We start from the raw sequence: 55,107 nt of genomic DNA on the forward strand, positions 1-55,107 counted from the left end.
TGCGTTGGTCGTACACCGACGCGAGCGGGCAGCGTGGGTCTCCGGAGTGGTGAGTGCGGGAAAGCTGTCGCCCGCACGTCGAGGGCAGGTCCGGCGCCCCTGTCCCCTCTCTGCGAGGCACAAGTGAGCGAATTTTATCGAGAAAACGGGCTGGGCGAAAGAGCCTTGTTACACGCCTTGGTTGCGCGCGCGAAGGGAAGCGAGCACAAAGGCCGCGATAAAAGCAGCGTGTCACTGTTGGAACGAATGATCCGAGGACTGCAGACTGAAACCCAGCAAAAAAAAAAGCCGGCGCGCCGGAAGGTCCTCATTATGGCCAGGCTCTGGCGTGCTCGCTAACTGGACAGAAAACTGGGCGCGCCAGCAAGCGCTCCCCGCCGCACTGTTTCCCACCCGGTGCTTTCTCTGGGATCTCTTTATTGTTTTCCGCTCCTTCTTGGCCACTTCTCTTTGCACTGTTGTGCGCTTCAACCGGATTGCCTTTCCCCTACCTGCGCCGCGCTCACCTCGCAGGTGCGTCCGCCCCCAAGGCACGCTTCTCCAGAAGGACGCCGAGGCGTCCAAAGAAACACAGCACTCGCCGGTGGCCACGAAGTCGCCCTTCTTGTGCAGGACGCTCCCTTTGCCGTTCGAAACAAATCTTCCCATATATAGATAGATATACATATATAGATAGATATTTGTCTCTGTGTCATAAATATAAGGATAGCAAAAAAAAGGCCTTGAAGCGGGACAAGCACTAATGATTAGAGCGTTCAGATGTTCGCACGCCCGAGTAAATTCCAGCAGGACCGGGGAAGTTCGCTTCCACGCTGCTGAAGACGATCCGGACCTGGCGCGACGCCGGTAACGATCGCCTTTGAGACAGAGACTTTCTCGATGACCGTGTCACAGATCTCAATTGAACTGTTTGACTCTTTTTTTTTTTTGTCGCTGTATTTGACGCAAGTCTCGTCCCGAAGGGTACTGCGTGTTCTGCTTTCATCGAGCTCTCCATGTTTATTTTCTTCTCCCTCCGCCTTTGAGGATATTGGCTTGGCCTCCTCGCGCTCTTTAGAGTTTCCGTGGCGAAGTCTCTAAAAGGTTTATTCGTCTTCATACTAGATAATAACCACAGCGTTCAAACCTGTCGCCTGCAAGGTTAGAGGCCGGATCGAACGCTACTGGTCACGTTTTGGGTTTTGCGGGCAGAACAGTCATAGACTGCTAACACAAAAACGCGGCAGGGCAGCCATTTTGAGCAAGAATCACTCATTGCGTGTGAGCGCAGAAAACTTTCGAAATACTTTATCTTCGCGACGACTGTCAGGGGGAATATAAAGAGACTTCGGGAAAATTAAATCCAGTAAGCTAGAGCATGCCGCTCTTGACAGATGCCACTCTGCTCTTTGCCCCAGCTGAACAAGTATGTGCGATGACTTCGCATCAGCTGGCCACCGTGTAAATGGAAAGAGTATTGTGGGCGTGAATGTTGCTGAATGGGGGCTGCGACTTCACCGTAAACGTGGGCACCGACATAGAAAAGGGCAATTTTACGCGCAGCTGTTACTGGCCCATTTCGAGGATTAGTGGCGTCGGTGTGGCCGTGACCAATCACGTGACCACCCCGTGTGCGCAGGCCGTGCCTCACGCATCGTGCAACCTGCGTTGTCATAAGGTTTGCCGCGCGATCGTAAGACGCTTCAAAATGCTTCGAAACGCGTGTCGGACACTAGTGGTGCCCGCGTCGATGTAGGAGTTATAATCAGTTTTTACGAAAGACGAGGTAGCAGCCATACAGCGGGTGGACAGCTAGGCAATCCACTCCTTGAAAGGCAGAGATTAAGGAAGGGCTGCAGGGGTACCGATTTGTATATTCGGTAATGCGTTATAACTATTAGAGCGCAACTGTAAACAACTCACAAGATGTTTACGACACTCGGCAGTAGTAATCGAAACCCGCCGCCCGCGCATAAGCTCAGCACCGGCGATGCCAAGATCCAGCTCTGAAAGCTGCCGGACCAGAAGCGCAGCGCCAGTGTCGACAACACACAGCTGCGAAAGCCGCTTTACTACTTTAGTTGGACTTAAAAATGCATAATTTCTTCATTCAAAAGCATAAATCGCCCACAACAGCTGCGTTATAATAACGACCTACCGAGCATCGTGATCAACTCCTCGGGTTAACAATTCGAGAGGTGGCTCGGACATCACGTCCACGTCACTAATTACGGCTAAATCGAGAAGGCGGCTGTAGTCGGAACCCAAGAACGAAGTGGCAAACGCGCCTCAGAGGAGCCCCTCAAGCCAATGGCGTCGATCGATTCTCATGACGTAGTGGTTAATCCCTTTGTACTTGCTGTATCATGAAATCACAGAGGGTGGCAGATGAAAGGGGATTACGTGCGGCGTCATGAAAATCGGTCGACGCCATTCGCGGGAGGTCCTCCTGTGAGGAACATCTGCCGCTTCGTTCTTAGTTGTATCCTTCTATAACGCAGTGGCGTTTATGATATGGTCCGCCATAGTGCGCTGAAGTACTGGCGACTGGGCATCATTATTCTCTCGACGGTGAGAGAAGGCGTCTTGTGGAAGTCCTACGAGGCGCAGCCAGTCCTGCTGCTACCGGGTCGCTGGTCAGCCTTGTAGAAGCTACAGCGATAGTTTCGCCTAGGCAGACACCATGCAAACATCTCGGACGCTTAAACATCTCGGACGCTTCTTCTGTCAGAATAAATGAATCCATTAATTGCAGCGGGTACCGCGACTGCGTAGCCCCGGCGTCGATTTTAATCGCTGGCTTCGTTCGCAACCCGGGCTGATGGACAGCAGGGCTTCCAACGGTTTCCATTTAAATTTGGTTGGTTTGGTTGGTTTATGGGGTTTAACGTCCCAAAGCGACTAAGGCTATGAGAGACGCCGTAGTGGAGGGCCCCGGAAATTTCGACCACCTGGGGTTCTTTAACGTGCACTGACATCTCACAGTACACGGGCCTCGAATTTCTCCTCCACAGAAATTCAACCGCCGCGGCCGGGATCGAACCCGCGTCTTTCGGGACAGCAGCCGAGCACCATAGCCACTGAGCCACCGCGGCGGCTTCATTTAAATTTAAATCTTGAACAAAAACATGAGACACAATGGTGTTTCTCGCAAAGCTCTCGACGTTCATTGCAGCTGTGAGGGATACATGGCATACGCAGCGGATCTTGTTTCTTTAGCCGCCGCAGATCCCGGTCTCCGCTGTGTATCTGCTGCGAGGCTGTAGGGCTCGCGAGGATATAAGCCGAGGATCCGCGCGGGATCAGTACGAGTTTCGGCGTGGCGATAAGGTAGGCCTAGCTGCGTCCCCACTGCGCTCGTTGCGTCGAGCGTGCGTTGGAGTAAGACGTTGACGCGCATTGGGCTGAAGTTTTGCACAGTGTAAGGCTCGTAATTACTGAATTAGCACGGAAGCGTCGTATGCTTAGCATAGACCACTTGCCCTAACAGCACTCAGCTGCGTCAGCTTGTCATCTATTTTACCAGCGACGCCGACTCAATGCTGCCAAGCATCTGCCTTGTGGATATAGTGCGAATCAGGCGCCTTGCTGCCTTTAATCTACAATAGTCAGCACGGTATAAACAGAAACATTTAAGCCGAGACTCTCACGTGGCGAACTATACGAGCAAACCATTGAAAAAGGCAAAAGAATACATGTGGTGAATAGAATCCTTCAAAAACTCCTTTTTTCCAAGAACTGTCCGCCGGTGGAACGCTCTAGCTTCTGATGCTGTGGAATCCATGACTGCCGAACCTTTCTTATCAAAACTGAAGCGTCTACATTAGTTAAACCAAAGTGTCGTTGTTCGCGCGACGTCTGAGGTACCATATTTATTTCTTTCTTATGAATAATTTTCTGTTGTAGTTGGCATCTTGTCTGCTGATGCAGCAGTGCCCGCTTGTACAAACCACTTTTGTCCTTTCAGTGTTTATCTGCCCCAGTAGGCGGACCATTAACGTGTTCTGTATTTCTTTATTGTGCCTTTGAACGCTTATTTTCTGCTGCTTTGTTTTCTTTACTGCGTTCGTCCACTGCTGCCTAAAGCCTTCAGCGAAGGCTGTCAGTATTTGTGAAACAAATCCCATATTGTGCTAGGTCGACAGTGTTTATGTCATGCTTGTGGCATTTGTATGGCCACTGTTTGAGCATGAAGACCGCTGGTAATACAGAGCTTAATCATTCCGTCGTACTGGGGTCAATAGTTGGAAATGCAGTCGTGTCACTTGCACGAAGCTCTCTTAAATAGTAAAGAGTGTGAGATGAATTCAGCACCCAGACGTTTGAGAGCGGCGCCACCGCTGCGCGAACGAAGTGCTTTATAGGGCCTTGCAGAGCCTTGAAGAGCCCTATAGAGCCCTATAGAACCCTACAGAGCCCTGCAGAGCCTTCTAAAGCCTTGTAGAGTATCCTATAGCCATATCAGGGTCACAGCCCTGTGCAACAAAATTACGTATTCTTCGTCGATGCGAAGGCCATCCGCGCTTGTGTCGTAACAAGTATTCGCAACATTTCACCAAACATTTTTATTTCAACCGATTCAATCTGGCAGCAGTCAGCATCCGAAGCAACTGCTCATATTTTAACCCGTCCTTGTGCTTCATCTGGTGAAGTGAGTGAAATATTGGTGAATAAAAACTGAATAAACGCCACTAGTTATATATAACCGCCAAATTTAGAGTCATAGGAAACTTTTTGACAAATGACAGAGATTTTATGAAAGTGCATTAAAATTAATGGCAACGTAAACAACGTTTCTTTCCCCGGTCTTCTCTTCTGCTCGTGTTTGGCGACAACTGCTCCGTTTTTGTTCCCCTTTTCAAAGTTCCGCGAGCAAATCACGTTCGTAGCCCAAAGAAGGGCGAGCGAAAAAAAAAAGGGGGGAAAAGCAGGAGGGAGAAGTCGAGTGTGCGGCTCTTTCTTTTACCTTCGTCAAGTTTCAATGTTTTGTTTCCGCTTTCTTTCTTTCCTCCTCGGTCGGACGCTGCCCGCAGAAGGGGAAGAGCCCAATCCGATGGCGGCGCACAGCAGCGGCCGCCGCGACAGCTGGCAAAGCCAGTCGCCGACTGCCGCAGCAGCCATGGCGGGCGGAGGACGGCGACAGAGACCGGGACTCTCGGCAAACAATGAACGAATGAAACGCCCCGGGGAAAGGAAGAAGGGGCGCGCGAGAGGAGAGCGGCGCAGAGGGGAGCGAGGCTGCCTGCCGACGGGAGCGGAAGAGCAGGCGCCAGCAGCGATGGTAAGTCGGCGCAGTTTTGGATTTGGACGCTTCGTCGAGTCCGCAGAATGTGTTGAAGCCCGCAATCCTCTCTTATTCTTAGCACTCCTCACCCCAAACGTTCCGCAGTTCTCCCTCGACCCAGCCTCTCTCCTCCTTTCCTTTCGTCTCCCTCGCCTACCGACCGCGGGCTCTCTCTCTCTCTCACACACACACACACACACGCACACACGCACGCACGCACGCACACGCACGCACGCACGCACACACACACACACACACACACACACACACACACACACACACACACACGCGCAGACGCAGACGCACACACGCGCGCACACACACACACACACGCACGCACGCACACACACACACACACACGCACGCACGCACACACTCCTCCCAATTTCAGGACGACTTGTTCTGGCATGGCCTGTCTCGGGGTGGCTTACGTTGAGGGCCGCAGCAGCACCGGAATCAAAATGTCAGCCTGGCCTACTGTAATGCAATAAAAGGTGACAAAGAGGAAAAGAAAAAGAAATGGCGACGGGAAACTGGTGAAAGAAGCACAAAACGCGCAGCCTTTGTTTATCGTGGAGAGTGAGAGTAATGGTTCGGCTCCATGTGATTGCCAGAGTGACCTCCGGAGCCCCCGTAACCGTGACTGGGCTGGGATGTACGGAAGTTCAAAACTCGCAGTCAGTGCTGTCGTTATCACGACTGTAGTTCGAACGACGTATGAAAGTCCACCTGCAAGATAAATATAAAGAAAAACACCTCCTATGCAGAACGACCTAGAAACGAATCCCGGTGCCATGAGGCAATCAGAATTTTTAATGTTTGCAAGCATCCCTCGGCGCTTGGACCTTGACTTTCTGAGAGGACCCAATTACGTTTGGAGAAGGAGCAGTGAAAGGGTGATTAGGCCGTATACGGGCCATGCGCGCCGCTCTGAAACCATGGATGGTGCAAGCAACATTTGTGCGCCTGGTGAGGAGCAGGGTGTTTGCTTCTGGCACATGAGTGAAAAATTAGCGCCTGTGTCTCGTCTTCGTTCTTTCTTGGGGTTTGGATGATTTGGCGCTATTTTTTCACCAATTAAAGTATAGTTCAGGACAAGGCTCGAGTGACGGGCTTGTCTCAGGTGATTGCGTATGGATATGAATTCGCTTGCACGACGGCGCAACGAAAATTATGGGGGCACACAGCGGGCGCGCTGCGGATGACCGAATATGTCATGCTCGGCACTGCAGGGAATCATAATGCCTTCTGAAGCTGCCGAGCATAACGTGCTGGGCTACCGAACAACGAGTCCCTGTAAAACTCCGCCAATGAACCGACTCTGTAACGGACAGTGCAAGGATGTGGCAACGAGCAAAGTGAACTTAGCGCACACACTACACAAGGGACGCCAAACCAACATTGAGCAAGCTCTTTGTTTAGCGCTCGTAATGTCAAAGGGGAACAGAACTTTGACAAGGAGCCTCTTCTGCATGTATTCACCGCTTTTTTGTAGTAGTTCCTTGCTCTCTTCTATTTTATATAGTTTTCATCGTGCTCCATTAAAATGCGAAACGATAATCCCAGTTGGCTTAAACGATAATCCCAGTTGCACGTCCGGATCCTCATTCTACACATGCAAGTCGCTCGACGCCGGCAGGACGGTTGTGGCGCTAACAGAGTTGCTGCTATAGTGCCCTGCCTTTCTTGCATGACCAAAAAGTCACGTCAGTCGGGCAGAATGAAATGTATCTAGTAGACGCACCTCTGGATGGCCTTCTCACAGCGAGCTGTGCTGCTACCGTCTCTCAGGTGTCCACGTTTAATTAACCTTGACTGCACGCGCAGAAGAGGCCTCGTATCGAGTCGTATTTCCTGTTTGTGTTCTCCCGCGGATCGCCGTCGTTGAATCGCGCTTCGGCGCAGATTTGCGGCCCTGGATTTTTTTGCGAGGCGCAGTTCTGAGCGCGGACTGCCCCCTGGCCTACTTCTCGCCGCGACCGAGGCCACCTCCTCAGATGCGAAAAGGACGCTCATTACGAAATACTGCCAACACCGCCGACTTGCGCTGCTCTTCTCTACTCCGTCCTTTCGCTGCGCCGTTTATATATTTTGGATCAGCGAGGCAGGGGCGAGTGGGCGGGGTTACCGGCACGCTCTCGTTTCTCATTTCGCAGTAAAGTATCGTTACGCAGAAGCCGTGCTCTGTATGAGGAAAAAGCCTGTACGTTATTTTGACATCCGCAACTTGCTGTGGCCGTCTCACATGGTCACGCCTAGCTTGCGGCCGCCTCCAGTCTCGCCCCCCGGCGGCTCATGGAACCCGCGCCAGCGACGTCGAGTGCGGCAGCAGAGGCGGCAGTAAACAGAGCATCGACGGGTCGGCGGCGGAAGCCGAAATCCGACTTCCGTCGCGCTCTGCTCTTTTCCTACTTCCGAGTGTCTCGCCGGGGGCCAACAACTCGCTGTCAACACGGAACACGCGTAATCACGCCCGACGCTCCGTGTCCCTGCAGCGGTGGTGGACAGCGGACGGTCACGTGACGGGCCTGGACGCCTCCTCGCCCCACGTACCTTTGTTTCCTCCGCGCCCTTGCCACCGAAGATGTTTCCACAAAGGGAAAAACAGCCGCCGTCCTCACTGCGACGCGGGCAAATGCGAAAGGACAACGGCGGGGGTATTGACATGAAGACAGCGCTGCTGCGCTCTCTGCCGGCCCTCAGTGCTCGCAGCGCTGCAGCAGCAGTCTGGATGGGCGCCATTCCGAATTCCTCGCTGGCGTTCTCTTTTATCCTTGTTTTGCGCTCTACAATGCGCGCCAGATTTCTGGCTTGTGTACGCGATGATCTCAGTCTTCTTTTCTCTCTCTCCCTGCCTCTCCAGCTTTCGGGTTCCCTGCGAAACTGTCCCGCGCAGTTTCTCCTTTGCAATATGTTTGGCTCAGGCCAGCCAAAGGCCTCGCGCCTTTTATTGGTTGGTCGTTCCGCACGTTGTTTTTCGAGGTGAGCTCGTTTCTTTGTTTCGATCTCTCCTCTGGGCGCAAGATTGAAAACTAGTGCTGGGAGGTGCGCATTCACGTCCCATCGAATCCCCAGTCGCCTGAATCAATAAGCACGAAAATAACGGGGACAAAGGGCACGCTGCTAGCGGCGCGCAAACGACTACCGGACGCGGTGGCGTTTCTACCGTGCACTCCCGTGACCTGAACGCTCGTTTCAGCTTGAACGCCATGACTGACAGTCCGCACTCGACGGGAAGCGTGATTTGAGTTTGGAGGATATGAAGTTGATTAGGTTCTTTCACTAAATTACTGCATCGAACGCAACACTGAATAAAAAAAGAAAGTTGTCGAACATGCAACTAAGGCATGGACTGCCAAAAATATGGAAACAGAGCCGGAGGTGATATACAACCGCACGTGCCTGAGCACAGATTATGCACGCGTACTTAGTCGACAGGAGCATCTCCTCGTGGTGACAATGCGGCGCGAACGGAATAGCAAGAAACTGCGTGCCAAATGTGCAGACATCACAGCTTGGTGAATACGCGCTTGTGGAGCTTTAGTGAGTGAAAGGAACTCGACCGGAAAAAATGAATTCCTGGTATGTTCACCTGTGCCTTAAATAAAATGCGTGAAATTGATTTTGCGCGGCTACATCGAGGTCATCCGCAGTGAAGACATGGCCGCTGAATTTTTACGAGTCATCCGGCACAGAGAACACTGCCGGATCATTGAAGTCACCGAGAAGCGCTGCTTCACGCGCAGCTGAATGCTCTCTGAATCCATTTTACTGGAGCGGAGTAGCTCGCCAACTTTTTCTTTTGCACCTAATGCAATTATAGAAGTGCTTGCGACGGTGACGGTGACTTCCACCGTACGCCAAGCCGGCGACAGGTGCGAGAAGGCCGAAGCGCGTCGCGGGTTCCTGCCTCCGTCGTCGCCCGGAAGATAGGCGCGTCTCGGCAGAGGCCCCGGGTCGAAGGGCGCCAGCGGAGCCCCAAATGAGCCCAGGGGCGGTAACGGGAGGGGGCGTCGGGGCAGCCGACGGCTCGTCATGGGTGGCCGGAGCCGCAGCGGCGCTGACGGCGAGTGACGGGCCCGCCGAAAGGGAATCGGCACCTGCCGCCGGGAATGCGCGCGGCGACCAATTAGGCGCCTTTCAAGCCGCGGGGACAGGCCGCGCGGCGGCCGGCAAACTTAATCAGGCGCCCGACGGGCCCTGCCGTCGTCTGTCTGCTATCGGGGGCCGCCTCGTCCCACGTGGCACTCCGAGACGGCTTCCAGGCCGCCGCCGCCGCTAACGTTTCATTATTGCGCGTGTCGTGGCCACTGCGCGCTGCTGGCGCCGCGGCCATCGATATGTGCGTCTTCCCGCTGGGAACCCGATCCCAGATGCACGTCGCTGGGGCTCAAGTCAAGAGTCCTGCTTGTCTCGGAGCTGCCGGGAACAAAGGGAGGCATAGGGAAGCAACCGCCGCATTGCTCGCGTCACGTGAGGCGCTCCCCGTCTGCGCCACTCGCGAGCGCCAATGGGCCGACTTTAGTATCCACGCGCCGGCTCCCCTTACGACGTGCTAGGAACGGGCCGCTGCAATGCAGAGAAGAAAGTATGGGGGAGTGGCAAACGAATTTATTTCTATTCCAACGGCGGAAAAGTCCTTCGCGTGGGCTTGACCGAGTTTGGCCAACTTGGTGGCCAAACTGCAGGTCTCACGTCACTAACGTACGTGACTTACGTACGGGGAAAGAAGCGTCGATAGTAGTAGATTCAATTATCAGGCTGACCTTTGCTCGCTCAGCGCTTGAGTGAATTTACGCGTGCCTCTCCTTAAACGCACGCGCTTCTGTGTGTGCCACTTAAATTCGTTTGGGTGTGAATGAAGGCCGCATTGTCGTATTAGCGCTCCACCTGGAGGAAACAGTGGCTATATTTGCGCTCTTACAAATAATAGGTTTATTGGTTTTTCTGCTTTCTAACTGCTGTTTTCAACATTTCACCATTCCAAGAATCATTTTAAAACTGAAATACGTCCTCCTTTGCGTAAATAAATGCTGGCCGGTAAGTATTAGCTCATTAAGGGAGGCAGTTCCGTGCAGACTATAAGAAAAGGCAGCGGAAGCCATTAACAACTGTTAAAAAGATACGACGAGCATCGTTGCCTTGCATCGAGCACGTTGACTTTAACCAAGCCGACACTGGAATGCCAAGACCTCACTTGAATTTCATTCAACTTGAGAGTACATCATTACATAGAAGTATAGTATGGGGAAACTTTGTTAAGCGAAGACATCTAATGTGGAACCGAGAGCCGAACTGTGTCTCACCGCCCCCAAAAGTGCGGCAAACTACAGTGATGTCCGAGTTGAAGATGATCAGCCACATCAGTCGGAGCCTGTCACAGAATCGTTTCCTTCCGGAACCTTCGCGACTTGGTCCGCAGTAAGCGAACGAATTGCACATCTGCAGACAACCAGAAATTGCTTTCTAATAGCAGCGTTTTGTCAACGGCCTCCGATCGAGTCTCGAAAGACTACAAGAAGCGTTGCTGAGCGCCCACATTGATTTCAGCGCCAGACAGAAATATTGCGAGGATAAATCTTTTTTTTTGCTTTTTCCCAGCTACAGCGGATCAAGAGGTACGCTGTCTGCAAGAGATTGAAACACGGTAGTAGTCAGCCGTGGGAAGCAAATATAAGCTTAACGCGCTTTCTTGTCTTTGTCTCGGTGCAGAGGTAAGCCGCGCTTTGCTGCCCGAAGAAATTTCCCGAGCGAATGTTTTCAGTGCAGCGCGCCGGCGGCCGACTCTATGCCTTGGCGGCCGAGTACGCGTCGCAGCGGGCGACGGCAAACAATCGCGCGACATCAAACGGGTGGCTGACGCAGCTGCCCGGTCGGCGCCGTCAGCGCGCGAAGGCGGAGAAAAGTCCCGCGTGACGCACGAAGAGGGGGCGGGGGGAAAAGAGCAGCGCGAGGCGGGCGAAACCGCTTCTAGATTGTTTAAGTTACTCCGCCTCGGCAGCGCCGCGGCTCAAGGCGACGCTTACGCTTTGCCGGAGCACAAACGGAGTTTCATTATGCATGCGAACCGCATTCGACTGCTCTCACTTTCCCCGGCTCCGCAAACGGGGAAAAGTAAGGCGGCAGAAAATAACCTTTCAACGAGGAAATTCGGTGAAATGGAAATGCGTCTTTTGTTTCGGCTGCGCGCTACGTAGCTATATTTCTCGCGTAGCCTGCACTGTTTGCATGTGGGTAGTCGAAACTCGATGGCTCGAGAACGAGCGTCGCGAGAAAGCGCCCCCGCCTTTGGCCGCCACCGGGGTAAGGGAGGCTGCTCGTCGCTTGTGCCATCTTTGCGCCAGCGCCTCGGAGCTGCGCAGATATCGGAGGGCGGATAGCGTACCGTGGCGTGGCAATCGCTACTCCATGAGCGGTGCTAGCATAGGCGGTCATCACAGGACGAGTAGGCACAATCCAGCATTCGATGCCCGACAGTGGGCGGCAAGATGCTCGAATCGGCTCCTACTTTGTACGTGATGAAAAAAAAAAAGCAGCGTACACTTTGACAGGACGCAAAGAACAAGAAGGGAGACACCACCAGTTGTAAGGGCAGCAGGCAAACAAGTTGGGGCGTGTCAGAAGACTTGGTAGTCCCCCCCACCCGTGGAAAGGTGCTTCTCCACAATAAGTGTCGTTGTGCGGAAAAGCTCTTGTTCAAGGGAACTAACTGGGAATAAGTGTTTACAAGTGCTAATTGAAAATAGTGTTTTTTTTTGTTTATTTTGCGACTTTCGCTATACCTTGAATACGACATAGTGGCTGCTTGAGTAAACACTTGCTGCTGAGAACTTAAGCGGATGACCTGAATTCGCAAACCATGCTGGATGCTGCTTTGGAAGCTTTTCTTTACCCCACTCATTTATATTGTTTCTTCGATTCTATTTTTTTTTTAGAAATATTTCTTTGTAGACTTATAAGCGCAGTTGCCTAACCACCGTTCTCGCGAAATTAGGTTGTTGCTACGCGAATGGAGCGTGGAAAGCATGTGCGCAAGAAAATAAGAATGGAAAGAGAGAGAGAGAGACAGAAAAGAACGAAAAGGGAGGAAGGCTCACCAGGCAATTGACCTGTTTGCTGCCCTATGTTTAGGGGGGGGGGGGGGCTGATAATGGCTGTGAAGGAGCATCAAGGAAGACGTAAACCGAAAGAGCGAGATGCATCGCTGTAGTTCCTTGGCCACGTTATTACGACCAACGCACTGCGCGTCTGCGGGAGCACAAGCGCGCATTTTGAGCTAAATATCTACCGGTCTGAAGCGGTGTGGGGCCGTATGATTGCGCCAGAAGTGAGGAGACTTGGTCTGGAGGGCGCTAGCCCGCAGCCTGAGGCCTTGCAGAAGTTGCTCGCAGGGGATTAGTCGTGATGGTGACAATATTGGTGCGAAAACACCATTCCGATGGGTAAACCCCGAGCAAGATCCTACGATATTTGTGGGTCTGTGACAAGTGAAAGAAATTAACCAAATAAATCAAATAAATACCCGTGACTAGGATCCGAACCCGAGGCGGCGCGAACACATCTGCTTCGCGCGAGAGCCCTAGGCTATCGCCCCAGCAGAACACGCCTCGGGTTAAACTGCAACACACTCTCGCGCTGTGCATTGCACATCGTCGTTTTCATCAACAAATGCTACTGTCAAACTAATATTCGCGCATTGACTTATGGGGCGGTAGTGGCAGAGTGATGTGCGCTGCATGCGCTGGCATGGACCACCTAATTTTGACCTCCTGGGGTTCTTTAACGCGCACTGACATCGAACGGTACACGGGCCTCTAGAATTTCGCCTCCATCGAAATTCGAGCGCCGCGGCCAGGATCGAACCCGCGTCTTTCGGGTCAGCAGCCGAGCACCATAACCTCTGAGCCACCGCGAGGAGTTTGTGCACTACATATATATTTCCCCGTTCTTTTAGTCTTCACCGCTTAGTGTCAGGCTATGCCAACTATAGCGCCGCCAATGCTGAGATTCTGAACCGTTCAGAAATCATTTTCGCCACGGTAAGCGTACAAGAGCGCATAAAAAGTAAATGCGAGACTACTTTCAGCAGGAACCGGCATGCGCCACATCGTTGTGGATGGAGACGCGGTACACATCATTTCTCTCCTCTCTTCCTCTTTACTCGCACCGGAGCAGCTCGCGTCGCCTCCAAGGAACGAGGAGAGACCGGCAACGTGACACGGCGGCCACGCAGAGGCACTTTTCTTCGAAACTGGGCGTTCTATCTCGAAAGCGCCGCATCGCAATGAGAAAAAAAAAGGAGCGGGTAGCCGTGAAGATATGCGCGCGTTTTATTTGTTTCTTTTGTGGCGCGTAAATACCGCGCGGCGGCGGCGGCCCGCAGGAGTGGCCGGCCGCGCTCCGGTCGCGAAAGGTGGACTCCGCGTCCGGGTCCATCAGCCGATGACGAACGAGCCCGTTTTCCATTTCCGCCCGGCAGACATTGGCGCGCCCCTCCCGGCGGCCGCCGCGTCGCGATCGAGACCCGCGGCGCTCCCCTCGAGCGTGACTGAAGTGGGAGCGCGGCGAGAGTGTGCGTGACGGCTCCCGGCACGCCGCTGCAACCCGGCGCGCCATTCGAGAACTGGGGGGAGACGCTGCAGTGGCAAACAAAACCAACTGCCTGGGTGACCGCTGCCGCAGACAGCGCTGTACGAGAAACTGGAACTCGAGAAAGAAGAGCATACTTACCAGAAAAAAAAAATTAAAGGCAAAAGATACCCCCCTCAAAAAAGCAAGACGAACAGTCGCCGAGATGAGCAGTTACGCGAATATAGGGAAGATAGACCAGGCTTCAGAATGGACACCTCGACACTCCAACCGTCGTGCATAGCTCCCTGCTTCGCCGGCCGTGCGTTGAGGCTCCCTGAATGGCCTAGCTATGAACCGCGGGAACAATAAAGCGACAGCCGCCGACCAATTAAGCTGCGATTGGAGCCGCTGAATGTCGTCGCGGCTTCGAGTTCGGCGAGAGTGGTTTAGCCTATAGATCTGTGAAACTAAGTAACGCAACGGGCAGTGTATCGAGGCGCTATCTCTCAGCTTCTCGGAAAGTCAGCCTTGGCATTTTGCCAAGACGTGGAAGCGCGTGTCTTCTTTCAACATCCGCTTAAAACACAGTCTGTAGGTGAGGCTTTGCGGATTTTTGTTAGGTAGATGCCGCACGATGGAATGACTGGAAAAGGAGTACCCGAAGGGAGCTTTGGGAGTAAAAAATGTGGGTTCTAGACCACGCGGCGCAGTTCAGAGAACAACAGCCATTAAAAGGAAATGCAGGAAGCCTCTCCAGGCTGTTCTGCCGGAAAATGAACGGCTGCTAAGCGTTTCATGCTTTGGTCAATAAAATTGCAAAGAAATCGTGAGAGCACTAAGCCTGCAAAAAAGAAGCAACCAAAGGCACTTCTTCTTACCTATGTGATGTCAAATGCCATGAAACAAAGCGCTGAGGATTAGCGTGTTTACTGGCGTAATGAACGCATCCCCCAAATTTTCAGAGCTCTTTTTTTTCTTGGGGGTGGGGGGTGGGGGGGGGGGGGAGGAAGTGCGTTTATTATGCGAGTAAATACGGTAAATCAAGCTTCACGTGAAAGTTTAAAAGGAATGCATTTTGAAGAAATTGAAAAAAAAAGGGGGGGGGGAGAGAGAGAACAGCGGTACGATCAGAGAAATTTACCTCTGTCAACTATGTACAGTCACGGTCATAATGCTGTTAAGCAGCCACAAAAACTTGAAGGTAACACCCACTTATAAGCGGTTAAGTGTATATAAGCAAAGAAGGTTACCGGCCAGGGCTTTGCACTGTAGCCTGTAACTCACTTCAGACGGCTTTTTTTTTTTTTTTTTCATCGAACGAATAGTGTGCCGCACACTTACTTGCCATTCCGCATGCTGCAACCGCGTTTCCACAGGAGGTGTTTTGCCGACACTATGCGCTATTCGTTTCGTACATGCACTTTCATTCGTCCACATATGATGCGTTTCGCTTCGCTACCCGTCAGGAAAGTTCTCTTTTGTGTGGCTCGCCAGCTGAGAGAAAGTCATTGCGGTTCTGTAGTTGGTTACAAATCACGAGCGAGAAGAGGTTGAAAGAATTTAAGCGGTACAAGAGTAACATGTATTTTTTTGTTATTGTGCTCGTAGCATAGAGCAGGCGCAGAGAGCAGGTGCGAATTTTCTCCGCAGTACTGTCTTACGAAAAAAAAAAATCTGTCGTCATTACGTTCTTTGCTTGAGAACTTTTGAGTCTAGCGTGCTCGCATAACCGCATTAATCGAATATTAACGTGAAGTAGAGCCACCAATGCCACTGTTATATGCCCGAATCCAGCAATGCGGGTTGGCTTGCCGAGTAGCTGACATCGTAGCCAGCGGTCTCGCCAGGCTCGCAGCGCGCGAGGCTGCTGCCTACGCGAGACCTACGCGAGGACTCTCACGCGCTACCGCGTCGCCCCTGTAGCACAACAAGGCTGCGCGTGCTGGCCGCGCAATAAGAGTGGGCCAGCGCAGATTTCCCGCCGATTGGTTCCTATTACCCGCAATAATCCGGGTCTCCGGCGCTGCCTGACATGTCGCGCTGCTGCCACTCGGGACGCGGCAGAGCAGCGCTGGGCCCCCGTTGTCGCGGGGCTGGTTCTGTTCCCCTGCCGGAGAAGCGGGGTCCGGCAGCAGGACGCAAGAAGGAGCAGAATTCGATCTAACTTGTTGCCGACCCGCGGCCGAGTTGGTGGCACGCTTGGCCGACTGCGGCGGGAGAGCGGAAGGAGCTCTTCCATCGTGCCGGGCTCCTAATGACAGTGGCCGCGGTGATTACTCATCGCGGCCCGTGCCCGTTTCAGGTGGCCAGCGCTGATGGATGGCGCAGGTGGTCGGCCCCCTGGACGCCGCCGCTCAAATTAATGGCCACCGCGGAAGCCGGCGACAGCTTCGCACCTCCGGCATCACTCGACGCCTCGTTTTTAAGAGCCGACGGAGCGCTTTCTTTAGGGGCAGGGCGACAGCAGCCACTTTGGAGGGTTTGGAACTTACTTGCTTGGCGCAGCGAGAGACCGCGCTGCTTGGAAGCGGTGGCCAGGGGAGCCTCTTTTCTGCGGTCACGTCTTACTGCGAGTCGCTAAAGAATAACTAACGCGTTCTGATTGTACCAGAGGGGCATGTATAGGCTCTGCTGACGCAAGGGGAAGGAATCGCGTGAAACCACTGTTATCGCAAGAAGGAACGATTGAGTCGACACGCCTGAGTTCGCGTAGACGAATGAACAAGCAGACAAGTAGTACGCTCCTCGCCGACTGCACATAAGTTAAAAGTTCACGCGCCTAAGCAACCTCGGCACGATTGCTGGAGTGCTCTCTCGGGGGAAGGTGCATGCGGTGGGCTCAGCAGGGCTCTGGGTTCACTGCAGTTCCGCAGATGCGGAGCTTCCAGTTAGGACAGACCGTCACAAGCGGACGGCGCACGTGGTAATTGAGGCACGGTGCGGATGACTCCCACTATTGCAAGTGGTTACTTGTCTCTTAGCGTTTTCACTTCACCCTCTCTGAAAAAAAAAAAAGTGAAAATGTTGCCTTTCGGTTCCTCCATTGGTCGATTACGTTCGTTCCAGATAATACTTTACTTTGTGGGACTGCCTACAATGTGACACAATGAAGAGGCACGCGGAGTAGCCATCTTTTCTAAAAAGAACGTCTGTTGTAAATCTTTCTTTCTTTTGTCCTTACTGGCAACACTACCAGAGCTCCCTCGATATGGAGATCCATTAGACAAAAATCAGTGCAACGCCTAGTCCAAAAGTGCTAGGCGTTGAGCTAATATACAGCACAAAATAGAGGACCGCCGACCAGCCGTTTCGATCATGGTATGTCCATAACCGTACGTCCGGGGCGCTTATTTAGTCACTCAGGCCCACCGCTTCAAAGTGTGAGGTGAGTGAGACAAAAGAAAAATCTATTTTGCGCCGACCATGCACGGCTACAGGGCCTTGCAATATGCAGCCAGGAATGTCCCGGTACGCGACGGGATAAAGGAACGCTGCAGTGCATGTTGCCGGCCGGCTTTGCGGTGTTGAGCCTACCGAATTTTCGTACGCAGTGAAGGCTCTCACGCTTCGTGTTATTTGTTAGAATTACTGTCGGCTAGTATAGCCCGATTGGGCACTTTGCTCGGAAATCCCTTTGTTGGCCGATGCTTTGGAAAAGCGTTGCGCATTGCCTGATTTCTTTCTTTTTTGTTAGTCTCACTTTACTCTAAAGTTAAACGTATATAGATTTGGTCAGTTTACAAGCTGTTTGTAACGCATGACATCAAGTCCATCGCGAAGTTTTCCATACACTATTGCCCGACGTCTACGTTTGACATCCGCAACGGAGGATCCCCTTTTTACGCGTGTTGTTGAGCGAGTGACCCATCAAGTGGCGGAAGCTATCGTTATATATTCCGATGACGATCCAGCCTACTCCGCGGATGGTTGAAACACGAGCACCAAGGTCGATGTACACAAACAAAAGCCTCGTCAATATCTATATGTAGCACGAAGGCCGAGGGTAATGGCAACAAGTGCACCGTTACCCGAAGGAATGGGCGTCTGAGTGATGGAGCTCCGTGTGTTTACAGACTGCCATAACAGCGCTTTAAGACGCCCAAAGGTCGTTTGGGCAAGCATCTGCGCCATCTTCGTCGTACACGCGCGTAGCTGCGTCGGAAGGAAAGGTTCGACGCGAGACTCATCGCGTCCATTCCCGAATTAGCCGAAAGGAGCAACCTGACCGGTTGCAACGAGAGCGAACTACGCAGCCAGTCCTGCCACTTCCCCTCCGTCACGCATCTGTTCTGTCTCAGGCAAAGGGCGAGTGTGGCGTACGTGTGCAGTCTCGCGTTACTACCGCTGGCTCCCTCGATTGGGCGCGGCACCGCTCACTCGCGGCGGGCAGCTCTCCACGCACCTGCCAAGCGGCATCGCTGCTCCTTGCGCTTGCCAGCCGGCAGAGCCGAGCGACAGCTACCGTGGATATTCATTTCTTACGTTCGAGTTAATTCCTTCCTCTTTTTCTAGACACCTTGTATAAATGCTAATTTGGTCAAGAGACGACGCAACTTCAGCCCCCCTGCCCCCCCCCCCCCTTTTTTTTTTTGACGCCAACAAGTTCCCGACCGGTTGTCTTCGTCCCAGTGAGGACTGGACGCTGCGGGAAAGAAGAGCAGGTGTTTTGCGTTTTTTTCTTTGATGTATACTCGAGAAAGATCCGACGCAATTAGCTTCAATGGAAATGAGCCGCCGTTCGAAAAGCGCTGTGAAAATCTGCTGGAAGCCGCAAGCCGGGCTCAAAGCCGGGGAACTTAATCACCGCCGGGGACCCGCGCACCGTTTCGGCGCGAGCGCCGAACAGTCGGTCACGTGGGGGCATCGATTGGGCGCGAGTTACACGGCGCGCGCCGCTTCAAAGGCGGCCCACCGTGGCCGACGTGTCCAATGATTTCACGGCCCGGCTAGGCTTCAAAGGAAACCACTCATTAGGGCGGTGATAGAGCTGAGAAGCCGCCGCAGCTACCCAACGAAAGGCCAAGACAGGTCCGTTTTCTTTTTGTTTGTACATAAATATACATGACACCAGGGGATGATTACTTTCCAGCCAAGGCGCGGTTCGAGGCGTGATTCTTTAATGCTTTCCAGCACCAGCGCGGCTGTACGTAGGACGGCCGCGGGAATCGGTATCGACCACTTTATATAGGCGAGAAGAAATATTTGCTCGTCGGGTTCACCGCCAACACTAGGGTAATGACATCGTTTGGGGCACGGGGACTTCCACAAGAGTAGGCACTCATAAAAATGAAGCCTTCGAATAGGCTTACGGCGGCCGCGTGTGGCTCAAACTCGCTTTGTCAGCCACAGAGAGGTGAGGAGATGACCCGAGCGGGACGCATTGCAGGCGGCCACAACCTAGTGATTCGCGAGCGCTGATGCGCCGAGAAAGAGGAATGTTGCCGCCTCGGAAACTTCCGCGGTGTTCGCCTGACGGGCACCCGCTTTAGCACGATCTGCGGCATCTGTGTCCCGAACAGCGACCACCTTTTTCTGACGGAAATCAATTCTGTGGCCCTGCACACGGCTTGGGATAAAAAGTGTTGTAAGCTTGCGGTAGTGAAAGAGCATTTGCGCCTAACAGCGGCACTAGCGCCGCCGCGCGGCCCTCTGCCTAAGCAGCACGATGGGGATAGGCACCGCCGGCACGCTTAGCTGCTGCCCTGCGATGCAGGGAGATGGAAACGATGCGAAGACAAAATGCGGGCAGGAATATCGCGCGATACCGGAGCAAACAAGTCTTGTTATGTTGCCCAAAGACAGAAAATTAGAAAGGCTTTCGGATATTAAGCTACGTTTTGGTAAAGGAGAGGAGTGTTCGTGCGCAGCTATCGTTTCACATGAGAGGATTTACACTGGGGCCATATCGTAACGTTCACTAAGTGAGGCCCGTGCTTACGACGTTTCAACTTATTGCGAGCGAAGTATGCTTCGTTTACAGAGGATCTCAATTCCATGCGTCCTCACCACGGAAATGTTTCGCGCCGTCGCGGAGTATACACTAGCGCGGGCGCACGAGTCTAGAACAGAGCCGAAACCCAGCAGCAGTAGGACGAAACCAGAATACGATGTAACAGAAGATCTGCGGTGACGAATGCTTGATAGACGTCCTGTAGCTAGCAATTTATTATATTTGCGTCAGGAACATTTGGGAGTCGCCGCTCCAGTGGCGATTTTTTTTTTTCTTTTCTGAGCTTTCTGAACTACATGAAGCCTTCCTCCGCAATAATATTAGGACGTTTTTTGAAAAACGCAGAAAAATTTCTGGTTTCTGACCAGCTCATTGACATCTTCTGTCTTGATAGGAACACCGCCCTTCCCTGAACTAGGATTTTATTTCCGCTTTAAATGCTTATAGTGCCATGGCTGTATACAAGACACGGCTCTTTAAGAATGACAACAAAACCAAGTACACTGAATCATCATGCTCAAGTCTCTGCGCAGCTGTGAATTAAACGAATATAAGACCTAGTTTCTTACACAGGTCCAGGCTAGATTAAAAAGCTATTTCTATGACCGCAGCTCACTTGCCCACGTTTGTCATCACATCACCCAGAACTGCGCGGATATAAATGGGGCCCCTAGAACATATGGTACCTCTAATTCACAAAACAATTTCTTGAAATCTTTAATATTACGTCCAGACATCTTTAAATTAGTCGGACATCAACGCGAGCCCGCGCAAACCGCGCTTCGTTGGGATACGGACGCTAGAGAAACGAAGACATGATCTGCGGCCCTGGGGTTATTCTTTTTTTCTTTTCAGAGTATGAAATGAAACCAGTCCCCGCGTACCCGCTTTAACACGGAGCCTATCAACTTGACTATTTCGATACTCACGCAGTGCGGCAAGCCTTTAACGGCAGTTGTGTGAAGGATGAGCGACGCTGAGGGCGGGGTGCGGAGTTGTTTTGGTCCCGCAGCAGACGATGTGGCCATCGTTCAATAACCCCTGCCCTTTTAGTAACAAAACTATGCGCTTCTTCAGCGAGAGAGAAAAAAAAGAAAAAGAGGAGCCAAAATACAGAGAAACCATGGGGCTTAGGGGGTCCTGCTCTTTGGGACGCCCACGTTTTCGCGGCGACTCTAGACCCAGTGCGTCCTCCATGTCGAACTTCCCCCACGCCACCTGTAGTAAGTGCTAAGCGCGAAGAGCAAACAGAGCGTATTTTAGTCTCATCCCGCAAACTACGAGTTGCTCCCTCTACTTGGGTCTACCTGTGTACAAGACCCCTTTCCTGACCTCTTTTAGGAGACCGAGTATTTCAGCGTCGGCACTTCTTTCGTGAAGCATGACTCCACGGCCTAATGCGAAATACCGTACATATCGGATTGCTAGCTCTGCCGACAGATACCACAGCATCAGCAAAGCACACGGATGATAATGGCTGCGTATATCACTCACACAATGAAATTCTGCACAACGCCGTAAGATAGGCTCTTGCTCCAGATGCTTTTCAAAAAAGCTCGCAGGACACACCGGCTCGTGGGCTTTTATGCGCCTGACCCGAGAGAGTGCCTCCCCGTAACCGCCCGTCTCTTAAATTGTTTGCTCGCGTGGTATCCTGGTGCGTGCATGTTTGGCGTCAGAAGTGAATGGAACAAAATTTTCTAAGCAAGCTTCGTGCCTTGGCGCGGAACAGCGGAGGTCACCCTCTTGGTTATAACTATTCCAAGCATGCACACTGTCGGGAGTACCACTTGAGCTTCGGTTAGACTTGTGCTGAGCCATATGCGATATGGCGGTGTTCCAGCCAAGTTGCTCAACTCCGTTTCCCGTGAGTGAAGCCTGCGTCATGGACAGGACTGGCCGATAAACGCGCGACACTCAGTGCTTGGGTCACGCAAGGCGTAAGCAAAAGTTAAGAAACGGCAGAATTTGTGATTCTATCGCATTATCGGAGACAAGTTATGGCTGCCGGAGGGAAAACAGAGCTCTTCAACAGTTCTCGTCCATGCGCCTCCCTAGTTCCCAGCGTTGAAGGGTAACGTTCGCCACGTTCATGAATAGGTTACATAAACGAATAAAACACGGCATCTACGCAAGGTAGAGTCGGCTTGACAACTAGGCACCCTCACCGTCTACCTTTTCCCTGGTCTTACGGCAGCGTATTTCTTTCCTTTTAGGCAGAAGGCACGTTGCTTCTCTTTCTCGCATTTCACTGCCGAAACCTCGCTGGCGAAACTTGTGTCGAAACCATAGCTCCTTGCACAGTTCGTATAAATAAACGCATGCGAAATATTTCGCGGTGTAGTGTTTTAAATGAAAAAAAAAAAACGCTTCACTTACCATCAAATCTTGTTTCCTGCAATATTTTTCTTCTTCCTTCTACAGTTCAGTGCCCGGAAACCTACACGTCTCTGGGCAAGTTTCAAAATTCGCAAGAGGAGTCCGCCTGCGCAAGGCTCTCGCAACTTATACTGGTGAATTTTTGTTAATGTTTACGGATTTTTATTTCAAAAACTGCGAGAGATACTTCGGTATGTTTTGTTCAGATGGATTGTGCAGCAAGGCAGACATTATGCACCTCATAGACCTCAATAATCATATGATTAATTAACTAAAGTTAACTCATGAACCTTTTCCTTAGATTTTAGAGGGCAAGGTTATATTCCGGATTTGAAGGTCATGAACTTGGCTTAGTTTTTAAATTTTCTTAATCAGCGATTTGGTTCGAAATGTCAAACGTCAAAAATTACGCACTTTAAAGCTAATTTAATAACTTTCCTGCATTGCATATATGTGAAATGGCGTCTCTGCGTATGGTATTGTCGCCGAAATCAAGTTCACGTCACTAACATCATCAAATACACAAACAGCGCCTGTATTTGATGTATAAGAAATGTTAGTGACGCCATTTTATAAATATGTAATGCAGGGAAGCCAACTTAACAAGCTTTAAAACGTTTATTTCTGACGTTCGATTTTTCGAACCGCATTGCCGATTTAGAAAAAAAAAAAAAAACTGGGCTCACCTTTCATGTTGGCGACCTTCAATTTCGCAATATAACTTTGCCCCCTAAAATTTGTTATAAAGAAGCTGATTGGGCAATTTTAGTTGACTAATCGTCTAATTATTTACCCATATCAGGTAGTGTCATAGACAAAATTTTGAGGGATGCAGATCTGCGGAAAAGAATTATTCCTGCGTTGCCTCGCTAGCCAGTCGGATGGTATTCTTCTAGAAGATGGAGACCGCTTGTTTCGTCACGCCTCTATGCATTTCATTCACCTGCTGCGCCTGACAGCGCCGCTACAATTTTTTTCCCGCGAATCCATGTCCTGCAAACTTTTGTCCATACCTGTACATACCTTGCTGCACAATCAACCTCCACAGACCGCATCGACGTTTCTTCCGCAGCTTTTAAAACAGAAATTTCTGCATGTTAAAAAAAAAAAAGTCTCCCTGTTGTCCTTAACCTGCGGAAGAGCGACAGCTTCAGCTCGCTCAGTTGAAGGCTTGGGACTTTGGACAGATCGCAGTCCCCTTACAAAAATGGTCTATAGACTTTCTATAGACTTTTTATAGACTCTATAGCCATCCTATAGACTTTTCTTTTCGTCTATAGACAGTCTATAGAAAATCTATGGACTAAAGTCTATAGCTGTTTCAATTTCCTTTTGTCTATAGACGGTCTATAGACTCTCTATAGACTAAGGTCTATAGCCGCCTCAATTTCCTTTTGTCTATAGACTGTCTATAGACCCTCTATAGACTAAGGTCTATAGGTGCCTCAATTTTCTTTCGTCTATAGACTGTCTATAGACTTTCTATAGACTAAGGTCTATAGCTGGCTCAAATTTCCTTTTGTCTATAGACTTTCTATAGACACTTTATAGACTAAAGTCTATAGCTGACTCAATTTCCTTTTGTCTATAGACAGTCTATAAACTCTCTATAGACTGAAGTCTATAACTACCTCCATTTCCTTTCGTCTATAGACGGTCTACAGACTCGCTATAGCCTAAGGTCTATAGCCGCCTCAATTTCCTTTTGTTTATAGACTGTCTATTGACTAAAGTGTACAATTGCTTCAATTTCCTTTCGTCTATAGACGGTCTATAGACTCGCTATAGACTAAGGTCTATAGCCGCCTCAATTTCCTTTTGTCTATAGACTGTCTATAGACTAAAGTCTATAATTGCTTCAATTTCCTTTCGTCTATAGACGGTCTATAGACTCGCTATAGACTAAGGTCAATAGCTGCCTCAATTTCCTTTTGTCTATAGACTGTCTATAGACTAAAGTCTATAACTGCTTCAGTTTCCTTTCGTCTATAGACGGTCTATAGACTCGCTATAGACTAAGGTCTATAGCTGCCTCAATTTTCTTTTGTCTATAGACTCTCTATAGACTAAAGTCTATAACTGCTTCAATTTCCTTTCGTCTATAGACGGTCTATAGACCAAGGTCTATAGCTGCCTCAATTTCTTTTCGTCTATAGACGGTCTATAGACTCTCTATAGACTACGGTCTATAGCTGCTTCAATTTCCTTTTTTCTATAGACGGTCTATAGACTCTCTATAGACTACAGTCTACAACTACCTCAATTTCCTTTCGTCTATAGACTGTACACTATAGATAGCCTACTGCCTATAGACCAGTCTATAACAATCGTAATTTTATCTAACAATGTTCGATACACTGACTTTCTACTAAGTCCAGAACAATGTCAATTTCTTTTTGCACTGCATGTTGAAGGGACCTGCATCTAGTGACCGCAACAATGTCGGGAGTCCCCCACCTCCTTCGCTATTACGGAAATTAAAAAGTATTGGTTGCTTGGTTGGTTTATGGGGTTTAACGTCCCAAAGCGACTAAGGCTATGAGAGACGCCGTAGTGGAGGGCTCCGGAAATTTCGACCACCTGGGGTTCTTTAACGTGCGCTGACATCGCACAGTACACGGGCCTCGAATTTCTCCTCCAAAGAAATTCTGCCGCCGCAACCGGGATCGAACCCGCGTCTTTCGGGCCAGCAGCCGAGCCCCACAGCCACTGAGCCACCGCGGCGGCTAAAAAGTATTGCGTAAGGCCATTACAACACTCTCCAGTATATTGTTTTCAGGAGCATTGACAAGTTCCTTTTCGTTATACCGTGACGTATATTGTCAATACAATTAGATATTTAATGATAACAAGTAAGCCGAGGAAAGGCAGCCATTCTTGAAGTAAGTGCGCCCGCAAACTGTACTACATCGAACGAATGCGCTATCCCTTAAAGGAATCGCTCTACACAATTCCATTCCGTCTTTCGATCGTTGCTGTCCAACGCGCTGAAATCAGAAACATTTCATCAACGGTTCTACATTTCTCTTTAAAACGTCCTGAAAATAAAGGGGGAAATACGGGTGCGAGAATTCAAGGAAGCGCCCATCCCTTAGAAACATCTTAGATTAATCTCAAAGACCCTGGTCCTCTGTGCGATTAACATCTGCCATTTCTACCTTTGCAGTTTGTATTCACGTGAATAAGTGCTGCGACGCAACAATCACAAAGCCAGTATTTTTTCGTTCCTACCCTTGCACCTGTTGCTTCGGAGCCGATGACACGCTGATGTGGCGCATATCAGTTTTGTAAACACGAAGACACGCAAAAAAGACTTCATGCTACGCAACCTTATAATTATTATTTGATAACTGTACCACATACTATTCGGTGGGAGATGCGGCCCGTATACCGACAAGAAGTGAGATTTCGGTTCTGTTTTCACGAAAACAATAAGATTTTTAGAGGGTAAACGAAGAATTTATGCTTATAAACCAATTGCCTTCAGTGGTCTTGGATATCAGATCAAGCTGCACACGGCAAGAGTGCGAGCGATAAAGATACGACCGTGAAATGGGTTTCTGTTTCACGTTTTACCCATTTTACCGCGAGACGGCGGAAAATCATTCGGGCTGCAAACAACCCTGTGCGTGGCTGCATCAATGGCGTTGGCATGTTTTTCGCGGATTACGTTTTCTTCAAAATCCAGCTTCATCGTCCGCTTACGGTAAGTCTACACGTTTATATTTTATTCATTTGGTCTCCTAAACCACTCTAAGCAGAGCTGTGTGTGCAGAACAGATTATGTGCGCAGTTACAAACGTCCTATCTTCGTTTCTAAGGCGGAAGCCATCGGGTTCTAGACTAATGCCGCTTATCTCTGTCCCGCTGTCTTTACTAACGCGCGGAAAGGCAGTCTGTGCGATGCCCTTGATGATAAGCCGCTCCTCGCGAGCTGTCTACTAGGTTTTTCGTGTTTCAAGGTAGATGCGCGGCCAGAAATGTCGTTAGCCGCCTGTGAATGACGGCCGAAATGGAACTGTGTGTTAGTTAGCGCCGTGTGAGCTCAATTTAATTTGCACCTCCGAAAACGTACTTACATACAGTCTCGTTCAGTGGTGGATTACATTTATTTTCTTATCTTTGTGTTATCGCCTGTCTGGACCATGGAGTGCTGTTCTTTTTGAGGTGTGCATTGCTTGCTACGTATGGACGCTCGCTCGGTGCGCGTCGTGGACGCCGACGATTCAGCAAAGGTGTCTTGTAACGCTATAGACTGGAGCGCGAGACGTTTGTCAAAGTTGTATTCAAGCGGCGCTGGAGGAATGCTTGTAGTGTGATGGGTGAATAAACTTCGTTGCCGGCGCGAATGGCCGGCGTGCTCAAACACCGCGAAGAACCCACGAGCTCCATCCCATCTCCCCTTCGTTGCACACGTATGGATTCGTCCGTGTCTGTCATCAGAGCCGTTGGCCGCCGCCGCTGGCTTGCGGGCGCTTCATTTTGAAAGCTGGGTAAAGGTCGGCTCGACAAGAGGTGGCTTACATTTCGTTCCGAGTGGTTCGTTCATGAATCCCGCTCACGCGTGCACAGATTTCTAGAATACCATTTGCGCGAGAAGCAAAGTATGTGTTTCTGATTTCAGACTGCTGCGTTACGAAAGCGCCGATGTGACTCGCCGCTTATTTGCGCCTAAACTTAAATTAAGCTCTCGTGTTATTATAGCTGCGCCTGTTGAAGGCGTTAATTGTTTCATTGAAATACTTCCTATTTTGAGCACGTTCAATGCTTTCGCTGATTTTTCTAGCAGCGTTGGGTTAGGCTGCCTCCATGCAAGAAACACACCTCTTTACTACGCTGTTGGAGCTGCACTTGAAGGAAAAACTAAGTGAATTTCAGACGGTATTTTATCGTGATAGTAATTTGCTGTCTCAACCTCGCGACTGCTTTTGAAACGGCGCTGCTGCAGCCTCTGTGTGCTGTATTAGTTTTCTGAATAATGAGCGCTGCATGGAAGCGCTGCAACCCGCTTGTTTCTAAGAGCGCGCGCAGATGTATACGATCGAGTATGCTGTTCCGTCTTTGTGCTTCAAGTTATAGGCGCAAATCTGTGGTGAACTGGTTGCTTCTGCCTGCTGGTTTTGTATAGCTTGTGCCCGTTTGAGTATCGGCTTACGTACACTCGGCCAAATCTTTAACTGGCTTAGGTGTTCCATCGCTAAATGCACATTGTAAAAAGGTGCCTTTTGGCTACACTGCTGGCATATTCATGTTGTAATTTGACGCGTGAGATGGCATTTCATAGTTTCTTTTTGTTAATATAATGTTTAAGTGGAGTACTTGCATGTTTAGATCAAAGTTATCAGAAATATTCATCGTCTGCCGCTACGAAGAGCTGAAACAAGCGGAATACGCAGCAATGGTTCTGGTGGCGCATTTGCACTAATCTGGGTAAACGACTTGTCCGCCATGAAAGGAGTGGTACTTTACCCAGAGGATGAGGCCATATGGACCAGAACCATTGCTGCGTATGCCGCTTGTTTCAGCTGTTCGTAGTGGCAGACGAATATTTCTGATAACGTTGATCTAAACACGCAAGTACTCCACTCAAACATTATATAAACAAAAAGGAACCACGAAATGACATTTCACTCGTCAAATTACAGCATGAATATGCCAGCAGTGTAGCCGAAAGGCACCTTTTTTACAAGGTGCATTTAGCGATGCAACACCCGAGCCAGTTAAAAATTTGGCCGGGTGTACCAGGCTTAATTCACGCAGGTTATTCTGAGGCGCTTCTTCTATAGCGGTTATAAGAATAAATGCTGCAATGTTCTCCTTTTTGGATCCCTCTGTAAGGTGCACTGAATCTGTATTTTATGGAGGTGACATTCTTAACAGCTCCTTGCGAGTCAATGCAGATATGTGGCACAATTGTTCGAAGTCTTCTGTTACGAATAGTGTAAAAGGATTGCCATAAAGAGATCAGTATTGGCTGTAACAGTATTGCCATACAGAAATCAATATCAGTACTGGATTCAGAGTAGAGTGCTCCAGGGATTAGGGGTCTTTGTTACAATGTTTTACGACGACACTTATAATCTGTCGTGTATTTACTGAAATGATTGAGCCGGCGTGATAGCTCAATGGCTATCATGTTCGTATGGCGACCTGAAAGATGCAGGTTCGATTCCGGCCTAGGCGGTCGCATTTTAATAGAGGCAAAATGCTAAAGGCCTGTGTACTCTGCACAGGTGACCGAAATTATTCCCCAGCCTTTCACTTCAGCGTCTCGTAGCCTGTGTCGCCTTGGGTCTTTGAACCCCATAAAACCAAACCAAAAGATCAAGATTGCCTTTCTAGAATGGCATAGCAAGGATATGCCTTGCATTGTAAAGCACATGTGTAGAGATGGAATGGGATTTTTTTTTCAGTTCCTCTTATATTATTTTTTTCCTTTGTGCTGTACAGGTGAACATGCCCGGATGATTTACTGCAGACAACAGGCCACAAGAATGCTTTTCTGAGGAAACTAGCCGGACTGTTACTTTCAACTTTTATGTTACTGTGGTGCATTCTTATGGTGCATGTATTGCATATTCCCAGCCTGAATAGCTTGGAAATAAACTAAATTTGTAAGTATATTGATTGTTTCATGTGTGAACTCTGTCTGGTGACCTTTTTCAATGATTGTCGACAGTCTATAGGCAGTCTATAGATAATGGTCTACTAATAGTTTAGTAGACAGAGGTCTATAGACTGTCTATAGACAAAGGTCTATAGCACTGCCAGGCCACACACACCTATGAAATGTCTATAGACAGTCTATAGACATATGTCTACTGGACCAGTAGACTTTTGTCTGTAGACTGTCTATAGACAGTAATCTACAGGAAGTCTATGGCCATAAGTCTATAGGTCGTCTATAGTCCATCTATAGACAAGTGTCTATAGACGGTCTATAGACAGCTCTATAGGAAATGTATGACCATAAGTCTATAGATCGTCTATAGACTGTCTATAGACCTGTGTCTATAGACTTCCTATAGACCTATAGACTGTCTATAGACCTGTGTCTATAGACTTCCTATAGACCTATAGACTTTCAGTAGACATTAGTCTATAGACTGTCTATAGACAAAAGTCTACTAAAAGTGTATGGCCATAAATCTATAGACTGTCTATAGACTAGTCTAAAGGATTTGTCTATAGACAGTCTATAGACTTCATAGACTAAAGTCTATAGACAGTCTATGGACTGTCTATAGAAATTTTTATAAGGGTCGGCCGTAAAGAGTGACCTAAAACAACATCACCACGCCCAGGCTTGCTCAAAAGCCTGCGCCCCGATGCATAAACGTGCAACAGGAAAAGCGAAGAGCAAAGGTGATCGTTACCCTAGAGGAAGCGGCCAACAGAAAATGTCGGGTCGCGCAGCGTCGCGACGAAATGCGCGTTGAAAACGCCAGGCTGCCGCACGCGTCGCTCGACGAAAAGCAAAGGCACGGCCTGGCGCGCAAGGCGTGCATCGTCTTCCTTTGAAAGACGGGACGAACAACTCCGGGACCACCACGGTCTTCTCCGGGACGGAGGCCTCCCGAAGCGGTGCCTGCTGACGGGACCCCCAGGAGCTGTTTGCACCCGGCGCCGCCGCCGCGAGCGCGGCCGAGCAAGTTTAGAGCGAGTAATCCCTCCCGGAAGAAAGCCGGATCATTAATTAACTCGCAGGGTGCGGCATGTGTGTGTGCGTGCGCACGCACGCGCGAGGAAGCCTCAATAATATCTCGGGCGCGGCGCCGCCAGGAATCCCGCGCCGGGCGGCCTTTTCTTCTCGTCGCGGGCCTCAAATTCCTGGCCGCTTTCCCGCGGACCGAGGCGGCGACGGCTCCTCCGCGCCGCTCCCCATTGTCAGGGCCAGGAGACTCGAATTAATCACCGGCTCGAGAGTCTCATACCGCGAATATGAACGCTGCCGGGACGCGCTCGTTTTTCCTCGGGAGGACTTCTTCCTTTCCGGACCCGCGCATTCCTGGCAGCCAAACATCCGAATGGCCCCCGCGGATTATGAACATCCCAAACCGCCTTTTTTTTCTCCTACTATTCTTTTTATTTTAGAGGCAAGAGAGAGGGGAAGGTTCTTGACGTTGGCTTTTTTGCTCTCTAGAATTCTTCCCCCCATCGATCCCCGCGGGTCATGAGCGCATACCGAAAACACCTTTCTCGCAGCAGCTCGCGTGCGCGCGGATTATGAGCACACGCTGGCCCCCGGCAAGGCCTCCGACAATCGCCCGTAGCGCGTATTAATAGGGATGCTAATGAACGCCGCCACCTCCTTATTAATAGCGGCCGGCCGGGCCGTCAGCGCGATGCGTGCCCCCCCCCCCCCCCCCCCCCTCCACCCTTCAGCACCAGGACCCCGCGACAACCAGGCACTGCGGGCGCCTTGCGCAATTCGCGCGAGCCGCCGGCTGGCCTGACCTTTGCTGCGGGAACTGGACGCCTGCGCTGGAGCGCCGTGGCACGCGAAGTTGGCCGGCCGACTGCTGAACGCCCGCCTTTCGCTCGAGAACCTGCTAGAAGATCGAAGCTTGCTCCTTACCATTCTTAACCGGGTTCATGGACGAAAAGTCTATGCTCTCGTTCCACCATTTTCATCGGCCCTGTAGTCTGAGCTGAGCAGCTGAAAGTAGAGCTGTCCGCTCCACTTTCTATCGCAGATACCCCACGGCGAGGTTCAAGGTACTCGTGTATAGTAAACTGAGCCCGAGCTCAAAAATAAACATTGTAGCTCAGCTCCACGCACAATGCAACTTTATATAAGCAGCGCTTGCCCTGCTCGCCATACATGGTGTTCAGGCTCTACGTCGGCCCAGCGAATGTATTTAAGTTCACTAAACGCTACCTGAGCATCCCAACGCTGCCATTCCAAGCCCTCCGTCTCTTATTCAGAAGGGAATCTGCAGTGGAACCAATGCTCGGTGAGCGCAAGATAGGTTTCACGCCTCGGCGCCACCTCACGGCCGTTGAGCTCGCCCGAATAGATGTTCGAGTTCAGCGGAGATGCCGCGATATTGGTTTCCTCGTCACAATGTGCCCACTTTAACGAGAACATAAACAGAAAGAGGTTGCCCACAGCGTGGCTTGCGCGGTGAATGTTCGTTAAGAGTATCTGGAAATTAAATCAAACCCATTTGCTGATTAGCTGCTCGATTTATCGATTAATCAACGTATACCAAAGCAGCAGTGCCGACTACGATGTACGCCGTAGTGGATGGCTCCGGATTCGACTTCGCTTCAGACGCCTGGGGCTCTAAACTTTCAGTTCGTCGCGGTCGGCATCAAACCCGGGAACTCGTGCCCAGCAGCCGTATGCCTTGGCTGCTTAGCCATAGTCGCGAGGATTTTGCTTTCACGTTGCAACAAAGGAAATCAATCGCTTCTCTGGCAGACAACAATTCAAGCTCAATATATACAGCTCTCTCCTGTCAGCAAATATTGACTAAAAGCTGCGAGTTGTTTGTGTCTAAATCTAAATGCCAGTAGTATTTTCTATACTGAATATCCGGATACGCTCACCGTTCACTCCCTTTTTTTCCTTCTCCTCCCTCCAGCAGAAAGCAGTAGCCCAAGGCAGGTAAACTCTGGCCGAGCACTGCCTTTCTTCGCACACCACTGCTCTATTCCTTATAAGCTTTCTCTGCAAGCGCTGATCAGAAGTGACAGTTTTTGCTGTCATCTGCATCGATAGCTAACTTAGGTTGTACCGTCAGTCCGAAAATCTAAAGCATCTTACAGAAGTGCAGGGATAGAACTCTTAGAACACTATTCAACGAGACCTACTTAATAAATAATAGATTCTCGGCTAGCTTGGCGTAAAGCCATGGAGTCGTAGTTTCGCGGCAGACATCTCGCATGCCCGAAGCTACGAGGGCACAAACTGTCGATAATAAAGAGACGAACAAAGCGGCACGTGAGCCAGTATCGAAAAGAAGTGGCAAAATTAAAGCCGTCGTCTTGGGAGAACACATGTTCAGGAAAGCCGTTACGCGGTAGAAGGCATTCGAGTGGAGTAACATATCGGGCTGTACAGGTATACGGAAACTGCCTTGAAGCCACAGTCACAAATCATATCCTAAATAATGTAGCCATATCCTAAATAATGTAGCGTGAGAAAGAGGTAACTTGACTGAGATCCACGGCTTCAAATATACTTACTCAAATAAATAAATAAATAAATAAATAAATAAATAAATAAATAAACCATTCCGTATAGGAGGTCTTTTTACAAATGCCTTAAATTTATTGTTACGGAAGAGGGTGCCGGATCCACGTCGCCAAGTGTTGGCGCGACAGTCAAAACGGGCGTTTGCAGTCTCGATTTAGTGTCGTGTGCGGAGAGCGTGGCGCTCGGACGCCAGACAGGCGACGCCGCGCTGTGGCACGTCAGTGCTTCCCATTGCCGTCGGCATCGCGGATGAAAGTGCGCGTGCTGTCCTTGACGCTGCGGAGGTTGTTGACAGCGTCGCGCAGGTTCGACAGCAGCTCCATCTTGACGGTGAGCAGCTCCTCGAGCTCGCGCAGCCACGTGTCGTCCTCGAGGGCGCGCGTGCTGAGCATGCGAGTGAGCAGACGCACGTCCGTGGTCATCCACAGGTCGCTGACGTCCACCACGGCGCGGTAGCGCCGCAGAAGGTCGGCCACGGCCTCGGCTTCCTCCTGCTCCACCAGCTGATTGCGCAGCTGCTGCCGCGCCCCGGCCTCTGTCTTCTTGCGGCTCAGCGCCAGGCCCAGCTGCGCGGCATGCTCGGGGTCTTCCTCCTCGCGAGCCGGCTGCATCGCGAAACAACCGCTCTCAAGCGCCTGCCCGGACACCGGGGCGCTGCTCTCGCGTACTCACGGTGCAGGGAAGCGAGGCTGCGGTGGTCTTCCGGTGCGGCGTAGGCGCGCCCAGCGATCCGGTCGAGTCGTTGCGGCGCGCCGGCGGGGAGGCCAGGCCCGGGTTCAGGGCCAGCAGCGTCTGGCGGTCCACTTCCTTGCCCTTGGTCTGCCCGTTCTCGAACCACTCGACAGTGACGAGGTGCGGGCGCACCGCGGACACGACGGCTGGGTGGACGCGGCCGTCGGTTCGCCGGATGTCCACGTTTGTCCCCGGCCGCAGGACATTGTCCTGCCGCGGCCCGAGCTCGGACATGTCAGCGCTGCTCCCGCCACAACTTTCTCTTCCTCCACTGCCCTCGTGGGGGCCATAGGGTCATGCGCTCATCCAGTTCTCGCCAGGTTTCGCCCAGGTCCGACTCAGCTTCCATGCAAGCTCACCTGGCTTTCGGGCCGCTGGGACATCCTAAAGGACAGCGCAGCGAACAGAGCATCGACCGCTTTGTCCCACCACGCCCTTCTGATGATGATGATGATGATGTCCTCGGGCTGAATGGCACATACCCACGGCGGGGGATTGGCCAGGGTGCATAGCGGATACAAACGCACTCATGTACAGGGAATGGAGTATAATTAAATCTAAAATTTGGGACACAGAGCTAGAATTTGTACAATACAAAAAATACTGAGAAAGAAAAGTTGTGAATTCACATTCTAGCAGAGGAATCTACCAGATGAAATTATGTAATTGTGAATAGAATCGAACACTGGTTTCAGGGCATATCCCTTGGCGCTTGCCCCGAAGGATAAGAGAATCGGAATAGATAGAGGAAGCCCAAGCCGAGCGAGGGGGATCTCCAAGCAAATTCTACGGAGAGCAGCGAGCCGCCGGCAGGAGAGGAAAAAATGTTCTATAGACTCAATTTCGCCACAAGACTCACAAAGGTTGGATATCGAAAGCCCCGATCGGCATAAATACAGATTTTGTTCGTCAGATGGAGCGCAACATTATCTCCTCTTCTTCGACAGAGCCGCCACAGGCACTGCCTCCGGGCACTGCTCTGCACCGAAGTATACGGCGGGTGCCTTTTTGGCGGCTGACGAAAACGAAGCATAAAGACGAGCTCCACATTGTGCATTCGTAAGAACGTGAATTGTGTCCAGACCTGTGCTAAAATGTGGCGGCCTCGGATAGTAGCAAATATTTCCCCTTGGCCGCTACCGCCCATGCTCGTCAGATGGCAGTTATTCACACATGCGGCCCAGTGAAGAAGGACAATCGGGGGGAAAAGGCGCGTTGATCGTTTCGTTCGAGAAGGATAATGAAGCACAGTTTACTCGTTCATTTAACTCTAACCCCAGCTCAGCGTCTCCGACACTATGCATGCATAGAAAGTTTGTTGTACAGGCAATAAGGATTGTGCTTGTTTGAAGAACCTAACCCATTCTCAAGAAATGCTCTATATCAGTATGTCCTCGGGGAGCCCCTGGATCACGGAAATCCTTCTCCCTGCCTGAACGTATTTTACGTTGGTCAGTGTGGCGTTATGTTGGACCTTTCACGCATCGTAGTCGCTCAGTGTTCTGAAAACAGCAGCCACAGTGTGGCATTTCTGACGACTATGCGCGGAAAACACAGGACGTAGACACGGCAATAAGGACGAACACAAAATTCATGATTAAAGACAGAATTATTCATAGCGCAACACAGCTGCGTGCTGTCCCCTGTGCAATGAAGTAATCCGTCTAGAATCATGCGCGGCTTCAAAGCAAATGTTGCTAGCAAATACTTGAGTGCTACTAGCAGCTCTAAACAAGGCTACAAATTGCGCACATATTTGTTTGTTCCGTCGTTATTCCCGCTTCTGCCTCCTTTTTTCTCTTGGTCTCAGTGTCGCGCAAGATCTCCAAGTATGCCGCACCAACTGGCCTGCATCCAACCACTGTTACTCCAAGCGTGCATTAATTTCACAAGACGTCAATTGGTAACGCGTGGAACCTAACATCTCTTCTTGGTTATCTTTTTTCTTTCATGCGAAACGCGAAACACTGACAAGATTTATCACCGGCTTTACCGTCGCCGCTTTGATCGGCTTCGAGAGAAAGCAAGAATGACTGAAATATCGCCTACTAAATTGAACTGTTGAGAAAACCAGGGGGAAGGAAAAAATGCAGGTAAACATGAAAACGGCAGCAACAAGGCTGCAACAGTCCAAAGAAGTGCGCAGCGTTTCAAGTGCCAGTAGTTTGGCACAATGTCATGAAATTTCAAGAAAGAGCTTAACTCATTGAAGGCCCCTTTTTTAGCGCCATTGGGACAACTGACGGCCCTATAAATTTATTTTTTATAAATCTGCGTACATTCCAAAGAGACCGATATATTTTAAAGGGCATTTATGAAAGGCACGTCTATCAATCTAATTTAGTTTATACGCGAAAAGAGGACTTTTCTTTGAAGCAGCTGAATGCAGGCAGCAATAGAGAAATTTGTTAAGCCGACGACAGCTCATTATAATGAACCCAACATTCTCCGACAAGTGACCGCGTATGCGACAAGGCAGATTTGCGCGGCGTATGCGACAGGCGGCCTGAGTGCACCAGTTTATAATTTTTAGCGATTGATCAGAGTCCTTGCAACTGTCAACACCAGTGAAAGCCAGAACCTCAAATTAGGGTTAAATGTATGCAGGACATTGTTCATAGATTGCGCTCCAAACAGCAACTGCTGGCTTATTGATTTGTATTTACGCCTTAAGGCTGTTCCACATGGTGAGATTTTCAGGGAGGGGGGGATGCCACCATTTCTCTTGCCTCTTGACGCACTGGAACGACCGTCGTTCTGGTCGCTGGCGCTCTGCGACTGGATTTCGACAACTTGGTGGCAGTGTTACACAGTCGTTGATGTCGCTGCGATCGCCTTCTCATAAATCAGTGGGAAGCATGTGGTGGCGCGTCACGTGAAGAACGTAAGCGAAACAAGAGCTGTCAAAACAAGGCACACCGTTGGCGGCGGCTGTTTTGCTGGGCGTTGCCGCAGCACTGTTTTTGTAGACTCTTTCCTCTAGAGTTGAAAATGTTGTTTCTATTACGCATTGTACGCGTAACTTCTGACATTTATTGATTGAAAGCAGGACTAACATTTCGTCTCTCACGACTTTCTTAGTGAATTGTGAACAACGCTATAGGCGTCACGGGCTGTTTTTATTGTGACGAATAATGCGTGTTGTACAGGCAGCTAGAAATCAGGACATTTGCGGATGCATGCGTCAGCGCTACCCGATATAACAGCTTTGCCACTTTCGCCACAGCACCATATTTTTTTTTTTTTTTTAAGCGCAGTCGCAGCATATTTTCGCATCCACCCTGCGAGTGTTGTGATTCCTCTGACGCGGAGTTATGCAACGACAGCAACTGCCTCCCAACTTCCGTATTTGTGCTTTACAATGTAGTCAAGCGTCCGTGAAAACTTTGTTTGTTGAGTCCAATCTGCCGCAGCTACTTCCTAATTGACCTCAAATATTAACTCTGCCTTGATTTCTTTGGAAGCAGAGCGCGCAAAACATGCCAGAACTGCATGTCTCTTAGGATAGACCACGCTACTGTGTCTCAGATAGCGCGAATCTCAGCGGCCGTAGACGACGCGTTTTGCAAAAGCGAACCCCTTTGCCGGGCATAAGTGGCTGGTAATACGAAGGCCACCACGACTCAGATTTATATGTCGAGACATTACTGTGGATGTGATGGCGCAATGTTATGGGCCTGGTTGGGCTCCTGAGCGTAATGCCGCAGGTTCGATTGAGGCTTAACGTAAAGACTCCAGTGTACTGAGATTTTTGCGCGAGGTAATGACTCACGGGTGGTCTAAACAAACCCAAAGCCCTCCATTACAGCGTGTCTCGTAGCCCACAGCCTTTTGGCACTTTAAAGATCAATCAGTTGATTCAGTCACAACGGGAGCCTCATAGAGAAAAGCATGCGCACTGCTCTCTTTTCTGTACAGATCCGCTTATGTATGCATCGTCAGTCGCGAATTGTAGAAGCCACACGCGATGCTGAGTATGTGCTCGCCGCTGCGCCTGTTGCGGGACTTCTACGGAAAACATATAGCGAGTATTTGTGAAAGGAGCCGGTGCATCCTATCTTGGGAGACCGTCCGCTTCAAAGCTACACGCTGATGATTGAACTGCGGCTTTGCGGTACGAAGCGCACACACGGGATGCTCGCGTGCCGTGGCCTTTGCGAGGCTGCCCGAATTCGCGATGAGAGTCGCAGCAGTGAACGAAGCTGGGCTCAGCACGCTACCTTGTAAAGTAATTGCTATCGAAAAACAGCACTAAGGAAGATTCTATAGATGCGTTCACTACACTGGAAAACGCACTGGGAGATTTTTCGCAAAGTAATGCAATCTACGAAGCCCATACGTAGTATTGTTTGCCTCAAGGCTAAGGTTATGCGGAAAGCGCCCCCAGACATACCTCTCTTTTTTTTTTACCTCAGAGCTTGGGTTTCGTGTGGCATCACTGATTAGCACGGCCTGTACTGTGCTCTGTTAAGAGCGCCAGGCTGTGCTCGTCACTATGTCTCCGGAAACGGCACTGCTCATTCGGCCTTTCCCTATACGCAGGGCCGTCTCACGACGCCGGAAGGGGTCACCGCCGCCACGGCTGGCTCGGTGGCAGGCTGTGATTGTCCAAACGCAATTCTTGTGCGTTCGCTACCAAGAACTGTGTCTGGACATCAGGGCCTGCCACTGGTCGCATCGGTGTGGAGTCTGCCGCTCGCCGGCCACCGTCGCTCTCTGTGGCCCGGCGACCGGGACAAGTCGCGGCCGGACACCTACCGGTCGTCATGCGTGCAAATAAAGGACTTCGTTTTCCCGATGCCTCCCCGGGAGCGAGCTCCAGCGCTCAAGTTTGATGCTGTTGCACCATTGGTCGTAGAAATAAAGGCATCAAGCACACTTCTGCTGTTTACCGTGTCGCCCGAACCTGGCGCACTCAAGGTTCAACAAGGGGAAGCTTTGGGCCAGTTGGTCTGGCATTTAGGAGAGGAGGAATAACCGCGAACTTGGACGAGACTGAAGAACGAGAAGAGGACAGGACGAGCGGTCCTGTCCTCCTGTCCGCTCGTCCTGTCCTCTTCTCGTTCTTCAGTCTCGTCCAAGTTCGCGGTTACTCCTCCTCTCCTAAAAGCGTACTCAAGGGGTTCGCAGTGCATATATAGTGCCAACACCACGTACTGCATAAGACGATAATGTGGCTGGAAAGAATGAAACTGGAGTTTCTTTGCTCGTGCCGTTAACCTACAATACCACCATGTTTATTTTTGAATCAAATGCCTCCAGATGATTTTATACTCCCAAAGAAGCGGAAAACAGCTACAAGTCAACATTGCAAAAGCTGAAATACCAAGAGGCTTCTCATATGTATTCTCAGAATGGCTGCCTGTTTTACGTATAAAATAAGACATTGCTGCGTTTGAACTTAGCATGACGAAAGTGGCACAATCATCGATGTTGATAACCGCAAAAAAAACAATTATACTCAATAATCGTGGTCACAATGTTAGTATATTACTGCAAGGCAGGGATACTGCGTTCTTTTTAGACAAATCCACACATTAGATTGCAAAAAGCACTGTCGTACAGAGAATTTATGCGCACACTTTCTTCGGAAAAAAAGTCTGGCCGACTTATCAAGCTCCTACACAGGCAGTGAGAGCATTTTGTGTGTTCTCGGCACCACTACTTAACAAAGTGACCTTGCGCATACGGTCTGCTTAAGGGGAATGAGCATTGTGGCTAGGAAGAGGTGCCAAATTTGATGCGCTGAATTTGCGCTTGGACACCTTTGGCCGCGCTTCTTGCAATTTCTCTACACTTGGGAGCTACTAATAATTTATGTCGCGCACCCTAAGGGCACTATGGTAGAGGCATTACGCGAGGATCGGGCACGTGAGTGAAAACAGAAACGTCGTAACAAATTCACGTGCATACTTCTGCGGCTAACAATAGGAGCCGAAAAGTATTTCGTGACCAAATACTGCTGTTTGAGAAGGCCATTTGTATCTTGTACGCTGGGGAGCTGGTTAACCCCCGGCTTTCTTCAGGCCGGAGTGGTCTTTCTGTTCTGTTCATACTTTTTTTTTTACAAAGAAAGCTACGTTAGCGATTCGCTAAGGTTGCCAATGGAAGGGAACCCAACTGTAAACACACCCTGCTCAAGGTGCGTAGTGTCCCTAAAAGCTCGACTGTCGTTGACACTGTGTGGTGGACCGATTAGAAACCTATATCCTCCAAACCAGTACACAGCAGCGGACGGATAGCTTCGATACTGGCATCCGTCTCTGGCGCACAAAAATATGTGACACCGACATGCTACTTTTACGCGCGACAAAGTTAACTGCTGTCGTGCAAGTGACGTTGCGCTTGAAAACAATGAGGGGCGCAGACGACTAAGCGGCATCTTCTTCGCAGCTCTTTGACTTTCAGGGCCCTTGTCAAGTGTATGTTACGACGGACAGCGATACTCATGATTTATCAGCAGAAAAGTGGAGGTTAAGAGCGCGAAGTGACGGCTTCTACAAGCGTGCTATTCCTGCGCGCTTTACAGCAAAGAAGACAGGTCCAGAAGCTGTCGCCTGCGCTCGCACCATCGACTCCACTGTCCGCAAGTTGTGGGACAGATTAGATGCGTGGCGAAGATGCTGCGTAAGTTTTAAATCTACCAAAAACCGGAATTTACCTCACACATTTGCTAACGAAGCTCTGCGCAGGAGTTCTTACTTTTTCTTTTCTTTTTGACAGTTATTGACAGTTATTTTATTTTATTTTCTCACTATACAGTGAAAAAAAGGAACCAAGGGAAAAGCCGTTCAGGCACGGCTTGAGTTGTCCTTGGCCCAACAATAAGCACTGGCAGCAGTGAGAACAGCGCAAAAACAAAGCAAAATATGCAACAATAAAAATGGAACCATACCAAGTGTTACAGACATGCAACTTCTTTAAAAAATTACATACACCAATTTAGCGCATATCGCATGGTACACAAAATAGAGTGAGATTCAGTAGTTTCAACAGGTGAACATGGCAATGAAATCAGAAAGTGTCAGTTTAGTAATGTCGGTACCCTGATTTATAGTCATTTAGCATCCGTGGTAACTGATCGCGCAGCATTTGTCGACCGTAATTAGTCCGGCAGGTAGATATTTTCTAAAATGAAGCAGACCTGGTGGTGTATACTGGATCGGCTAAGCAAGACAAGTCCCCTTGTCGAAACGTTGGCTCAAGCAACCTGAGGTTTTCCCCTCCCTTGTTCATTTTGTGATAGTCTGGCAATGTCAGTTAGGGTATTGCTTCCGTGCTTTTGACTAATATACTCTCGTGATAACCTAAACCTATATAGCTCACTAATTCTAAGTATATTGAACTGTTTAAAAAGCTGAGCGGTAGATTGCGGAAATGGTACGTTAGCAATAATGCGTAGAAATTTCTTTTGTGCTATTAATAACTTGCTTAGATTACCCTCTGTGGTTGTGCCCCACACTTGAAATGAATAATTTAAGTAGGATGTGAATAGAGACCTGTATATGATTAACTTCACTCTCTCAGGTAAAAGACATCTGTTTCGATTTACTATCCCTATCGTACTGCTTAACCAGCTCAGCACAGAATTTACATGATCATCCCATTGCAGGTGTTCGGAAAAATATGCTCCAAGAACTTTAACGCACTGCATGATTTCTATCTTTGAAGATTTAAATATTAGGTCAGTAGTCATGGTCACTTGTTTACCTCTAGGTTGAAAAATTACTCCTTTTGTTTTTGTAGCATTAACCTTTAGGTGGTTATTTCTCGTCCATATATCTAACGCTCGCAGGACATCATTTGCTTTTACAATTGCGTCATTGACATTTAAAGAGGCAGTAAATATACTAGTGTCGTCAGCATAAAGAATAAATTTAGTTTCTGAAGCTATATTAACCAGATCATTTATGTACAAAATAAAAAGCAAAGGACCCAAAATGCTACCCTGTGGGACACCGGATATGATTTGCTTCTTGCTCGATACCAAAGTGTTAACAGAAACAAACAAACACCTATATGAAAGATAGCTTTTTAACTAAGTAAGCGGAAGCCCACAGATGCCATAATGCTGTAATTTTTCGAAAAGAATGTTATGATGAATATAATCAAATGCCTGAGTGAAGTCAACAAATACACCTACAACAACTTGTTTTATCTCGAAATTGTGCAAAATATACTCTTTTTGATCCAGAAGTGCCAATTCTGTAGACAGGTTCTTTTGGAAACCGTACTAGGATGTTGTTGTAATGCTATGTTTATTGCAAAATGAATACAAACGGTTATGAATTATTTTTCCAGGCCTTTAGAAAACACGGGAAGGATTGATATGGGCCTATAATTGTTGACTTCATGCCTCGAACTCTTCTTATAGACAGGTATTACACGTGCTATTTGCATTTCTGACGGAAATATGCCCAAAGATATGGAGATCGGAGTACATCTGGCGTACATCGGCGTACACCAGATCGGCGTACATCTGGCTTTCCAAAGCATAGTCGTATGTCAGCCGTAGTAGAAATTCTCTTGGTGGCTCGGTATTTCGAGCAAGTGTGTGAGAAGGGAAGTGAGTGGTGCAACCAATATGTTAGGATGGGCGAAGTGTAAATGAATTTATTTCTGCTGTGCCATAGCTTGTCACTTAAAATCGTGAAATTTCTGTTGGAAGAATAAAAAGACATACCAGGTAGTGCGTAGGGTGCCTTATAAGTGTATTTATTCAAAGTAATGGGGAAATACTGTGTCGGAACATTTTTTACGTTTTGCCAGGACGGCATTAGGAATGAGTCATGCATGCCTGCGGTCCAATCTTAATAAAACGTTTACAAATACACGCGCTGTCATCGCAGTGCCAGGCCGAGATTTCCCGAGGTTTCCCTTCAGTTTTCCCGAGGCAGGTGACGAAATAGTATTTTCTCTCATCCACACTAAAGCAAGCCCTTTTTGTTTATCCAAAGCCTGCATCAGCATAAAAGCGAATAATAAGCATTAAGAGTAATTCGCCCATCACTAAGCAGACACTTTTTTCCCTGCCTTCGCTCAGTACATGGCTGTGCAGGAAACTTATTCGAGGTCTTCGCACATGACTGCACTTAACCCACACGCGGTGCGACGAGCAGCCGCGCTTTTCATCACACAGAGGCTGTATGCAACGCTTCTGCCGCGGGCCTTGCCGACACGGCGACCACGCGCTGTCCTGCTGCTGGAAAGTGGCTTCTATGAACACCTCATGGTGGAGGCGCCCTTTTTTCTACAGTCTATATCTTTCTTATCTCAACTGCTTCGCGCCAACAGGAAACGTGACGCGCTCATTCGATGTCATCAGGAACAGAAGGAAAAACCGAACAAGTGTGTGGCTTCTGTTGCACGCCACCGTGGTCGCCTCGCTACTTCTTCGGGACGTTCACCGGCCGAACGAAAGCTGCTTCCACGCTGCCGCTGCCTCGTGAACTTCGCGCAGGACCAGTTGGTATTGCCTGCAGGTGCGCGCGGTGATTTGATTTTTTTTTTATTTTTAAGTTCTGAACGATGATTTTATTGATCAGGTTGCAGATTAAGCGGCTTCTTTTCCAGTGCTCAGACGTCGCACATTTTCCTCGTGTAAACCGCTGGTGCGAGTTATCGCTCATCTCCGCGTGCTCTAATCAGGAAGCTGTTGCGAGGCTCACATAAAATTCTGCGCATAAAATTTACCACCTCACAAATCTGAGCGCAAGACTAACCCTGCGCGCTGAAAATTTTTTAGTTTCTGTTGAGTGCATCTGGCCGGGGGCTTAAGCATATGTCCATGAATACTCTGAGCGAATAATGATCATCGGAACAACAGTCCGTAAAACACTCGTATATAGTCAGAGCCATGGCCACACTAGTATAAACTCGCAGGTGTCGTGCAGCAATATCTGAGGGATGGCACTCGCTGACTTGTTGGACACAGCAGGACGTGTAGAGTAAGTGGCTAGCTCACGATACAGGTACAAGCAGATGCAGAATGGCGCATTGTGCAAGGTTATAGAGAGTCCATGCTGAAAAGAGTCAGTGCACAGTTGGACCAGCCAAGGAACATGAAAGTGCAACTAAAATTATGGAGATACTTTATTATGCACATGGAACTGAGAGCCATATATTATTGTGGCTGTAACTGTCACACGTGTTCCGATGAACGCCGACTCTGTCCTGCAAGATTTATGCAAACGCCATCTTACTGAAGTGAGAGTGGAGAGCAGGGTAGCAGACTTGCATTGCTGACCGTGTCGGTTGCCAAAAGTTGTCTGTATCCTTTTTAGCACGTCGAGTTCCACCTTTATGAACACAATTTCGTTATTTCACTGATCTGGCGAAACAAGCTTGTCCCGGCCTGCATATTAATGGACGCAGTACTAAATGTTTCGTTTCCATTCCGGATGCAACAAGCAATCCTGGAACAGTACTAAGTTCTTTCCAGATTAAATTATTTGCTTCCTCGCCTTCGGTCGCTACATGCTGTGCCCTCATAAAAATCGTCTATAGACTGCCGGTAGACATCTTATGGACTCCATTGCCTTCCAATAGCTATTTTTGTGTCTGTCCATAGTCTATAGACTGCCCATAGACAAAAGTATGCTAAAAGCTTATGGCCATAAATCTATACGTTGTCTATAGACTGTTTATATGATTTGTATTTCCCTATCGACTAGTCTATAAAATTTGTCTATAGACTTTATAGACAAAAGTTTATAGAGAGTCTATAGGCTTTAAAGCAGAGCTGGTAGCCAGCAAGAACAGCGATTTACCACTTCCGCTATGATAGATGTTATAGACCAATAGTATATAATAGCGAAATTATGAGTGAAAAAAAAAGAATCCTTTCAGTGTACGATGCCTGAAGGACGTTGCAATAAGCGGAATCCAGGCAATGACGCAGGCCTTCCATGCGTGGAATTGTAACAAATGCTTTTGGAGGTTGTTTTGAGCAGCGGTTGGTGTGCCCACCTCCGGCTCCGTTTCTGAGTATAGATGGAAACAGTAACACCGTGGTGGAATACGGGATAGCGATCCACTTTAAAACCTGTAGGACGTATGTTCGTATAAATGAAATGTGTAATGAGAATTGTTCTCATGTTTGACGTTTATGACTGTTCTGGTAAGAGATGAGGAAAGTACGCCGGCCGAACGACGGCACTCGGAACTTCCGCTGCTTCGAGGGAGCTTTCAGGTAAGCTGTTTCACGTTGTAACAGTTCTCGTAAAAACAGAGAGAAAAAAAGTTAGCTTTCGCTAAGCATGAAGCTGCAGAAAAGGGAACAGACTGGGCGAGGCAAGGGCAAAAGTGCGCGTCCACCAGGACTCAGTTACGGCGCAAGACTATACCAGATGTCGAAATCTGTGTTTTTACCATGATCAAATCCCGTTTGCCTACATCAATACGCAGTTGAAGAAGCCTGAAAGGCAGTGCTTCTGCTCATCAGCGCGGACTTTCCAAAGCACTGAAAACGATCTAGCTTATCTTGCTCATAGCAGTAGGGGCATCAGCTCGCTCTGGTTGAAACTGCAGCAGCCAGCGCCGGCTTCAGTACAAGAACAAGGCAAGAACAAGGCAGCGCATTGGTGCTGCTTCCCATCTGCAAGCACCAGTAAAGTCCTGGCGGCAACAAAAGATGAAAACACGTTTGCTTTCAGCGACGCCAACGCGCCAACAGCTGCTTCGGTCGAAGCAGCTTGCTGTTTGTCGCATACTTACAGCTCTGCCAAAACAGTCAGCGTGCTGGTTCGAGAAGCGCCACATCGACGAAGGGCGAATGCAAGGCATGTGGAGCATGGTGAGGGTCTCGCCTGACCTCAGGCGTGCTCATGCACACTGCAGATTTCAGCTTTCGAGTGGCCTGGATGTTGAGTCCCCAGTGCACGAAAGATTAAGGACTTGCGAAAAAAACACAGGAAAGTTTGCTGTTGTTAGAGATGACCGAAAAAGGGAAGGGGGAGCGAGTAAGAACACTCCACACACACAAAATTATTGGGAATAGACAACGGATATATTGCAGTTACAATTCAAGTTCACGCACTTCAATAGGCTTCGCACTGTCTTACGCACGTCCGCTCAGAACGCTCGCGCACCACACACTCTCGCTGCGCTTCCTGCCGCCGACGCTGATGAGTCGACGTGCCGCACTCGCGAAAAAACAAACATCACAAACACAAACGGCGTCCTGACGGCGCCGGGAAGAAATTGAAGAGGATAGGCAGGCGATGCAATATGCACTCCGGACCGACCAGCGCACCGAGCCAGGTTCACGTGAGCGCCACTTGAGGCAGGCGGTGCGGTATGCACTCTGGACCGACCGGCGCACCGAGCCAGATTCACGTGCGCGCCACTTGAGACGACTGCCCCCGTCTGAACGGGAGTAGGCGCCGATGAGGAATTGCGTCGTACAATCGCTTACACTGTGTTGTCCACATGTAATGCAACATACTGGCACTTCCAAGTTTAAAATGATTACGCAGTCCACTGCCCACGCTGCGACTGTCAACTAAGCCTATATGAGACCTTGTCTACAGAGCCGCATCTGGTGCAAAAGGCTGGACTGTAGCCAGGTGAGAAGTTTTGTATTTTGATATGCAGAGCGCGCACTAGGAGTTTGCGCTGTAGATGAACTTTATCGAAATGTCTAGCAGCAATGTACGGTTCTTTAAGGGGTAAGTGTACAAATAAAGGAAGCAATTCACAATGACACTAAAAGCACTTCGTTGTCAGGAAATACGAACGCAAAATAATCTCAACTAGAAAAATAAATGGCCCCGCATTTTTATGTACATACTAAGAATAAGAGTATAACAAAGACAGACACAGTTTGGAACGTGAAATATATGTGGCTAAATAAAAATCACACAAAAAGAACTGAAATGACATCAGTCGTTACAATAAACGCAATAAGCATACACAGTGCATGTGGAAATTAAAATAACAATGCAGATTGGTCATGAAACATGTCAGAATTGTTAATATAAATACGCAACATCATAATTTTCCCAAATATAACCATTGCCAAGTGGCAAATGCAGTGGAGGGGGCAAGAAAAATATTTAGTTAGATATTATGTACGAACTGTATAATCTAACTGCATAATCGATGTTTTACAAGCTATACGATGTAATGATGATTTGTACGCCCACAGTGGAGTGTGAGAAGTCCAAGCAGTTTTACGTTTAGCCTATTGATCGCTCATGGTTGTTTGGGTAGAGGCCACTTTGTTCTAAAGTAGATTTACAGCATAAGTTGCATTTCCGACGTGGCCCGAAACCGACACACAAGTCTGTCCATGATCAAGTGGACGGATGGGTGGAAAAACTTTGTTTAGCAAGAGAATTCGAGGCCTGCAGGCCTCCTGGGTCTCCGCGCGACCCCACTCACGGTCTAAACGATCATATTGTCACGTTGTAGTGACGGCAGTCCAGTGGTCAGGAAGACACCAGCCAGTCTTGGAAACGAAGCTCTTTATTTGGGCTGACTTGCGCCCGCAAAATAACTGAATCACTCGGCGGCGGCGTAAGCAACAAACGTGCTCGTCAATCGTCGAACTACGAATGTCCGCCGCTCGCGGCATCGCTCAATTTAAAGGCGGCAAGGAACTTTCCAGATAACAGGTCAAGATCATCTACGGTAATCTGGAAAAACCTAGATGCAGCCTTTCATGGCTGCGAACAATCGAGATTAGTCTGGTCGCTTCTCGCGCCACGAACAAAAGTGATAACGACCCTTTCCTGCTGCCTTGAGCGTGAACGAACAAACACTGCAATGATACGTGGCATTACCCCCCTTCCAAAGAAGCATCGTCTCGATGCTTTAAAATGAAAATAAACACGGACAATGAAAACTTCCAGTCCTTTTAGCGGTCATAATATGGCTTCAGGCGTACGACATGTACGACTTCCGGGCGTGTGCGGCGTCGCTGAGATGCTGTCGTGCCGTCGGGGATGACTTCGTAGTCGAGGTCACCGATGCGACGGAGAACCTTGTACGGGCCAAAGTAGCGTCGCAACAACTTTTCACTCAATCCACGGCGGCGAACTGGCGTCCATATCCAAACACGATCACCTGGCTTGTAATGCGTGTCTCGTCGGCGCAGATTGTAGCGTCGGGCGTCGGTGTGCTGCTGGTCTTGAATGCGAAGCCGCGCAAGTCTTCGGGCTTCCTCGGCGCGATGAAGGTCGGCGGCGACGTCGAGGTTGTCTTCGTCAGAAACGTGCGGGAGCATTGCGTCGAGTGTTGTCGTGGGCTTCCTGCCGTATACCAGCTGGAATGGGGTAAACCTGGTTGTCTCCTGGACGGCAGTATTATAAGCGAAGATCACGTAGGGCAGAATGGAGTCCCACGTCTTGTGTTCGGCGTCGATGTACATGGAGAGCATGTCTGCGATGGTCTTGTTCAGACGCTCTGTGAGTCCGTTGGTTTGTGGATGATAGGCAGTGGTCCTCCGATGGCTTGTCTGTCTGTAGTTTAAAATGGCTTGCGTCAGCTCCGCTGTAAACGCCGTTCCTCTGTCTGTGATGAGCACTTCCGGGGCGCCGTCTCGCAGCAGAATTTGTTCGACAAAAAATTTTGCGACTTCTGTTGCGGTACCACTAGGCAACGCTTTTGCTTCGGCGTAGCGGGTCATGTAGGCGGTGGCCACGATGATCCACTTGTTTCCTGATGAAGAGGTCGGAAAGGGGCCGAGGAGGTCCATCCCTATTTGCTGAAAGGGCTTAGTTGGCGGTGGTATGGGGTTCAGGAGTCCGGCTGGTCTAGTCGGAGGCGTTTTGCGTCGCTCACACGGCACGTTTTCACGTAATGGGAAACGTCGGTAGCTAGCCGTGGCCAATAGTACTTCTCCTGGATGCGGTGCAACGTGCGAGCAATCCCGAGATGCCCTGCAGTCGGCTCATCATGACATGCCTGCATAATTTCTTGCCTAAGATTCTTGGGCACGACAAGAAGATGTACTGTCCTGTTGGGCGCGAAGTTCTTCAGGAGGACATTATTGTTAAGGACGAAGGACGACAGTTGGCGCTTGAACCCCCGGGGAGGCGAGGCGGTCTTGCCTTTCAAATAATCAACTAGGCTTTGCAACTCAGGATCTGAGCGCTGCTGCTGCGCGAAACTGCTGGCGCTTACTGGTCCTAGGAAAGCATCGTCGTCTTCCTCTTCCGGTGCTGCGTCTACGGGGGCTCGCGATAGGCAGTCAGCATCGGAATGTTTGCGGCCAGATTTGTAGACTACAGTTATGTCGAATTCTTGAAGACGCAGGCTCCAACGAGCAAGGCGGCCGGAGGGATCTTTCAAATTGGCCAGCCAGCACAGAGCATGGTGATCGCTCACAACCTTGAATGGTCGTCCGTACAGGTAGGGGCGAAATTTCGACGTGGCCCAAATAATGGCGAGACATTCTTTCTCGGTGGTCGAGTAGTTGGCCTCGGCTTTCGACAGTGAACGGCTAGCGTACGCGATAACCTTCTCTTGTCTGCCATTTTTCTGAACGAGGACCGCTCCTAAGCCCACACTGCTTGCATCGGTATGAACTTCGGTTTCGGCGTTTTCATCAAAGTGCCCGAGCACAGGAGGGGACTGTAAGCGGCGCTTCAGTTCGTTGAAAGCTTCCTCTTGCGGCCTTTCCCATTTAAAAGGCACGTCAGCCTTGGTAAGTTGGGTCAAAGGTTCAGCGATGCGCGAAAAGTTCTTGACGAATCGCCGGTAATAAGCGCATAATCCAAGGAATCTGCGTATAGCCTTCTTGTCATTAGGCTGTGGAAACTCTGCGATCGCAGCCGTCTTCTTGGGGTCTGGGCGAACTCCATCCTTGCTTACGACGTGACCAAGGAACAGCAGCTCCTCGTAAGCGAAGTGGCACTTCTCTCGTTTCAGTGTCAGGCCTGAAGACTTGATCGTTTCCAGCACTATCCGAAGCCTTCTGAGGTGGTCTTCAAAGCTTGAGGAGAAGACAACAACGTCATCTAAGTAGACTAGGCAAATCTGCCATTTCAAGCCTGCGAGCACCGTATCCATTACTCGCTGGAACGTCGCTGGGGCAGAGCAGAGGCCGAATGGCATCACCTTGAACTCGAAGAGTCCGTCTGGCGTGATGAACGCAGTCTTCTCGCGATCTCTTTCGTCGACTTCAATTTGCCAGTAGCCGCTCTTCAGGTCCATCGATGAGAAGTACTTAGCGTTGCACAGCCGGTCCAGTGTATCGTCGATGCGGGGGAGGGGGTAGACATCCTTCTTCGTAATGTTGTTCAGGCGGCGGTAATCGACGCAAAAGCGAAGGGTGCCGTCTTTTTCACTAGGACGACCGGTGCTGCCCAGGGGCTCCTCGATGGCTGGATGACGTCGTCATGAAGCATTTCCTCAACTTGCTTGCGGATAGCTTGGCGTTCTAACGGCGATACGCGGTAGGGGTTCTGTCGCAGTGGTCGGGCGTGTTCGTCTGTGACAATTCGGTGCTTGGCAAGCCTCGTTCGTCGCACATTCGATGCTGATGAGAAGCAATCGCTGTACTCTTGAAGAAGACTGCGTATTTGGTCTTGTCTGCTCCGTGGTAATGCTGGGTTGATATCAAACGTTGGTTGATGGCGTTGGTCAGATGGTTCTACGGGTTGGTCGGGTAGGGCAAATATGTCTCTGATGTCTGCCAGCTCGTCGGGGAAAGCGATCGTCGTACCTTTGTTTAGATGCCGGTATTCTTCGGTGAAGTTGGTTAGCAAGACCTGGGCTTGGCCATTTCGGATTTGGGCGACTCCCCTTGCGACGGCCAGTCCTCGATCCAGGAGTAGCTGGGTGTTCCCCTCGATGACGCCTTCGGCAGTTTCGATGTCTCCAGTACCTATGCAGGCGACGACACTTGATCGGGGCGGCACGCTCAATGCTTCGTCGAGGACGTTCAAGGCAACGGGATGAGTCGCTGTCGTCGCTGCAGATATGGTTTTGTCCGTGGAAAGCTTGATCGACTTAGATCGAAGGTCGATGATCGCTCGATGTTCATTCAGGAAGTCCATTCCCAAAATCACGTCTCGCGAGCATTGCTGTAGGATCAGGAAGGTTGTCGCATAGGTTCTCCCGTTTACACTAACTCTCGCGGTGCAGCGTCCTGACGGCGTAATCAGGTTGCCACCTGCGGTGCGGATCAGCGGGCCATCCCAAGTTGTTGTTACCTTCCTGAGTCGGACAGCGAGTGGGCCACTCATGACAGAGTAGTCAGCTCCAGTGTCGACCAAGGCAGTAACCGCGTGACCGTCGACCGTAACTTCAAGGTCACTTGTTCGCTTTCTCGTATTGTACGTTGTCTTCGGTGTCCGATCTCGCCTTCGTCGAGTAGTAAGGCTGCGGTGGGCGTACTCCGACGTTACTTCACTGGGCAGCGGTAAAAGTTTCAAGTCTGGCCGCGTTGTCGTCGTCGTCGTTGTCGGTGCTGTCGTCGTTGTTGTCGGCGTTGTTGTCGTCGTAGTTGAGGCATGGACTTGGGTTTTCGTCGATGGAGGATCTTTGTGCTTGCGCTCGGAAGCAACCTCACCTCCAGAGGCTGCTTTATTCAGTTTAACCTTCGGGGGCTGGGGGAGCGTCCACGCACTGCGTAGCCTCGGCTAGGAGATGCAAAGCGCGGAGACGAAGGCGACGGGGAACGTGATAGGCGGCTGGGCGGTGAGCATTCTTCCCGGCGCAAAAGCTCCTCGATTTCGGCTGGTCGCTGCCCGGGTCGGGGTCGTGGAGCGTCGTAAGAGAACCCTCGGATGCCCAGTCGTCTGTATGGGCAGTGCCGGAGGACGTGACCGGCTTCGCCACAATAGAAGCATAGTGGGCGGCGCTTGTCGGGAGTTCTCCACTCGTCGCATTTCCTCGGCTGCGCGCGTCGCTCATAGGACGGGCGGGTTGGGGCGAGTGGGCGGCGGTCCAACGCAGCTGGCTGAGGGCGATAGGGGCTTGGGTCCTGGCGTCGAGGGGCAGGGCGGCGCACAGCTGCGGCGTAAGTCATGGCTGGGGGCTGCAGTGGCTGCGTGGGTTTCGGCGTCACACCCAAGGCCTGTTGAACCTCGTCCCGGATGACGTCAGTGAGCGATGAAAGTTGCGGCTGCGTTCCCGTTGGCAGCAATCGTCGGAGCTCCTCTCGCACAACTTCACGTATAACCTCCCGCAGGTTATCGTTGTTAGCGGTGTCCATGCAGCTTGCTGACAAAAAGCGCTGCTGGCGGTCATACTGGCGGGCTCGGGCGTCAAGAGTTTTCTCCATTGTGGACGCCTCTTCTACGAATTCCGCGACGGTTTTCGGTGGGTTGCGAACGAGGCCGGCAAATAGTTGCTCTTTAACTCCTCGCATCAGCAACTTCACCTTCTCTTCTTCCTTCATGCTCGCGTCGGCACGCCGGAAGAGACGCTTCATTTCCTCAGTGTACACAGCAACTGTCTCGTTTGGGTGTTGTATGCGAGACTGTAGCAGCTGCTGGGCTCTCTCCTTTCGCACGACGTTCGTGAAGGTCTTTAGAAGCTGCTGTTTGAAGGTTTCCCAGTTCGTGAGGTTAGCTTCCTCATTCTCAAACCAGACTTTTGCTGGTCCCTCCAAGGCGAAGAAGACGTACCTAAGTTTCGTGGCATCGTCCCAGTTGTTGAAGATAGCCACACGGTCGAACTGCTCCAGCCATTCTTCGGGGTCGGCGCCAGGCGAAGCGTCGAAGGTTGGTGGCACCCGGGGCTGGTGAAGAATGATTGGAGTCGTTTGGGGCAAGCTCATGGTAGACGTTGCGGCTGGCTTCCGCTTCCGGGTAGGGTCCGGCAAATTCCCGAACTCTGGTGCGTCCCCTTGCAGGCGTCGGCTAGCGCGGTGGACTGGACTCAGGTCCTGCGGCTGATGACTCAGAGGGCTGGCGTCACGGCTTGTAGGGGGTGTCCGGTACATGGAAGGCTACCCCGCACCTCCACCAGATGTCACGTTGTAGTGACGGCAGTCCAGTGGTCAGGAAGACACCAGCCAGTCTTGGAAACGAATCTCTTTATTTGGGCTGACTTGCGCCCGCAAAATAACTGAATCACTCGGCGGCGGCGTAAGCAACAAACGTGCTCGTCGGTCGTCGAACTACGAATGTCCGCCGCTCGCGGCATCGCTCAATTTAAAGCCGGCAAGGAACTTTCCAGATAACAGGTCAAGATCATCTACGGTAATCTGGAAAAACCTAGATGCAGCCTTTCATGGCTGCGAACAATCGAGATTAGTCTGGTCGCTTCTCGCGCCACGAACAAAAGTGATAACGACCCTTTCCTGCTACCTTGAGCGTGAACGAACAAACACTGCAATGATACGTGGCAATATGGTGTTGGTCCGTGACGCATGCGGCCCGGCTGACGGCGATCTTCTGCCTGGTCAGGTGCTCTGGCCGTAGTGAGGTCTCCCAGTCCTCCCACGTCCGAAGAGGCACCGGCCCTCGCGGGGAGGGGACGCCGGGCATGATAGGAGGATGTGAGTAAGGGTGGCCTTGGGGTGGGAGCACAAGATGCATAAATTTAGAAAGATTGGCTGGTGTAGGCAGCGTTCGCGTATGCAGGCGACGCCAGATTGACTGTTCTCTGGTAGTGAGGGATGGACGGGGTGGCGGGTAGATGAGGCGCTCAGCGCGGGAGTTTGCCTGTGTCAGTTTCTAGACCCTCGGGCCATGGAGTCGGCGGCCTCGTTGCTGGGATTTCCCGAATGTGCAGACACCCAGATGAGCTCAGCGCGTCGGGGGAGGTTGAGGGTGGGCATTTTCAGCAGGCATTGTGCAGGGGGATGAACCCTGCCCCTGAAAAAATTTAGAATGGCGGTTTTTGAGTCGCTAATAATGTAACGGGCGTCTGTGTATGCCAGAGCAATGGCTATAGCGGTCTCCTCGACTTCCTTAGAGGTGGTGCCTGAAGGAAGCGCGAAAGTTAGGGGTGTTATGTGTAGGTAGTGGACAACCGCAGTGGCTCCGTGCTCATCGCAGGCGGCATCCACCCAAGAAGCATCGGGCTGATCCCCGTACCATTTGTATAGCTCTGCCGCGCGCGCCTTCCTGCGACCTTGCTCACGGTGGGGTGCATCTTCCTATAGGTAATGGTCTGGCATATTGAAGTGTGAATGTGGGTGGGGAGTGTTCTAAATGGTGTATTGTTAACAGGGACAGTGATGCCTAGCTGACTATGTGCCGTCCGGTGGTTGCAGCGGCTGGTCTAATATACTGTGCTTTCAAGTGGGCCTCGCGACGTTCATGTAGGGTGTTATGGACTCAGAGTTCGAGCAGTTTCTCGTTTCTAGTGTTTTTTTAGTAATTTAAGTGCTGCTTTTGTTGCTTCCCGAATTGAGCAATCTATTTTCTGGACCTCACTGGTTGTTAGTTCCAGGTATGGCGTAGCATAAAGAATTCGGCTAGGGTATAGGCGTGCACTGCGCCAAGAGTGTCCGCCTCTCTCAGCCCGTGTGCGCGTCCAGTCACCCTTTTTATGAGTTGCGTGGTGGCTGAGATGGCCTTTTTCAGTCGCTTAATTGTGTCTCCGTTTTTGCCATCCTGTTGAAGGTACAGTCCTAGAATGCGTATGGTACAGACCTGGGGCATCTGTTTGCCCTCAATTCGGATGGGGGTTTGGTATGTCCGTCCCTTAGCGGGCTTGACGAGTAATTCTGATTTTTCTTGCGAGCACGCTTGAGGTGAGTTTAGTAATGGTATCTGCTGCCGTTTGTAGCGTGTCCTCGATTTGACCGTCTGATACGTATGTTGTCCAGAGTGAGATGTCATCGGCGTATAAAGTGTGGCCAAGATGGGGGATTTTCTGTGGTTCTGTGGCTAACGGGATAAGTCAGATGTTGAACAGAAAAGGGATGAAGTGACCATCCAATCCACGTGCATCGCGCAACCTTTGCCGTCTACGCGTGTGGCGCGCGCTCACCGGTGATCACGTGACCACACCCTCTACGCACCTGAACAAGAGCGAAATTTAGTTCGCGGGTGAAGGTTAGCATGCAGCCCGGCCCCGCGCCTCGGGCAACGTTCGCTGCCATTGGATGGGACGCGCTGTCGTAAGACGCCGTCCCTTTAACGCTGTGTACGCGTCTGTGGGGGTGCTGTGAGTTGGTAGAAGTAAAAGCGCGGCAGCAATGGGTGGAAACCTGGAAAGTCTGAAGGGATTAACGAAAGGGTGTAACAAAAAATAATGGTTAACACTCGCTCTCCCTGAGTTTCGCGACTTACGCAGAAACTTTTGGCTTCATACGCGATGCTTTCTTAGTCACTCAGCAGACAGTGCTGCAATGGCAGGGCTGTCAGCCACCTTATCGCCCAGAAGGCTAATGCGTGAAAGCACCGACCCATTGGAAGCATGCAGTAAATACAGCGTGGACAGGAACTCAGGCATCGCCTTCCCAAGGAGGAACGCGGCATCAGCAGGCGATACATTTACAAGTTGAAAGTACGCGCCTCGCCTGACTGCCGTTCTGCGCATGCTCCGAGTTTTCTGTATCAGTTAAACCCGATATCTCGATTACTAAGGTAAGAGATGACTTCTAGTTGTATTATTTGGTTTAATTCGGCTTAATTCCCAAAATCGACTCAGGCTATGAGGGACGCCGTAGTGGAGGGTTCCGGATCATTTCGTCCACTTGGCGTTCTTTAAAGCCATTTTTTCTGACATCGCACAGTACACAGGCCTCTAACCTGCCGGAATCGAACGCGCGTCTTTCGGGTCAGCAGCAGCCAAGCACCACGACCACTGAGCCCCGTCTGTATACTCGCAGTGACACTATGCAACTAGAACCAACGTGGCGGCTGTAGTTGGATGGTGTCACTGCGGGTAGAGCCGGGCAAGGTCAAAGCTTTCTCAACGTCGGCTCAATGCAAACGCTATCGGTCGTAGTAGAGTAGGCAAACCAGTTAAGGTGGGCAGCCAGGTATGTTACTCAAGGCCTCTGGACTATCTACACAGTTCCTACCCACAAAGCCATTCGTGAAATGTTCCAAATGATCCTTGAACTATTCCCGAAAGGTGAAGCACCAGCCAAAATAC

At 50.2% G+C, this 55,107-nt stretch overlaps 1 protein-coding gene, 1 long non-coding RNA gene and 1 pseudogene across 2 annotated transcripts; 2 read left to right on the top strand and 1 right to left on the bottom strand.

The window, feature by feature from the left end:
• Nucleotides 1-5,020: 5,020 nt before the first annotated feature.
• LOC149353102 (uncharacterized) lies at nucleotides 5,021-37,941 on the top strand (annotated as a pseudogene).
• Nucleotides 25,772-28,790, top strand: LOC149353103 (uncharacterized). Its single transcript, XR_016289571.1, has 2 exons — nucleotides 25,772-25,869; nucleotides 28,614-28,790. It is a non-coding gene; the product is annotated as an uncharacterized LOC149353103 (long non-coding RNA).
• LOC149353104 (uncharacterized) lies at nucleotides 32,586-33,333 on the bottom strand. Its single transcript, XM_089577290.1, has 2 exons — nucleotides 33,040-33,333; nucleotides 32,586-32,972 (listed from the first exon to the last, which is right to left on the bottom strand). Exons 1-2 carry the CDS (start codon nucleotides 33,331-33,333, stop codon nucleotides 32,586-32,588), a joined length of 681 nt encoding a protein of 226 aa, XP_089433416.1.
• Nucleotides 37,942-55,107: the final 17,166 nt, after the last annotated feature.

The sequence above is a fragment of the Amblyomma mixtum genome, chromosome 3, assembly GCF_055824585.1.
Source record: "Amblyomma mixtum isolate Tamu chromosome 3, ASM5582458v1, whole genome shotgun sequence".
In the NCBI taxonomy this organism is placed as follows: domain Eukaryota; kingdom Metazoa; phylum Arthropoda; class Arachnida; order Ixodida; family Ixodidae; genus Amblyomma; species Amblyomma mixtum.

What these genes read in the sequence shown, in the direction of transcription:
- LOC149353104 (XM_089577290.1), bottom strand. Translation starts at nt 33,333, where the DNA reads ATGTCCGAGCTCGGGCCGCGGCAGGACAATGTCCTGCGGCCGGGGACA. An exon ending in CAGCCTCGCTTCCCTGCACC is followed by an intron (nt 32,973 to 33,039) that starts GTGAGTACGCGA and finishes TTCGCGATGCAG; the next exon opens with CCGGCTCGCGAGGAGGAAGA.